Source organism: Chinchilla lanigera, unplaced genomic scaffold, assembly GCF_000276665.1.
Source record: "Chinchilla lanigera isolate Chin_1 unplaced genomic scaffold, ChiLan1.0 scaffold00100, whole genome shotgun sequence".
Classification (NCBI taxonomy): domain Eukaryota; kingdom Metazoa; phylum Chordata; class Mammalia; order Rodentia; family Chinchillidae; genus Chinchilla; species Chinchilla lanigera.
In genome coordinates, this window is record NW_004955501.1 from 6,942,386 (window position 1) to 7,014,474 (window position 72,089).

At 38.7% G+C, this 72,089-nt stretch overlaps 1 protein-coding gene, 1 long non-coding RNA gene and 1 pseudogene across 2 annotated transcripts; 2 read left to right on the forward strand and 1 right to left on the reverse strand.

Annotated features, from left to right (window-relative positions):
- Positions 1 to 7,120: 7,120 nt before the first annotated feature.
- LOC102008437 lies at positions 7,121 to 12,407 on the reverse strand. The gene is made up of 4 exons (XR_264256.2): positions 12,195 to 12,407; positions 11,999 to 12,111; positions 7,797 to 7,883; positions 7,121 to 7,353 (listed from the first exon to the last, which is right to left on the reverse strand). It is a non-coding gene; the product is annotated as an uncharacterized LOC102008437 (long non-coding RNA).
- Positions 12,408 to 19,459: 7,052 nt separating this feature from the next.
- On the forward strand, positions 19,460 to 59,796 carry Mrpl3 (mitochondrial ribosomal protein L3). The gene is made up of 10 exons (XM_005406841.2): positions 19,460 to 19,717; positions 20,527 to 20,711; positions 22,497 to 22,588; positions 24,371 to 24,469; positions 34,179 to 34,278; positions 35,102 to 35,162; positions 47,512 to 47,620; positions 53,558 to 53,635; positions 55,082 to 55,159; positions 59,307 to 59,796. The coding sequence occupies exons 1-10, from the start codon at positions 19,626 to 19,628 to the stop codon at positions 59,457 to 59,459; spliced, it is 1,047 nt and encodes a 348-aa protein (XP_005406898.1). The 5' UTR covers positions 19,460 to 19,625; the 3' UTR covers positions 59,460 to 59,796.
- On the forward strand, positions 25,751 to 30,764 carry LOC102008645 (annotated as a pseudogene).
- Positions 59,797 to 72,089: the final 12,293 nt, after the last annotated feature.

Sequence of the window (72,089 nt, forward strand, 5' to 3'; positions counted from 1 at the left end):
CACTTTGTTTTATACACTATCCTCCCTAAAAACCACTCTACCAAAGGGAAACACTTTGCATGCAAACTCTTAATTTATGATTGGTTCTGTTATATGACTATAAACTTTGCTCCTATGATGTAAAGTACAAAGTCATTAGTTACCACAGTGCTTCCAGAAGAATTAAAAACATCATACCACAGTGACTATGTACGCCCATGTTTATAGCAGCACAATTTGTAATAGCTAAATCTTTGAAACAACTCAAATGCCCATCAATCAAGGAATGGATAAAAATGGTGTGACATTTTTATATAATGGAGTACTACTCAGCTATAAAAAAAAGGATAAACTTGAGGCTTTATAGGTAAATGAATCCAATTTGAGACCTTATTCATAAGTGAAATATATTAGACTTGCAGTAAGCATTGTATTGTCTCCCTAGTGTAAGAAGCTGCAAGACTAAGTAAGATCCAAAACATACAAGAGATACTGTGAAATGGTGAGAAACTGCTCAGAAAGAAAGAACTGGGGTGGGAAAAAGGAGAAAAGAAGGAATGGAAAAGAGAAAATATACACACACACACACACAAGATACCTAAGATAATTACACCACTAATTTCTATTAATTCATTTAAGAGAAAGGTTTGTACTTATAGTGTTCGATAAAATTTTCATGCCTATATCTTTTAATCTGAGCAACTATTTTGAAGATAACAATACACAATGGTATTAATCATTGTTAATCTCCTACTATCTTGTTTTGAAATTCTGTATCAGTGTTTTTATTGTTTTTACCTTTAAAGCAAAAAATAAAATAAAATAAAACAAATCAGAAAGTTATATACAGTAAATATCTACTCAATAAAGCAATTTTACCCTTAGGGGAGAATATTAAAAAGGGATAAGAGGGGAAACTAAAGAAATTAAAGACAGAGGGAGAGACTAGAAGCAATGCTAAAGATCAAAGCAAAATTACCCAACCTTCAGGAATTGGCAAAGAAAACAGAAGGAAAGAAAGAAGGAAAAAAAACAATAAGAACACAAAAAACAAAACATTCACATTGATAAAAAATGAAAAACAGATCATCAAAGAATGCAAACAAACAACAATATCAAAAGCAAAGAAAAAGATTTCTCTGTGATTTCAAGCCTATGGTTATCTTCTGGGGTCTACAGTTTTGTAGCAGTGTCCAATTAAGGGTGAGCCTCTGCTCTCACTGGCAAACAATGGAGGAAGGCAGAGCCCAGATCCATACTGGATGATCCCAGAAAGCCTGCAGTAGGAAAAGGTTGGGCACCAATTCTAGTGCTTTGAACACCACAGAAGTTCAGCCTGCTCCTGGCCTGTGGTCAGAGTGTTGGGGCCTGAGTTGTTCAGCGTACACTACTCTGGGTGTCTCTTGCTGGCCTGACCTTGGATCCTTGATCCTGGATTCCATGGTCGTCCCTCACCCAGTCACTGTGGGATTGCAACAGCAAGACCTGAGATGAAGTCAACCCACAGCTGCTCTGAGTTCTGGGTTCAATTGGGCTTCTCTATTATGGCATCAAGCCAAGCACCCTCCTCAGGGGACATAGCAGTCTGTTGGACTGGAGTTCCTAGATGTTGTAGTTCACAACGTCCACTACTCTGTTCCACTGGGGTGCTTCTCCCTGGAGACTTCTGGAATCACCTACCCTCACTGTCTCTCTGTAGATGTGATCTTTCTGTCTCATCCCACAAGCCCAGGAGCTGGGGAGAAAGTGCAGATTGACCCCTTCTTTTTTGTCACTGATGTCTATATCTCCCCTTTCTCTGTGGGCTCCAGTTCTGCCTTTAGATCCTGCCTGGTTCCCAAGGATCCTCTTCCCTCCTCCTTTTCTTCCCATGTTGTTTTCTAGTGCCTGAATTTGTTGCTGTTTACTGCTCCACCATCTTCCTAGAAGTCCTTCATCACTGAATTTTATTTGGTTCTTGTCCAATTTAGTTTGCAACCAGAATTGAAGAAAAAGTTAAATTTGTGAACCAAGGTACCCCTGTGTTGTTTTGAAAATAGGTGGTACCTCAAAGATTCCCTACAAGATTCTCAGGGACCTTCAGCGAACATATTTTGAGAACTGCTTGCTCTAAACTACTACATTATTTCTCCTTGACTTCATCCATTGCATTGTTCTGACTTCAGACAAAAAAAATCCTTTGCTTTTAATGGCCCTCATGATTAGACTGGACCACTCAGATGATTCAAGATTCATTTTCCTAAAACTTATAACATAAGTGCATCTTCAAAATTTCATGTGTCATGGAGTTGAACACATTCATAGGTTCCAGAGCTTGAATATACTTGTGGGGCCATTCTGACTGATCCCAAATAAATGCAAGATATTGCCAGAAGATTCTAAAAATAAATGTGGGGTGTTCAAGGGCTTCCCCTGGATACAGAAGGAAAATGAACAAGAGGGCAAGGAGTGGTGCTAAAAAAATTCTTGCTGGTTTTATAATTCTGCCCAGTTTCAGTCCAGTACTTGCTAAATACCAAAGCTACTCTAGACTCCTGAGTGGGGTGTGGGGAGGATGGGTGCTGGGGTGAAGGAGACGAAGGAAAAAGCACAAAGAAAAGAAAAAGCAGTCTCCGCTTTCTAGACACTCATAGTGCAGAGCTACCCTCTGATTCTAGGACTTGGAATTTTGTTAAACATACCTTATGTGTCCTAACCCTGAAGACATTTTCTACTTGAAGATATTCCCATGAAAATGTCCTTAAACATTGAAAATTAAATAATGGTAAAAGGAGACATATGCCTACCAGCTATTTTTATCATTCTTCCCTATGTTACCCCCAACACATGAAACAGACATTCAGATCAGTCCTTTAAAAATGCTACATTATAAATACCTCTAGATTCCATGCCCTTCTTTTGAGTACAGTACAATGGAAATACCATGGTACAGTAGAACTACCAAGCCAGAGCAAATCCATCTCTGCTACCTTTAAGAGTGGGGTGGTATCTCCAAACTTTAATTTTCCCATATGCTGAATGGGGAGAATAATCCCCACTTTGACAGGTCACTGTAAAGATTTGAGGGAATGTATGCAAGCATCTAAACAATGTCTGCAGAATGAATTCCCTGAAAAAGCAAAGTTTAAAACCAAGATTAGAGTTAATGTAGATTATTAATAGAGTATTCTCAGGATTATGATATTAAGAAAATAGAAGGAAACGGAACTGTGACCCTATTGGGAGCTTTGGAGCTGGGTGGACCTTCAAAGTCCACACTTGAGGAAATGGGTCCTTTATATTCCCTTCCAGAAAAGCTGGCAGATGCCTTAAGGACAGAAATGGTTTCAGGTAAGACTTCTCCCTACAGCTGAGAGAATTTCAGAATAGTTCAGCTTCTGATATTAGCAGCTGGTTGCACATCTACCTGTTCTATTTGGCATGTGGCAAGTGTTCCAGAGACTGTGAAACTTGCTTCTATCATTATTATTGTTGCTGTTTCTTCTTTTTTTAACTTCTTTTCATAGTCATTGTTTCTTAGTTTAATCATCATCTTGCCTGGAAAATGAGTGAGTCTCCTAATTGCTTCCTATTATCTATGTTACCTTCATCCAACCTGCCTTCCACACTGCTGCCAACATGGTAATTATGAAGTAAATCTGAGCATCTCCCTGCTGTGCTTAAAATCCTTTGGTGTCTCCCCACCAACTGCAGAATGAAATCCCAACTCTTAAATGTGACTTTGAAAACAACATGCAACTGACTCATCATCTGACCCTTACCCACTTTTTCTGCCCACCTATAGCCACCCCACCTAACAACTTCTCAACATGGAATCTGTTGAAGTTTCCTCATACCTCTTCCCCTGCTTGCTTATACCTATTTTAAGATCTCAGGCATCAGTTCCTCTCAGGGGCCCTCCTGAATCTCTTCTCCCTCCCCCAGACTTGGCTGGGAATTCCTTCTATGACCTCCCCTCTCATCTGCACATTCTCTGGTAGAACCTTTCTCACAACTGGAAAGTACATTTCCACCAGAGGGCAAAGCCTGTCTCATTTTCATATCCAGGTCCTACTACTGGTGCTGCACACATGATCAGAGCATACAAGACCAGACAGTAAGAGGAGCTGTGCTTCTGGTGGGAGAAGAGCCAGTTGTACCATGTAACCTCACTGCAGCCTTCTAAAAAAAAATCAAGCTGCTCAGCACAAATTAAATGCTGCTGCACTAGTAAGTCTTGTTTGTTTGTTTGTTTTTCTGGTACCAGGAATTGAACTCACGACCTTGTGCTTGCCAGGCAGGCACTGTGCCACTGAGCTAAATCCCCAGCTGCACTAGTAAGTCTTGCACCAGGAAGTGTAAGTTTAGCACCGAGATTCCCAGGCAAATACTTCTAAGTACAACAAAGTTATAATACAAGAGAATGTGAGCATTCTCTAAGGTTTATATAATACACATTTCTCCTGCCCTTCGTTACAAATACCAAAAAGGTGATGAAAATGTTTTGGAACTAGACAGAGATGGTTATGTGCCACCAAATTCCTCACTTTAAAATGGCTAATTTTATGTTATGTGTGTTAGGGTATGTGACTTTCACCTCAATTAAAAGCCCAAACACAATAAAATTTATCACATTTCAGTTTATTAGATTAGCAGATAATCTAGTCACTCATCTGGTTCCCCTCCCAAACCTATCTTCACCTCTTTCAGTAAATGTCTACAGGTTCTGCTAATCACTTCCTGCATTTGTATCTCATTAACACAATCCTGGGTGGATGCATTTCTCTTTAAATCATATTTCACCACTCATCATGCTTGCAGAGTCTGCCTGATTAATTCTCCCAAAATATAACCAATACAAAGAGTAGTATTTAGCAAGGCTTTCCTGATAACTTAAGAGTGGACAAAGGAAATTATGATGCAAAAGAGATAAACTTAAAATTGGGTGCTATGTTAGCTCTAAGAAGTCATGAGCTATAAAATACACCATTAATTTAGTAATTCCTAGGAGAAAAACAAACATTTCATTAAACATTTACAAAAGTTCCACATTTTCCAGTAACATACATTTCCACAACTGCATTCTTCTTTCTTCTCCGGTGTCAACATACATTTGAGACTTTTTCATACTGTGAGTTTAAAGGTTCTTCTGCCATTTGCAATTATGCACTATTACCAAAAAAAGTTGGAATTTATAACTGTGCTTGGGGCCTGGCCTTTTTGGTTCTTTAGAATGGATAACATAATTCAGAAACTCAACCCAAAACACTGAGGTTCTCTATGCATATCCTATTTTACTACACTTACAGTGTTTTTAAATCATAAAGCCCCAGTGTGAATTCACAGAGCAATTTCAGGCTGCCACTTGACTTTTATCTGTCTGACCCCTCAGAACAAAGTGGGATCCTAAAACTCTAGGTCTGTTGGTGGAACAAAGAGAAATACAGCTTCAAGCTCTGAAATATTTCCTCAAGTCTTGCCCAGGAATTTATGAGTGGGGAGAAAAGATTTTGAAATATGATAGTTTCTTCTAGTATGGGGTCCTCTTCTTTTAAATATATATTTATATATAGCACACACATTCATTGGCTGTGACTTTTACTAAATTGAAAGCAGAACTGAATTTTGCAAAGATCATTCTCAGATGTACAGGTAACATATCCTCCATTCTGCTCCCACCCCAATCCAGTATAAGATTTCAAAGAAACGGATTTCTTTCAGTGGTGATTAAAGGGTTTGCTATATTTAAAACGGGAACTCTTTTCTTTCCTTTTGCATACTGACTGATTTCTCCAAGTAACATAAAAACACTCAGAAGGACTTCCTGCTCTATTAGTGACACAATCCTAAATCCTTGGCACCACTCAGATCCAGTGGGATTGCAACCCTTGCACCATGGAGAGCAATCAGCACACCAAATGCCAAACCTAGGTCGGCTGGAATGTGGAATATTAAAAATGTGCTACCCACAGGAACTGAATTAGGCTGAGGAAATAATTTCATAATCTAAACTAATTCATTTAGAGTTTAATATGAAGCAAATGAATTGAAAGTGACTAGAAATGTCATTAAATATAACCACAGCCCAGAAATTGCCATCAGGTTCTGTCTGTGTCTTTGCTCAACATCTTCAGATAAAAATGAGCTTAGCTAAGCTGCCATTCCGCAGATCTCAGTTCATCCTAGGAAGTGCATTTATCCACTCTAATAAGAATGGATAATAAGTCAGTCTGACTTTCCAAAAGAAGACAAAAATACTATGGTTACAAGCAAGAATTTTTGTGTGAGGCAGAAAAAATTTCCCCAGACAATGTAAATTTGGTTAACTTCTCTGACCTTCAAATTCCTCATCTGTAAAATTGAAATAATACCACCCACCTCTCAGAGTTCTTGTGAGGGCTTAACAAGATAATGTCTCTACAGTGTTTCAGTGAATGAATTGCATACAGCAACAGGCCTATATGTGATTATTTATAGCAAAATTGGATTTTTGCCTAGAAGACAAAAACCTGGTGTTAGCTTTTCATCACTGACAAAATAGCTGCTAATCACAATTTAAAGGAAGAAAAGTTTATTTTGGCTCACAGCTTCAAAGTTTTCAGTCCATGGGTAGCTGGTTCCATGCTGTGGTGAGGCAGCATATCATCGCAGAAGGCTGTGGCAGAGCAGAGCTGCTCACCTCATGGCAAAGCCAAAAAGGAAGGGGCCAGATATGGTCCCCAAGGTCACATCCCCATGACCTACTCCTTCACATAGGCCCCACTTCCTGTTTCCACACCATCCCAAACTGTCATCAAATTACGATCATCTATGGATGAAGTTATAGCTGTCATGGTTCAGTCACTTCAAAACCCATCAGCTAAAGTGGGAGAGAGCTGCACACCCATGATCCCAGCATTCTGGGAGGTTAAAGTAGAAGGGTTGAACATTTAAGCCCCATTTGGACAATTTAGTAACTTAGTGAGACCTTGTTTCAAAATAAAGAGAATAAAATGACTGGGGATGTAGCTGAGTGTGAAGACCTGGGTTCAATCCCAAGTACTGGGAGGGAAAAAAAGGGACTTGTCAACTGCAGCCTCAACAAAGCCATCAACACACTTAGCTTTGAGGGATCATTTATACAACAAGCATAACTGACAAAAACTCAGTAAGTCAAATAAAGGAGAGGAAACGCAAAACTTTTATTGTATTGGATGAGCCTTACCACAGTGAGTGGTTCAGTAGTAAGAGTGTGACCTGAACCAGGCAAAATAATCCAAAACCACCACTCTGTCTGGGACATCCAAGAGAAGATAACTCCTTTTGGAATATTACACTGTGAGGACATAAATCCACATATGCAAGATGCCATCCTGCTACCTCCTGAGAATGAGGCCAAAACAGATGAAAGCAGAGCTAAAAGATAAAAAGGAAAAAAAGAGTATGGTAGCAGCTGATTACTTCAGTCAGCTTTGGATCCAGATTTGCCTAAAGCTGTATCTACTACTGAAATTGGCAGCAACAACAACTCCTAAATTTTCTTGTTGCATAATCTAGTTGAAATTAGACCTTTGTTGCTTGCAACCAAGGATTTCTGACTAATATAGCTTGGTCCCGGGCAGAGAGAAGTTGTGGGGAGCTGGGGTACAGGAAGGTGTTGCCATTCCTCCTCCACCTCCACCAGCCACAAAGCAAACCCATTGCCCTTGGTGTCCTTCCTAGTCTCTGAACCCTCTTAGGAATGGGACATATCTAAATTATATGATAATATTACTTATTAAAATTTTATTAGAAATCTTCTGCCCTAGAACCTTGGAGAACAGGTTCATTGACTTTTCCATAAGATTTAGCATACTTACAGCAGGTAGCGTGTAGAAACAGTGCGTAGAACTTGGAACATAGAATGTGTTTGAGTATTTACTTGGATTCAGTCATTCCAGTTGCTACTGCGGGGAAAGGGCAAAGGGACAGGTCATTATAGTGTCCTCCTATCCTTCATCTTTAGGAAGCCTAAGATATTTATGCCTAGTATTGTCTGTTGACTATCCCATAATATTTCACTTGGTGTCCATTAAATTATGATGACCCACCTGTTCGTATTCAGTCTACTTGCTATGTATGTGCTTCCCCATTTGATCTCAATTTAATCAATTTTACCTGAACAATTATACTTGTAATCTTATTGGGTGATCATGGTTTTGTCCCATCTCATGCCCACCTAGTGAGTTCCTGTGTTTCCCGCCTTGGACTCACTTCACCTTGTGGTTTTGCTCTATAAAAATCTCTAGAAAAGGCAGGTTCCTTGGCAACCCATTGGGTTCCCTTCTGTCACTCTCTTGGACAGAAGGTTTCTTTCTCTCAATAAATATATTGTTTTAAAAAAATATTATGGTGGTCCACTACATTTATTTCAGGACTTGAACTAAGTTATTTTATGTTTATATACATGAAAATGGAGACATTAAAATCAAATCTCATATTATTGTAAGTAGAAAAAACATAATGATTGAGGTGTTCTCTAAATTTCTTACAAGTTTGAAAAAGTAGGCAATGAGAGAAGTTTGAGAGAAAATGTCTTCTTGTCCTTTTCTTTCTCAAAAAAAGGCTACTGTTATTCTTTAGAATCCAAGAAAATATGCTAATCAAGACCAGCATCTTCCTGCTGTGTCAAACTTCCCAAGTGATCAGTGTTGGTACCTTCCCTGTGCTCACAGAGAAAATGACTGTCTTAGGGGATAAAGTCTGTCAGCCTAAGAGTCAAAGCCTAATATACTCACTTTCTTCTGTTGCTTCCCTCTACAGAAGGACTTGCCAACTCATAATGGCATTTTACATTTAGGCACTTCATATCTAGTAGATATTTCATTTTAAAAATAATTTACCCCCTTCCTGTTTGCCATAACTTAAGAAAAAAAATTTTTTAAGTATTGGGGACTGAACCTAAGGCTTTCATAATAAGCCAGATCCCCATCCCTTTATAACTTGTTTTTTTAATTTTATTTTGAGACGGGGTCTCATTAAATTGCTAATCACCCAGGCTCAGCTCAAACTATGATCATCCTGCTTTGACCTCCCACAGTGTTGGGATTACAAGTGTGTATCATGAAACCCAGCTAAGCAAGAAGATATTTTTGTGACTTTCAGAAAATTCAGTGTCTGAGCATCACATGAAGTAGGAAAAAAGTGGAATCGAGAATTAGAGGACTTTGATTCTAACCCAAGTTGTAATAGGTATCTGGTTTTACTAGGAATATCTACTAGACCTCAGGTCTTAGACAATTTATTTAACCTCCCTAAATGCAGAATTTCTTCACAGACTGATGTGGAGGCTAAGTGAAATAATATTTCCAAAGCATTTACCATAAGACCAGAAACTTCACAAATGGCTGAAAAATTATGAGTACATTTTAGTTACACCTGTTACCATTTTTACAACATAACACTGGTTTCTCTACCAGGGAGCATGTTTTTTCTCAATCAAATAACTGTTTCCATAATGATGGGCCCAGTTAATGGAACCCATTTTCTTTTAAGGCAAACTTTGCAGACTCACCTCTGGCATTTTTTGCAATGCTACTCAACCTGAGGTTGAGAATTCCAAGGGATAGGAAAGAGACATAAAAAAGCAAGGAGAGTGCGGCTTAGGTACTGCAACTTGTCCGGAAAAGCTTCTTGATGTTGTTGCTGGGGCTTATGGTAAGGTCTTAATATAAACATTATTATATTATATATACATATATAATCTTAATATAAACATTATTATAAGGTGTTAATATAAACAATGAAAACATTTATGTTGCATACATTAATGTCTTGGTCACTTTTCTCATCGCTGAGACAAAATATCTGACACCCACAACGTAAAGACAAAGTTTATCTGGCTTGAGGTCAGTTCAGTCCCAAGTTGGTAAGCTCCAAAGTAGAATGGCATGACAAGGGGGCATCACAAAGAAAAAGCTGCTTACTTCATGGCAGATAGAATGTGGGCAGGGTGGGAGGGAGAAGGAGAGAAGGGGTGGGGGAGAAGGGCAGAAAGAGATGAAGATACTCCCTTCTAGGTCTCACCACAGTGACCTGCTTCTCACCAGACTCACCTCTTAACATTTATTGCCTACCTTTCAATACTCCCATCTCTGAATACATGAGATTCTGAGGGGACAGTCTCAGTCTAAACCTTAGCATCATATTTCCATAGTATTCAAAGAAGTCAGCAAAAGTGGTGATAAAAAAAAGAGAAAAGAAACACTAGAGGAAAAGGAATAACAAAGGAATCTCCCAATAACTTGTTAGGAATCTTACATAATTGCATCACAATGAAATTACTCAGTACAAAGGCCCTGAGCTCACTTCCCCATACCTCAAAAAGAGATAGAAAGAGAGAGAGAGAGGAGGAGGAGGAGGAGGAAGAGGACAAGGAGGAGGAGGACAAGGAAAAGGAAGAGGAGGAAGAGCAGAGAAAAGGAAATTACTGGAGCCAAAAGAATAAAAAAAGTTAGAAAAGGATGAAGATTTTTTTGCAATTATCATAATATTGAACAGAAAATGAATATAAATATTGATAATGGCAATCAGCCTATTTTTAGTTCTTACTGTGTGTATACTGCATTAAGCATTTTATATGCATCATTTCATCTGCACTGTTAGTTCATGAAGGATGTTTTTAAAAATTATGTTTTATAGATGAGGAAGCTAAGAAGAACTAAGTGGTCACACAGAAAAAGTGGCAGAAACAAAGTCTGCAAGTGGACTTGCTCATTTCCAAAAGCTATTGTGTGGCTATCCAGTCCTCTCCTCCCAATGCTAGTGAAGGAGGGGCACGTCAATGGGCAAAACAGGAATTCTTCTTTGTGAGGCATTTGGGAACTCAGGTTCAAACCATGACTCTGTGGCTGCCTAGATTCTTAATCCTGCCTACTTGTTGAACATTTCACATCTGATTTCCACACATTTCTAGTTTTTTATTGTGGGTTTATAATTCACATATCATTAAAATCATCCTTTCAACACACATAGTTCTGTTTTTAGTATATTCTTGAAGTTGCGTAGCCATCACACTAAGATTTCCAAGTGTTTCTGGAACTCTTAGAGTGTGAGATTCTTGGGAGAGCTGAGGCACAATGTAACCATGTGAGACAGCCTTTGAAGACCTTCCAGCCTCACTGCAGGCCTGGCTTATAAACTCATCTTCTCAGTATTACAGTAAAAGCTGATGCCATGCAAGAATACAAACGTGATAAGCGCTAGGAGAGGAGAAGAATTAGCAGCCAGGGTAACTGACTATGAGGGAATTCTCATGCAAGGGGCAAGCAGGCCAGGCAGGCCTGGCAGATAAGGAAAAACTGGAGAGGAGTTTTGAGCAGGAAGGGCCATCAGATGCAAGGAATTGCCAGGCTAAATGGCCCAAGTGTTAAACTCTTGTCAGGTATTACTATTTTCGCTACTGAGAGACTGCTGGAACTTCAATAGGAAATAGGAAAGCGATTAGATGGAGCCCAGTGATTTCAGCTAAAATTCATCTGGTCTATTTGAAGGTAATTTATATAATAGTGACCAGCAGCAAATTTCAGAAACTCAGGTACAATTCTGAGTACAATCGTGGCTTCAGTAAGACGTGTGCTTTGTGGAGTGAAGACAGCATTTAGCACTTGGTCAGAAATTCCTGCTTTAAAAAGCCATTCTGTTCCACTTTGAAATAAAGCAGGAGTGAAAGCCATGCTCCGTGGTGCTTCACGGTTAATAAAACTCCAAAGGCATTTCTGCCTGGGCATAAAGGATTATTTTAAGCATCATCTCCTGGGCTCCTTGGTTACTAAGGGAATCCTGTCTCAGCGCAGCGGTGCAGATGGGCAAGTTGCCATGACAATCCTCCTGGGCCTGGTTGGACACTAAATACCATAGATGGAGGAACCACAGCCATCACATGACTCCTGAGCAGCCTGACAGTCCCATCATGCTCTTTTCAGCTTTCCCACTCCTCTCCCTGGACCCATCTCAGCTGCCCAGACTTTGCCACTGTTGTGCTCAGGCACATTTAGAAGGGAGCTTAAGGTTAACAGCTCACCCTGTTTAATGGTCACATCCCCCTTCTGCCGCAGACTATGTTGTGCATGCAGGATCAGGGTAAGGTCTTCATATCCTTTGGCCACATAAATCCACAAAACCTGGGCTTTGTCTCTAAATGGAGGAGATACTAGATATTTACTCAGACACTGTACTGGGGAGGAAAAGAAAATATGGAATACATTTTATTTTCTCACCTATAAACCAGCCAGACATAAGCTGAGGCTTTCTCATGGGGTAACTCTCCTGATAGCAATTGTGAACCCCAACAACCACCTAAATTCAGCTCCACTCTTTCACCTGGGCATACACGTGTTCAGGGTTCTAATCATGGCAGCAACAACGTCTTCCATCTCATATGTTCTCCTTACCATGTGTCTTTGCTATGTTCACAGGGCAGGGGGAGTGTCTTATGTGAAACCAAACCAGCTGGTGACTGCATAAAACGATACCTTGTGACTTCATAATGAATTCATAAAAGGTAATGCAGCCTACACGTGTTTGCTTGGGATACTTGCTCTTTGAAGCCAACATTGTAAGAGAGCTTGAGTGGCTACATACAGGTCTTCCAGCTGACAGCTCAGTTGAAGTCTCAGTTGAAGGCCAGCCTCTGCCTCCAGACGCAGAGTAAATATGCCTGAAAATGGCTATGGCCCCTGGCAGACATCACCATGCATCTTTGAGACACCATGCAGCAGGGACAAGTCGTGTTTTTCTGAAATCCTGGCAACGAGAATTCATACAAAACCTATACAAATTTTTGCATTGTGATTTTATGCCAAACAGTTTGGGGAGATTTATTTACTTGCAATATTTGCTGAAACTGTGTTCCTTTTCTTTGTAATGCCTTTTCTCTTTTCTTGGGTGATCCTCCTTCTCCCTCCAATTCATCTGTGACTATCCTATCCAGGTACTTTGCACACACCTCTGCTTTGGCACTTGCCATTTTGTCTTTTTACCTCTTTTACCTTCCCTGCTATACTGTGAACTCCTCAAGTACTGAGGTTGATTAGTTCATTGGTTGGTTGGTTGGTGGTGGTTGTTGTTTTGTATTGTTTGCTTTGGTTCGGTTTTGGCTAGATAGTAGAAGTAAAACAACAAAGTGATTAGAGGTTTGAGAGCCATATAAACATAGTTTTAAATTCCAGCTACTTTATTAGCTAAGTGCAAAACTTGCTCTTTGAGTTATGTCACTCACATATGTAACACGGTGAACATATCCATGATTATTTAGGAAAACTTTGATGATGTCTATTCTGAGCCAAGTTCCTGACATAAAGTACCCAACAAATAACATATAATCATTATTATTTTACCATTCTCTACCTTTATTACAGTGTGATTCTAATTGATTTGCTTATTCAACCAATACTTATCTATTACTGAGAACTGTATATTTTATATTAATATTCATAAATATTTTAGTATATGAATGTATAAAATAATGCAATTGAGAATGCATTTGGATTCTTAATGGGTGTAAGATTGTTACCAATAATTATTTTTCTTGGAACTCAAACAGAAACTTGAATGTCGGATTAATAATCCATTTCTGTTCAGGGTGAACAGGTCCTGAGAATGAGGTACCCGCAGATGAATAGAAAGGTAAGAGGAAAAAGAAATACAAGAAAGGCAAAATTCTGGGATCAGGGGGCTAGCAGCCTCTAGGACTGAAGCCCCTATTACTCCTTTCAGTAACTCTTCATTCAGAAAGAACAAAAGAAGCAGCAGTACAAATTGGAGGATCTCAACTGATTTAGCAAGGACAATAATTAAGACTTGACTAATTAACCATCATGTTATCATTCCTTCGGGCATATCTCAGCAAAGCATTTAGTGTTGACCAGGGGCTTTCAAAGCTTTTGCTAGACTTCCTCCAGAATCCAACAATCATGGCTTGGTCAGGCCTGAGGCAATACATCGAAAGAATAACTAGAGAATGTTCTTCTCCACACTTGAATACAGAGTATTTCTTATCTTGATGTCACAATAATCAAAATCAGTTTATTCTATGAGTTATCAGCACTTTTAACTCAGGCTTAATGCTCTATATTAGATTTTTATTGCTATCAGCACGAATGACCAAAACTTGAGTGGTTTAAACAACATAAACTTTCTGTCTTAATACTCTACAGGTCAGAAGCCTGGCTGGGTGTCACTGAGCTACTATGAAAGGGTCAGCAAAGTTGCACACCTTTCTGAAGCCTGTGCAGAAGAATCTACTTCCTTGCTTTTGTTCACTTTCTAGAGGCCACAGCACCCCTTGACTTGTGCCCCTCTTCTTTACTTTGGCCTTGCTCCATTTTCCTATGACCTTCTCACCTCAGAAAGGGAATTTCCAGTTTTTAGAGACTTGTGTCAAATCCCCTCTGATATATGAGAAAGTATATTTACAGATTCCAGGAGGCAGAACATAAACATCTAGAATAATGTTCCCACTATTCTATCTTCTACAAGATCTTTTGCTTAAAATACTGGAAAGGGCCTCAGTTGGACAAACCCTGCCTTTTGCCACCTCAAAGGTAAAGAGGCAGAAGAGCCTGGTAATTTGTTCAGTGTTACAATGGCAATTTACAGTTGAAACTGAGTCTCAGGTTTCCTACCTGTGAGTTCACAACTCTTTCTAGAATACCACTACTAGTGTATATAGTATCTTTAGTGTGTTTAGAAATGTACACTCTCAGGACCTTATTTTTACCCGGAAAATCATGCTCTATACTTTTACATAATTCCCAAGAAAGACTTATGCATGTTTTGGTTTGATACACACTGGCCTAGGACGTAAGAAAACCTCTTGGTTCTTTTTTGAATGGATGGTTATATAGGAACTGAATGGATGATGGTCTCGAGCAGTTTAGCCTTGTCACTCTCTTGAGACCAACTGATTCCAATCTAGGCTGATCAGATCCCTACAGTTAGCATTGCTGTCTTAACACTTGCTGGTCTGGGGCAACTTTTGGATGCGAAGCAGGATGCTCCACTCTTGTGCCAGGAAGCTTTCTTTTCTATAAAGGAAGGAGAGGAAGAGGGGGAGGAGGAAAAGGGAAAGGGAGGAAAGGGAGCGGGGAGAAGTGGGGAGAGCAGAGTTATTAATAAGCTTGTAGAACCTCAGAGTTTTAGCTCAAGTCCTGATTCTACCAGTTACCTAACAAGTTTAAGACTTATGACTTTGGATTAGCTGCTTATTTTCTCTGTGTTTCAGTTTTCACATCTTTAAAATGAGAGTGGTAACCTCACTTTACAGGCAGTAATTTCACTCTAAGTGTTATTTATCACTTATTGGGAATCCCTTAGGCTTCTTCCAAATGGGATCAAAAATCCCAAATGAACTCAGTATCTAGGAATTTGTCCAGATTCTGCATCTGATAAGCTGAGAGAAGATGTTCCAACTTTGGCTCCAGGTGGTCAGAATATTACTGGTCTATAGCTGCTCTAAGCAGTCAAAACTTCACTTGCAACAGGAAAATGACCAGATCAGGGAGAAGTCCTAGACTGAAAGCATTTGGTCCCCTGGCACATGATGCTTTATTATCCATTGCTAAATGTTTCTTTAGTGTTGTGGTTGGTACGTTGTGCCAATTTGAGGAGTCTGGAGGCTTGACTGGGTGGTTTGGTGGTTTTGCATACTGGGGTTGGAGGGACATGCTCTTGCCTCTCTGGGATGTTGTTCATTGTGTCAATTTGAGAAGTTTGTGAGGTTGGCTGGGTGGTTCAGGTCTTTGCTTTGTGGAGAGCCTCCACTTGAGGAGTAGGGGGGTGTGGACAGATGGCTGATGTGTGGTGGGGGGTAGGCTTGCTTCCCCCCTTTTGCTCTCACTGATTTTGCTGTCTTCCACTGCCATGAAATGTTGCCCTGTGCCATGTGCCACTCTGCCTTGGAGCCAGCTGACTATGAAACCTCCACAAACTGTGAGCTAAATAAACTTTTCCTTCCTTAATTTTGGGCGTTGGGTACATTGTCTCAGCAAAGAGAGAAAAGTAACCAAAACATTTAGTAATTAAGAACTTCAAAGAAATGCACATTGATTGGTATAATTACATTATTTCTTAACCATGCTGGATACAAGAGTAGGGCTGGAATGATGACAAACTTTAAATTCATATTATGATATGGTCACATTGCTTTTCCATCCTTTTCTCCCTTTCCTTCCTTCCTTCCTTTTTCCTTCCTTCCTTTCCTTCCCTTCCTTCACTTTCTTCACTTCCTAGAAGACAAATGTATTTCTATTCTAGTAATATTTTGCAAAGTTTGAAGACTAATCTAGAAATTTACAAGTAATAATTTTACTGTTAAAGATGCTATATTAAAATTTCAAACTGTGATTTGGTCTTGCTGGAGAACATTAAGAGAAATTCATTTCTTTACTGAATGAGCATTTGTGGATTGTATAGATTTGTCTGTTTAGACTTTCTATTCTAGCCATCAGTGAAACCTCAAAGTTCAAAGTTCCTTAAATTGAATTTTATCTATGCCACCATCAGATGTGGACTTACCTTTATGATATCTTCACCAATTTTTTTTGAGACAGGGTCTCACTGTGTAGTTCAGGCTGCCCTTGAACTCACTATGTAGCCCAGGCTGGCCTCGAACTCACAGTGATCTTCCTTCCTCAGCCTCCCAAGTTCTGGGATTAGAGGCATGCACCACCACACCGAGCTACCAATTTTTAAGAATGCAAATTCACACAACTCTGGAAAAATGGAAGAAGACCAAAGATAATTTAATAAAAGTCTAAATTCATTTTTAAAAATATTTTTAATTTCAGGCATAAAGCATATATGAAATAAGACACAGCATAAATGTAAATTACCCAATAATAAATATGTTACTCTTCTGTAATAAGCAAACCATATAGGATGTATCACAAATGTTGTAAGAATTAATGGTAGAGACAAATGGCAGGAGCATATTAAAAATGTTTTCAATAAACCCTTGGTTTGAAACATACTCCTTTTATAGTGACTCTCTTTTGTTGGATATGGTTTCAGTAATTCAGAAATGAGAGTAACCTTATATTTAATTTAATAAATAGCAGGTTTATTATATCAGCTTCTGATCTGAATTAGTGGAACAAGAATTATGGAATTGTAGCACTAAAAAGAAACCATGGATGTTATCTTTGTTCTAATGAGAAATTAAAGTCATAGAGCAGCCAAGTGTTCCCAGGTGGAAGGCAGTTTCTGAAGGATAGCATCAGAAATGATAAGAAGCTCAAAATCAGTGCCTGGGTGTTCTAAGGAAGCCTAGGCTGGGTACCTCGGGAAATGGGTCTATTGTTGTCAATTAGCAGCATACTGTAGTGACTAAACCAAATATTATCACACTTCCTAGTCCCAGGTGGCAGTTAGGATACATGTGTTTCATATCAACAGACAAATAATGTTATGCTTTGATTCAGTTCAGCACTGGTGCCTGCTGTGGGTTTCACTGACTCACAGTCTCCAATTTGGACTAAGAGAGTTTTGGCACTAGAAGCAAAGGTTACACTGAATGCCTGCCTCATCAATCCTCATGAGCCATTTTGTGTGATGTATTTACTTACCAATTGTCCTCTCTACTCTTAGAGTAGTTCCAAGACAAGGGTAGTAGCACATTTGTTGTAAAGAAAAAAAAAATAAACAAAACTCTGAAGAGCACAAGCTCCATGGTCACACTACCCAAAATTTAATCTTGGCTCTAACACTTACTAACGGATGTCATTATTTAAGTTATATCATGTATCTGTGCATACTTTCTCACTATAAATGGAGATTGTTATAAAACTTGAGTGTTAAATAGTCTGAGAAGGTAAAAATGAATCTAGTTAGCAATTAGAGTGCAATATTTATAACAGACTATCAACAACTAATTTTAATAGATTATACTGTAGGTCACTCTACTGCTATGAAATGCCTAACAATTTTTTCTTCTGAGTAATTATTGTTTTCTTTTGAACACCATCCTCAGATGTCTATTTGCTGAACTGTCTTTGTTTCTTGATAGCATCCATTCCAAACCAAATCTTTGTTTCCCTGATTGTACTTTAAAATCCTCTCTTATTCCAAATTTTATAAGTTCCTCTCAACTCATTAGTGTAGAAACATCCCCAAATATATGCTCTTTCTTGTTGCATCAAACTAAACTTAAGTTTGTATGAGTTTGGGTGTTCTGGAAGTGTTTGATTGTTACGCTATCACAATACTGAGCATCTATATGCACAAGAAATAGTAGTTACTGGCAGTAGTCAGGAAGTCTTTCTATTCTCATCTTTTATGTAGCACATTTGAAGACTCATTTGTTCAATGAAGGGTATTTCTTAATTAACTGTGAAGTCAGACAGCACAGCTAGGATAAAGAGATATACTTTTTCCTCCAAGGCCCAAAGTATTATCAAAAAATGTCCCAGTAACTGCAACAATGGAGTAAACATTTTGAGTCTACTGAGTTTCAAGTGGTACCCAGAAATTGACCTTTGCTTGGGCCTTCTAAGTCAGGCTACCCAAATCTCTGATAAAGGGAAGATAGAAAAGCTTAACTTTTTATTTCCTACTGTCACCTGACAAATAAAGAAATGGGATTTTGGAGCAGTAAAGGGATGTTTAAGGTACATACACGGTAATCAGGTCCGATCTGGAACACAAAACAGTGGTTTGTTTCTACAGAAGATATTTTAGCTCTCTATTGGTGCATCACAAATAACCAAAAAACTCGATGGGAACAATACCGATCATTTATTTTCTCTAGCAATTGTGCCTGGTCAGAAATCCATGAGCCACTTGGCTAAATGGTTTAGGCTCAAGGTCTTTCTTGAGTTGATGGTGAGTTGCAGTTATCTGAAGGGTTTCCTGGGGCTGGTGAATCCAGTTCTTGTGGTTCATTTACAGCTGGCAATTTGCTTTCTCTTTACATGTGCCTCACTTCTAGTCTCTACGAATGTCTGCAGGACACGACCTCGAGATTTCCCCAGGGGGAGAAATTCAACAGAGTTAGCCAGAAGTAGTAGTGTTTTATGATTTAGTCCTGGAAGGTACATGTCCTCCCTTTGGTCATGTTCTGTTGTTAAAACTTACTAGACCTGTTTCAGTGTCAACTATGCTCATCTGCCAAATGTGTTACTTACTTTTGACCTGCACCTAAATTTTAAGTCTATGTTCCCTCGTTTGTAATACGAAAGTAACAACTTTCTTTCTGGCCTGTTTTGAGTATTAACCAATATGATTATCACAGCACTGCTTGTTGCTAAACAGAGGGCACTATTAGAAGTTAGTCCTCTTTCTTTAGCTTTCTCAGGAAGCTTTCATTTGTTTGTCTCATTCTTCTAAACTTCGAACACCCCTCCTCCCGCCACCTCTAAAAAGATGAGTAATTCCTGCCAAGTTAACGCCCTCCACCCCAGACTCAATGTAGGACTGTTGTGCAGGCGGAACTCTAGTTCCACGGGTTGATTCTAGTGGCCGGAACTTATTGGGAAATGCACAGGAAGTGGTTCCGGCGGCTCGGTTTCCGTCGCGGAGGAAATTGGCGGACTGCCGATGCGACACGTTCCCAGGGGGCGAAGCGAAGTCGTGGTCCTTGAGTGAGGGACTCTCGGAAAGCACTGAGGCGGGGCGCCCAAAAGTGTCGCGACCACAGCTCGCCCGGTTACTCCATGCCAGGTTGGAGGCTGCTGGCGCAGGCGGGCGCCCGGTTGCGGGGCTGCGGCGCTGGTGGCCTGGGAGCCGCCCCCGGCCGGGGTAGTAGGTGGGTTTGCGCGGGACGGGGCCGCTTGGCGCGGCGGCCGGCGGGGCGCGGAGACGGCATTGAAAGAGAATTTTTTTTAAAAATGCATAGAGGCTGGCAGTTAACTAAGGACATTAACAACGAAGACGTGATCTCCCAGCGAGCGAGCGTGTGGTGCACGGGCAGTTAAGTGTACCTGGCGCTTTCTGTTCTGTAACTTCACGTGATCAAACTGTCGTCCGGTTTGTGGTTAAAACTAAACCTTAAAAGGGGAAGTAGCTTGTCCAGAGTAACTCAGCTACTAAGGGGAAAATCGGGACTCAGCCTGGATCTGCCTGACTGCAGAGGCCCGGCGGACGGAGGGCTGCAAAATTGCTTCTGTTCTGACCCTCTTGGTGTGAGAATTACACACCTTCCCCAGCTTCCCTCACTAGGGTTTTTCTTGGTGTGTCAGATGGTCAGAGGTCATGACTCTTGGGATCCTTTAACTTTCCACACCCACTTCCCTCACTTGAACCGAAGGTACCACATTTGACCACTTCTGCTGGATGTAAAACTTAAAACATACATTCAGATGGGTTAGTGCCTTCCCATGTATCTAGGTAGGACCCCTGTACTTTGTTTGGAATCTGTTTATTCCAGGAAAGAAAATACTTCTTCCTAGATAACTATTCATAGTTAAAGTGTGAATCTTGCTATAAGCAGTATCAAGGAAAGAACTTATGCCCAACCTAACCCCTTTCTTAAGGCTATTCTGTATTTGGAATGCATGTGACTACCACTCCTTATATTAAGCAGGGGAATTGTGACTTAGTTTTTCACTTTTACAGCACAAACATCTGGCTTTTTGTTAGAAGTCTCCATGGTAAGAGCCCAAGTTGGTGGGATGAGCACCTTTCTGAAGAAAATACCTCATTTGTTAAGCAGTTGGTCTCTGATGAAGATAAAGCTCAATTAGCAAGTAAACTGTGTCCTCTAAAAGATGAACCATGGCCTGTACATCCTTGGGAACCAGGTGATTTTTTTATTTGATGAGTTTTATCTCAATTATTTTGTGACTGGACACAATCAAAATCATAGTGACTGCTTCATAAAATTTTCATCTCTTGAATTAATATTCATGTCTTAAGTGTGTCTATCTCCTTGTAATTTGGTTTGCAAGTTTATTTCCAGCCTCCTAATCCACTGTTGGTGAAAGACCTCCTTGAAGCTTTTTTGTAGGAGAAAGGAAAATCACATTGCATATATTCCCTTCTTCAGAAGAAAAGAATGTAATATTAGGAAAGCAGACCTGGAAGAGTGTGATGTTAATTGTAATGTGTTGTGCAGACCTTTTCAGTTGGGATGCCCTGGCACTCTAGGTTTGCTAGTCATAACCGAAGAATCAACTCTGTGTCTGGTGAGGTACTAAACCGTAAGTGGCCAGACCAATAAGAATAAGACCTTTCTTATTGAGTGTGTGGTTTCTGCTTGGAGTTTACTGTAAGGGTTGAATTGTATAGTGGCTAAAGGTTCTTAATGAGGCATCCTTGTGAATTTATGCAACACATCTTTTTTGTTTTTCTTTGAGACAGGGTCTCACTATGTAGTTCAGGCTGGCCTGAACTCACTATGTAACCCAGGCTGGCCTCAAACTCATGGTGATCCTCCTGCCTCAGTTTCCTGAGTGTGGGAGTATGGGTGTGTGCCACCATGCCTGGCTTTTGTGACACATCTGAGTGTTGTGATGGAGACTGATATATTTTAGCAATATGACTATTTGTGACATTTCTATAGTCTACTGACTTCTTAGAATTTGAGTTATAGGTATTTTCTAATTAGTCATGTTGGACATAAATTGATGCTAGGAAAGTATGATGTTGGATTTACATGCCCTGTATTAAGACCTTTATTTAAAAACCGGAAAATAGAAACTCATCTGTTTTCTTTATTTTGTATGATTCTCTTATTTTCTGTTCATTTTTCTTGAGCACCATTATGCCAGGCATACTTGAAGGTGCTTAAATCTATGAGGAAGAGCCTTGTTTTACCCTGAATATTTTAGCATATCTCTTATATGCCTGGTCCTTGTATTGAACCCCAATTTTAGGAAAGACTGTTGGATCATGTTGGTAAATGTTGAAATGGCTTTCTTTTGTTAATATGACATGTTTTTTTAAAATTTTATTTTAAAGAGAGTAATAAATGAGGAAAAAAAAAAAATAACAGCATACTAGCATCACAGACATACACAAACCAAAGCAAGAACATTTAAAGTGACACAGGTTATCATGCAAAATAATATGAATTAACAGTGGTTGTTACATATCGCTATCCTCAGCTGTGTTGCTCAGATTACCAGATGTAAGAATGTAAGATTGTTCAAACCATTAAAGAGTATAGGAAAATAATTACTAGATAAAACATTGAAGATAATACAGAGTTTCACTAGACAAGATGGTAGGAATTCACCATGGTAGTTCCATTGCATGTTGTTAACTTCAAATCAGTTGCTCAGATTATCAGATATAAGCATGCAGAATTGGTCAGAACATAAAAAATTTTAAGAATTAACTGTTCCTTTCAATGTACCATCAGACATCAGCAATACAGTTATCGCATCTATTCATATATATATTTATATTTTGCCTTCTTTCTTTTTTCTTCTTTCCTATCATCTATTATACGTTTTGAGTTTTACTTATTCTTTGAGGTTCCTACACCAGGGAGACAATATGATGTTTACACATGTAGTTCCTATTTATTTCACTTATGAGTATGGTCTCTAGTATTGTTAACATGACATGGTTTTAATTGGCAGGTTCTGCTAGAGTTGGTCTTATTGCCCAGAAGTTGGGCATGATGCCTTTATGGACCAAGGATGGTCAAAAGCATGCAGTCACATTACTACAGGTAAGAAAGAAACAATATGTGAAAGATCTGTATGTATGGCCAGTTCTTTTTGTGCAGACTTGAGTGGGTGATACTTACATCATGAAACATGTATCTGTATGGGGAAAAGAAAGGTTAATGTTAAATGCACACAGTATTTAAAAACTTTGCTAATGATGGTTTCAATAATGTTCTGAATCTTGCCTGCGCCAAAGCTTTCTGATACTGGTAGTAGAATAACTGGGACAATGGATAAAAAAAAAGAGTATAACCTAACTTCTCATGGATGTACCAGTTGTATTATTGGAAAAAAAATCTCCATCTCTTCTTTTGATGACTGTAAGAATATTCCCCTGTCTGGAGAAGCTGCATTTCGTTCTCTGATATGAGCTATACTTAAATGGTTAAGACTGTGGGCCCTAGGACTCGAATATCTGAGTTTATATCCTGGTTCTGCCACCTACTAGTTGTGTTGCTTAGGGCATTGTGTCTCATCCGTAAAAGATATAATTCTGTTTTGTAAAAGAAATAATTATGCCTCACCTAAGACGTTATTGTGATGACTGCACAAGATGATAAACATCGTGCACTTGACACACAATATTAAAGTCCAAAAAATGTCAGTTGTTGTTTTCTTTATTACTATAGAAAGAGCTTTGATACAGTTTGGGGACCATCACTCCCCAAACCCCTTTGGACACCTCAGTTATTCTTTGGGGTCTACTCTTAGGTAAGTGATTAGACTAGTGGTGATGATTAAAATAAGAGCTCATGCACATTTTTAATGTTAGCAAGGAACAGAGAAAGAGAACCTACATATTCTTCATGTTTTCATTGGCTTTGAATGACCAAGTATAAGACAATGGTCTTAAGCACTATGAAGAATGTTGGGAGCTTTCAGGAAAGACCTGTAGGCTTGTAGCTTAGTATAGCCATTTCAGCAAATGGTTTGACATTATGTGGTAAAGTTTAGGTAGGTGAACCTTGCATTTCCCCTCCTGTATATTAGTATAAAATTTGAACAGGTTTATATTAGGATTTTTTTATCATACTGTTTAGAACAGCATCACTCTTAGTATGTCAGAACTGGAGTGATTCCAGATGTCCATCAGCATAGAATGGGTAAATAAATTGTGGTATAGTCATGTGATGAAATGCTATATTAGCAATGAAAGTAGACAGAATAGAGCAATACAGTGTAATACAGATGGCCTTATAAATAGTGTTGAGTGAAAGAAGATGTAGAAGAGTGCATGTAGTGTAAAGCAGGCAGCACTAAATACATTTATTGAGCAATACTTTCAAAGATAGTAATTCTAGAAAAAATAATTGATTGCCATAAATGTTAGAGTTATTTCTAGGACAGTACTTTTTAAACTTTAGCAGCCTCAGAGTCACCCAGAGGAGTGATAAAGTGCAGAGACTGTGATCTAGGAGGTCTGGCCTGCATCCTCACGGGCTGCATGAACTTGTTACCAAGCTCCTAGGAGATGCTGGCTGTCTAGGGTCCACCCTTGGTGAACTGCCGCTCGGGCATTAAAAGCGGAGGAGATGACTGGGGAGGTGAACACAGTAGCTGTAGTCATATCATCTCTGTAAATACTCATTTTGTTGTATGTTTATATTTTCTGTGTACTAGACTATATTTGACAATTTTTAAAGTTCTTTTCTATGTATTAACATTGTATTTGGGATGAGTAAAGTAACTTTAGGAAACTCCTAATTATCCTAGGACCTCTGTGCAGCTGGTGTGTAATGTTAAAACGTATCTTGGCATATACTTAGTTTTGTTTGTTTTTTTAGGTACAAGATTGTCACGTCTTAAAATACACTTCAAAGGAAAACCATAATGGAAGAATGGCAGCCCTAACTGTAGGCGGGAAAACTGTGTCACGTTTCCGTGTAAGGATATTTTTTCATTCTTACAATGATGCATTTCTTTAGTTTTGTATCTGAATACTTTCATGTCTTATGCTTTTAATTACTGTGCATTACTTGAAACCCAAGTTTATTGGTCAGTTAACTAAGAATTAGCAGAACAGGTTACCACAAAGTTTTAATGAAAAGTAAATGGACTATGCTACCACAACTTGTAAAAACAGCTAACTTGCTTTAATTTGTCTCTGAGGTGAATTACGTATTTGGCAGGAGGAATAAGTAACTTTACTTCTTTAAGCCATAGTGCTTATACATCTGTAAAATAGAGATAAAAATACGATTTAACTAATGTGCCTGTCACAGGATTAGCACATTCATGCTGGCTTGAATCATCAATGATACATGCATGACTGCCCCATTAGGCAGCTTGTATTGTTGGTGGTATAAATGGATCTAATCACTGTATCAGTCTTTTAACTAATAAAATTAGTAAAAAATGCTGCTGATGGGATGGTCATGTATCTACCACTGGTGGTTCAAGCTACCTAGCAGCAAGACAGGTTACAGCCCGACTGTGAATGTGTTAAATGAAGTTTTTCTAGTGTTTCTGTGCTTTAACAGACAGCAGATCTGGTAATTGTTTTATTCCACTTTGTTCCTATGAAAAATTATCTCTATTTGATAACAGCTTCATAAGAAGATTAATTTTGTATATTTTAGTAGGAACTTTCAGTACTGGGGAGAAAGCTATATGTGAACACACATCAAATTTTTCTAAATAAAGCATTTTTTTCTAAGCGTACTGTACCAAAAAATGTTGAATTTGTGATTGAAATTAGAAAAATCTCTAGTTAGTATTCTGTGGTGTATCACTAAAACTAGAAACCTTTATAGGTATAATGATGGTTTTTACTAATGGGTAGCAAAGTGTCTTCAGGTTTACTTATGTCTAAGCAAACTTTTTTCATTGGAAATTGTTCATGAAGTGAAAATAAACAAAAATTAGAATATAACCCATACTGTCCAACTGTCAAAATAAGTAAATACAAAAAAACTCCCAAAAGTAGCAAATGTTTATTGTATGCCTGCCATTTCCTTGTTATAACTTTTATTGAGCACTTACTACATGCCATGTACTTGCATATTAAGACTTTTACATTTATTACCTAAGTAATTTTTTCAGCCTCTGAAGTAAAGCAGTAATGTAACTCACTCAGGACGACTCAGGTAATAATAATGACAGCCTTCAGATCCTTCTTTTTTTTTTTTTTTTTTTTTTTTTTTGGTTTTTTCTGGTACCAGGAATTGAACTCATGATCTTGCGCTTGCCAGGCAGGCACTGTGCTGCCAAGCTAAATCCCCAGCCCCCAGATCCTTCATTTCTTAACTGTTTGTTGATGTTTACCTTTTGGGGACTCAAGCTGATGAGAGAGGAATAAATAAAATAGCCATTCCAATACCATATAAATCCAATAGGCACAGAGCTGGAGACAGCCATTTCTGCTTGGGAAGATCCTAGGAAGTTTCACAGGGGAGGAAAACCAGAAAGGAAAATGAGTGTTGAGGCCATGCCGGTGGAAGAGCATGTGTGCCTGGGAAGAGAAACATGGTGATGTGGCTGCATCTCAGTGCGGGTGTGGGCCAACAGAGAACGTAGTGAAGGTGCAGCCATCGAGGTGACCATGAGGGTTTCTTATAGGCCTCAGGAGCTTTCTGAAGTCTTTAACCTGAGCAGTAACAGATTGTTATCTTGGTTAACAAAAATTAGAAGGATCTGGTTTCAGAGACTACTTTTAGGAAGTTTAAGCAATTAAGAGAGAACTGATAAAAGCTGTTTGAACCAAGGCAGTTACATTTGGATCAAAAAGCAGAGATTTGGAAAAGGGGAGGGAGGGTATGTAGTGGGACTGGGATATGGGATATGCAGGCATAGCAGGGTTTCCAAACCAGGATCTCAATCAGTGCTTGTGCCATGAACTGAGATAGGGACAAGGGAATGGGAGCTTTTGAGGACAGATGTGTTTGAGCAGTTCACAGGAAATCCACCTGGAGTTGTCCTATAAATAATGAAAACTACTCTTCAGTCAGTAGATAGTGGTGGAAATCATATTAATATAAGTAACATAGAATAAATAATTAAAATGTTACAGAAATGATGGTATAATTTCATACTGAAGATTGTGGTCCACATATTTTTTTCTATTCAGCTAATGCTTATAACGTTATCCTCTTGGATGAACGTACAGCACAGCAGAGTGACTTGGATACTATTTTCTTAATGTTGTGGTGGATTGTGACTCACTCAGTTTACATGAACTTTAAAAAGTTCATTTTCCTAACATAGTAAACACTGCAAAGGCCTTCCGTGATTTCTTCATGATAATAACTGTTACACATCCAGAAGACATTTACTACAGTATTAAGGAAAAACTTTGTAAGTGACCTTACTTTAGAAAGGGATATGAATGTAAGTTTCAGAATTCTTTATAAGTAAAGCATTTTTATTTGAAAAGGAAAGAGATTTATTAAGCTAAAAATATACATACTTCCTCTTGCATATTTTAGACCTCAAGGAAACTGCAAATAGATTGGTTATAGAGGGGTTTTTAAAATAATAACTAGGATGTTAAAATATCAAATAGTCAAGCCCTTAAATCAGTTTTATTTACAGTAAGGTTACAACTGTTTTTGTTTTGGCTGGTTTTTGTTTTTTAAGATCAAAAGAATTTATACCTCCAAGAAATTAAACTAGTCTGCTTTGGCAAATTTAGTATGGTATAAATAAAAAATGTTGTGGTACACAGTGTTTTTGAATGAGGAAGTTAAGTGGCCCTAAAAGTAGATTAAATCAGTTTATCTTAGGCACAGAGAAACACTCTCATTGTGGGAAGGATATTGCAAAGAACTATGAAGAGGGGGGAAAACACAACTTCATCGATGGAATGATCCAAGTGTGACAGTGCTGTCAGTCTTAAATTGCCTTTTAAAATCATTTGTTTGGAAGTTTTAGAAAGAGAAAGAAAATGAACTCTTGTCCTGCTTCTGGTTTCAGCTTGAGTATTTGTTTTTTCTCATATTACGACTGTAAGTAAGAAAACAATACTCAATTTTAGTGAAATTGAAAGATAATTAGAAAATGTTACCTTAGTTCTTTTTCTGTTTTAGTAGTTGAGATGTTCATCTTACTTTACAAAAAGAGTAAGAAATTTTTCTCAGAAGCTTCCTGGTAAAACTCAAAAACTGACACTAGTAACATATTATTGCACTTTTTAACCATCAAGTGTAGTATATGAATGTCAAGAATACGTTTGAAGTCCACTCCTATATCTAGCAAGTCTGAATATGTTACATGAGGGGTATAGTTTTCAAGGAGCCACACACTTGTAATGAAAGCTTTTGTGTTTGCCGTGCTGTGGGAGAAGTGATGGTGACCAATGAAGAACAGGGCCTTGATAACTTTGGCACGTGGAAAGCGCAGCTAGAGAGCAGCTGGGAGAGCTTGTGCCCACGCGTGGAGGAAGGAGAGCTTCTCTGGGGAACTGTGAGGGGCGGGGTGGTCGTCAGTGGGCGCAGGGCAGTGCTTCTCCGCGCTCGTTGAGCAGCTTCCCTGGCGAGCCCCAGGGAGATTTCCGGTGGGCAGTGAACTAGTCCAAAAATGAAAGTTCTGTGCTTAAAACCAGTGACATCCAAGTTCAGGTCAAGTAAGGACAACTTAGTAAATAAATTTTAAAGGAATACAAACAGTTCACCCTTTAAACTGAAATTAGCTCTCGGGTAGGAGGGCCAGGCGCTGGCGGAAGTGGCAGCGCTGGCGGAAGTGGCTGCGCTGGCGTCCCCGCAGCCTACAGAGGGCGCAGTGACAGGCCTGGCGCTGACGCAGCGAGGGGGGGTCGTGGACGCCCACTGCGCGGGCGGGGGCGTCACTGCGGACCTGTAATGGCGCTGCTGGTGGAGCACCTGCTGGAGCCGGTGCGCGCGGACAAGCAGATCGAAACCATGCCCTTCTTGGAGGCAGTGTCCCACCTGCTGCCCTTTTTCGATTGCCTCGGATCTGCAGTGTTCACGTCCATCAAGGCAGACCTAAGCCGCAACATCACAAAAATCAGAGCTGTGTATGACACCAACCCAGCCAAGTTCCTGACCCTGCAGAAGATCCTAGAGGTGGAGAAGGAAATGTACGAGACAGAGTGGCCCAAAGTGGGGGCCACGCTGGCGCTGATGTGGCTGAAAAGGGGCCTGCGCTTCATCCAGATCTTCCTCCAGAGCATCTGTGACGGCGAGCGGGACGAGAACCACCCCAACCACATCCGCATCAACGCCACCAAGGCGTACGAGATGTCCCTCAAAAAGTACCATGGCTGGCTTGTGCAGAAGATGTACCGTGCAGCACTCTACGCGGCCCCCTACAGATCCGATTTCCTCAAAGCGCTCTCCAAGGGGCAGAACGTGACAGAGGAGGAGTGCCTGGAGAAGATCCGCCTCTTCCTGGTCAACTACACGGCCACCATCGACATCATCTACGAGATGTACACCAGCATGAACGCAGAGCTCGACTACAAGGTGTAGGCAGTGCCCGCGTGGCGCTGCACGCAGAACCGAGCAAACCTGAATCACTGTGAACCAAGCGCATTAGCCGGTCACGCCCTGCCCACAGCCCCCACCCCAGCCTGGGCTGCAGGAGACAGCCCTGGGGTTTTTTAAGTCTTTTTCTTTTTTAGTTTATTCTAATGGAGCAATAAATAATGATCCTCTTCCAAGTCTGGCTTGCACAACAGCACAGACTGACTGTACACCTGCATTTCAGTGTGATAAGAATCAATTAACCAGCCTGGCTCGGTGGCACATGCCTGTAATCCCAGCTACATGGAAGGCTGAGACAGAGGATCCTAAGTTTGAGCAGAGCCTGGGGCAAGTTAGCGAGATCCTATCTCAAAAATTTTGAAGAGTTTGGGTGCACAACACTTGCCTAGTATTCGAGAGGCCCTGGGTTCAATCCCTGGCACCACAAAAACATAAACGCAAATAAATAAAATTAACGTTTCTAATAAATCAAGTCTTAGGGTTTTGCCTTCCACGCCCCAGGAGCACTGCCCTGGGGGAGCAGTACATTCTTCACATCCTAGGGAATCATTCCTTCCTCTGAGGAGCTGGCTGCATGATGCTTTGGGTATTTTAGGGACCATGAGAAATTTGATTGAAAATTTTGCAGGATCCTTATTGTGGCATTCTTTAAAAGAGCAAACTGGTGTGTGTGCTAGTGCTGATTGCACAGCCCAGCCGCACAGTGCTGTCATTAGAAGCTATCTGCCTTTGGCCAGTCTTTGTTTTTAGGTTTTGTTTTGTTTTGTTTTGTTTTAATAGCTGAAACCAACCAGCAAGACTTTGATAACCAAGGGGTTATCTTTGCAAGCTACTGGGCACAAAAAATTGACCAGTGATGACTGTCTGCATTCGTGTGCATAATTATTTTCCTCAGGGACAGCTCTTCCAACCTAAGAAACAAGTGAATTTCTGGAGAAGGAGAAATGTGCCCTCTGGCTGCAGAGACTCAGGAGCCCCTTCCCTGCATTAATGATCCTTCCTAGCACTTAAAAAGAGCTTGTATTTTTTTAAAATATTGGGGCAAACCAAGCAACCCCATAAGATTTGATGTGTGTTTAATAACAAACCCAATGAGGAAGAATGGATGGTTTTTATGCAGAAACTAAATGATCCTTAATAAATAAATAAATATCTATTTTGGAATCACAAAGAAAATAAAATAAAAAACTGAAATTAGCAAGTAACTTGTGTTCACTGAGGGCACACAGTGTTCTGCAGAAAGAGGTGTATTTTGGTTCACAGTTTCAGAGGTTTCATTCCATTGCTTTTGGGCTTGTGGTGAGACTTCTTCAACATGTCAGAGAACATGTGGTGGAGCAGTGCAGCAGACAGGAGGCAGAGAGAGCACCAAAAGGGCTGAGAACAATATGTACCTTCCAGGTTGTCCCCTGTGACCTACTTCCTCCAACTAAGGTGCCACCTCTTACAGTTTCCAGCACCTCCCAGTACTTCATTTCATTATGAAGTCACAATGAAGTCATCAGTTAATTTAATTATGAAGTCATCAATTCATGGATGAGATCAGAGCCGTGATGGAATCAGGTCCCCAAAGCTTGCCCCGCCCCCATGTTTGCTAACCTGAGCTTTTCGAGAGCAGTTCAGCTCCAAACCGTAATGGTGGTTAGGTTTCTTACGCTGTTGCTATTAGTGCTTTTTAAAAAAATTATTATGAATTACAGTGGTACCTTGGTTCACAAACTTCATTCCCATGATTCTGGTTGCAAATCAGATTGGATGAGAACCAAATCAGATTTCCCCATAAGGTCCACATTGAACATAACCATTGAATTTGATTTGGTTCTCGTTCAATTTGGTATATGACCAGAATCATGGAAAGAATTAAGTTCATGAACTGAAGAACCATTATATATTTGTTTTCAAAATAGTTAGCTGCCTGTGAATTTGTTCATCCTCAGACTAAGTTGAGATATATATTTTAAGTTTGTCTTTTATAATAAATAGACTTGATGATGGAGGCCATGCACTGTCTGGCCACAAATACAGGAATGCTGCATACCGAGAGCAGGTTGTGCAGGAGATTGAAAAGGTAGCTGGAGTTTTTAATTCCAGCTACTTAAGAGGCTGAAGCAGGAGGGTTACCAGTTTGAGGCCAGTGGCCTGGGTAGCATAGCAAGATCCTGTCTCTAAATAAAATTTGAAGAAAAGACAGGAAAACGGCTCAGTGGTAGGGTGCTTTTCTAGCCTGTGCAAGGTTCTGGGTTCATTGCCCAGTACTACAAATAAATGCAGGTGGAGTAGGTTGGCAAGACAAACTTCATACCGGGGTAGACCTGTAAGTAGGTAAGAATGAGATCATGAAGACAGTAATTGGAATATATGTAGGGTATAGAGTTGTTGTAAGGAGCAGTGTGCTCTGGCAAGGCTGTTTGGGAAGGGATCAGTAAATTTAGCTGGAGCCAGAACTAGAAACATTTAAAAGAATTGTTATGAGCTGGGAGGTATAGGGTAGCAAGACAAATGCGAGTCAGGAGGGGTGTAGACAGAGACGGGTATGTATACATTGAGTATCGGGGCCCAACTGCAACTGCTTTATGGTTAAAAGGATAGTTGAGGGAGAGAAAACAGCAGGAAGACAGACATACCTTTGTTGATGAAAGGTACTGTCCACATCAAGAAACAATGGTAAATAACTTTTTTGACAACTCTATAGCAATCTGTATCAAGTCTTTAAAAAAATTGATGGGGATAACCAGGACATTATTATAAGGAAAATTAAATATGCATAGTTTTATTTTTAAGGTTATAGTGATATTTACAGTAGAAGGAGAAAAGTGGGGGTGAAGGGAACAGACAGCAGAAGTGGGGTATAGCAGGAACTAAACCAGATACCACCCTCAGTAAGATTACTTTTTGGTGCATTTGGGGTAGAGTTGGGAAGTTGTTGTATAGAATACAAATCAGTAAAATGGATATATCACAATGGCTGGGGATAAATGCTTTGAAGAGTAATAAAAAGCTGAGCAGGTAGCAAGTGACAAAAATAGTACAATTTTAGATAGGAAATGTAAGTTCATATTAAGATGGAAACCTGAGAAATTAAAGAAGCAGGTCATCCAAAAATCTGGCAGAAAAGCCCAGCAGGCAAAGGAAATAGTACATGCAAAGAACATGAAGGTGGTGTTTGATATGCTGTTACACAGTATGCGAGTAGGTTTTAATTTTTTTTATTTATTTATTTGTTTTGCTTTGTTTTGTTTTCCAGTACCGGGAATTGAACTCACGGCCTTGCGCTTGCCAGGCAGGTGCTGTGCTGCTGAGCTAAATCCCCAGGCCCTGGGAGTAGGTTTTATCTGAGAGGAGAAGATGAGGTCAGATTGTCTGGAACCTTGTAAACCATAGACGTGGGGCTAGATTCTACTTGATGTGGAAGGCACCACAGAGACATGGTATGGCTTGAGTTTTAATATGGTCATAGCAGACTGTAAATTGAGAATGGACTAGGAATGTGGAGGCTTGGACCAGTCAGCAGGAAATAATCCAGGAAAGATGATAGGGTAAGGTGGGGTGGGGTGGGGAGAAAAGGTTGCTGTGGGCTGTATTTTTATTTTTTATTTTTTGGTACTGGGAGTCAAACTCAGGACCTTACGCTGACCAGGTAGGTGCTTGTGCCCCTGAGCTATATCCCCGGTGTGGGCTGTATTGTTAAACAGAATTTGTGGGACTTGCTGATGAATGGTGAGTGGGATGTGAAGAGTCAAGGGTGACCACAGTATTTCTGGCCCAAAGAACAGAAGTTGCCATTTATTGAGATATGGAAGAGCAGGTTTGGGAGGAAGTTGAGTCAGTTCTAGACTGTTAAGCTTGAGTTGTTGTTTGATGTTGATGTGCATATAATGGATTGGCAGTTGGATATGTGAAAATATCCAGAGTGGAATTTGACATTGAAATTAGTATGAAGTCATTCACGGTATGTATGTGAAAGCTGAGTAGTGATGAGACACCGAATGAAAGTCTTCCAGGGAGAGTGGCCACCTGTGTCAGGCATTGCAGATGGATGCAATGAAGTGATAGCTGGCCTGTGTATTTGATGTGCGGAGATCATTGGTTACTTCCGCGGCACTTTCTGATGAGTGTCAGGGTCTGAAAGCGCCTGATTAAAGTGAGTTCGGAGAATGGGTGGAGAGAAGGTAGACTCAGCAGGGTTCTCAAGGAGCATTACTGTAAAGGAGAAACAAAAATTAGCTAAAGAATGTATGGCAAAGGAAAAGGTTGGGACATGTTCACGTACTTACTGAAACTTCTGCTAGAAAAGGGGAAACTGATTTAGAAGAAAGGGAAGTTTCAGGAGGGAAGCCATTGAATAGGTGAGGAGGTAGGAGTGAGTCCTTCCGGTAAGAGCAGGGACAGTCCATCTTCCAGTGTGGTTCACAGCCCCAGTTCAGCAGAGTCTCATGAAGTGCTTAAAAAAATACTGATGCCTGCCTGCCTCCCTTCCTCAAGCAGTGAAATTGGAGTCTCCAAGCAGAGGCCCTTGGCATTGGCGTTTCCTAGAAACTCCATGTGTGTCTCTTCACAAGAAGGTGGTTGGAATGATGACTGTGTATGAGTGCTGGGACGGGAGGTGCCTTGTTCAGTGGTAAGAACATGCGGAAGTTCTCTTCCCTCTGGAAGAGTGTTAGAGGCTTCAAATGAGGATGTGACATGATTGCCTTCAAGGGTATGAGAAAAATCTAATCAAGGAAATAAGGTTGGTCAGGCCACATTTGGAACTCATGTGATCCATCATGTTTTCTTCTAGTTGCTTAATGGAGGTGCAGAGTAAGTGTATTACTGGTTTCCTAGGGCAGGGGTTCTTGATACAATGTTGTGAGAACTCAGATCTGAGCAGAGCACAGCTCTGCCTCCTTCCTTACAGAACAAAGCCCTTTTCCCAAACATGGTCCACATGGTGAGACCCTAAGTACTGAGGTTATTTGTTCATAGAAATGCAGTGGATTATAGCTGTAAATCTTACATTTAAATAAGGAGGATTGAGTGTGCTTTGTACAGTAAAGAGATAAGAGTATGCTTAATTTTTTTCTGGTGTGTTAATATCTTGGTTGGATGGATGTATATTCAATGCCACCTCTAGTATTTAACATGTTACTTATATGTACTGCTTTTCCTATAGAAATCTGAACCTGTATTGGAATTTTACCGAGAACTTGGATTGCCGCCAAAACAGAAAGTTAAAATCTTTCATGTAACAGATAATGCTGTAATTAAACCAGGTAATCTGAGGTCAGGGAACAGAGGGTGGTAAAAATATCCAAATATGTGATTTGCTTTAACACCACCCCTTTCAGTAATAAAGCTGAATCCAGAATACAAAGTGCCAAATACAGGTGCTTATTTTTAAGTATAAAAACTGTATCTGTTTTAATCACTAAGAACAAACAAGACCTTGTGTCTTTTAAGTGGAAGAAGCTGTAAAGGACTCTTTGTTTCTCATGAAACAGGGAGGAACACTTTTGTTTTTAGTGTAAAGAGGGTTTCACATTTAGAAAAGCTATTCTAAATAAATGTACTAACTTTTAAAATTTGAGGTTCATTGTTTACAGGCTGGAATTTTGTTAAGTGAAGAAAACTAAAGTCTCCCTTAGTTAGGAAATACAGCCTGAAATGGGAGAGTGCCTACTATACAGCTGTATGTCATATATTTTTAAATTCAGTGTACTTGCCACACTAACCAACACTCATCAAGCTTGGATGTTTACTAGTAGGAATAGTGTGTTGTCACAGGAATCATTCATTTTGACCAGCACCACTTGGGCCCCTGGAAGGTGCTGGCCCATCTGCCAGGCCCGGTCTGGTCTCCAGCACCATGTGCCTTATATGAGGATGTCTTTCTTTAGCCTACACATAGTCAATTAAAAGACCTGTCTATTGAATAGTTTCATTGTTTGGGTGTTTCTAATGTTAGTATAATTGAAGAAGACAGTCTCCTGTTTTTTGAAATCTGATAGCTAAAAGGGTTATTTGATGTAGTTTATGTTAATGAAGTTATTTCTGTGCTGATAAATTTCATACTGACTATCTTTTCTTCTCGTAAAGGCACACCTCTTTATGCTGCTCACTTTCGTCCAGGACAGTATGTGGATGTCACCGCCAAAACGTAGGTCCTCATAGGGGTTCTCTTTTCCTTTTCGTTTCTTCGTTAACTTAAAAAAAATAATTGAATTACCAAGTCAGTGAATAAAAGATAAATGTTCTCACTCGTAATTCTAATCTGTGGTCTGGTCACTAACGGTACTGGTTTTTAAATTATACTAAATTAGTTTTATATGAAAATTTCAGGCTGCAGCCTTTAGACTGAGATGTATGGTTCTTGACGTGGAGCTAAAAGAAAGCTCACAATACATAGATTCTTTGTGTGTTAGGCCCATTTCTGTTTTGAAGACGAAGGAAGACATACAGTTTGATGGTGAAATACACATGAGAAGTATTGGTAGAATTCTTTTGAGATTTTGTCTGATCTAGTTTTAGCTGTTCTTTCCAATTATAGGAAATGGTTAAATTAGTAACATTTTATAGTATTTCAAAAGTGATGGTTGTGTTTGACTCCTAAAGCATCTATGCTAAAAGCCTACCGAAAAACTAGAAGTCACATTGTGCAGTAGGTCTCTTCAGTTGCAGTATACTACTCTTCAGTATTACATAAGTTAGACTTCTTCCATGAAAGTGGAATTCTTTTAATTCTTTAACAAGGTTTAATTTGGTAGAAATCGATATTTTTCACTGTAAGAGAAATGCTGTCTATGAGTCATATTTAGCCTGGGCAGTGGCATTTTTGATACTGCAGCTTTTTATTACCATTTCTGCCAAATTGCTTAGCATTGGCTAGATGATCTCCAGGAAACATTTAGATCTTTGAGAAGTAGCTTTTTAAAAATTGGTTGAGGTTACTTCACTATAGAACTTAAAATAAGTTAAATTCATATCTATGCTGATATTGAAACTCTTTAGTATAGGTTATTGGAATTCACATGACCTAGAGTAAACAAAACTTCACTGTCAGCTATTGTCCAATTCTACTGTTCTTGCACATAAGTCATAATTTCATTTGTCTTTTTGCCTTAATTTTCTTCTTTGTTACATGACAGTATCTACGATGGTGTTCTGAGGTACTGTAGGGGATGGTCTTAGGATCATCAGAGTGGTTGTTTGTTATTTTGTTTGTTTTTGGAGACAGGGTCTCACTATGTAGTGCAGGTTGGCCTTGAACTCACTTATGTACCCCAGGCTGGCCTCAGACTCACAGTGATATTCCTGCCTCAGCCTCCCAAGTGCTGGGATTATAGGTGTGTGCCACTTTACCCAGTGGTTGTTTTTTTGAGTAGCTTCTATCTAAAGAAACTAGATGAATGCCAACATTAGTTTGCTTAATACAGTTGTATGTTATACATTCATTTCCACTCTGTTACTGTTTAATTTAGAAAATAGGCCATTGCAGAAGCTGCTAGATACCATTACTTTGTTCAGCTATTTAGAAGTGAAGCAGGACATTGGTAGCAAGGAAGGGCCTCTTTTTAGAGAAATTATGAACTTCCAGCTTTTTTTCTACTTCCCATTGTCATGATCTTGTCCCTAGTTACTTTAGCCCCTGAAATAATTTGGTTTTTGCTGTTTGTCCTGCTTTCATTTTCAAGAACTCAGAATATTAAAAATTTAATGCTTTGGTTTGGTTAGTTGGGAAGGTGTGTTACGTGTTGTGAATCAGATTGTTTTACTTTCTAATTTCTGAATTATTACATGTAATAAAGTACCTCACAATAATTCTGTTCATTTATACACAGTTGGTATTTTGTGAATTGCATTGACTATTTTACAGAACAAACGGGATATTCTGAGAAGGCATGCAGAGTCAGAGGCTGTTGTTCACTGATGTTCGTGGCCAAGCTTGTGACTAGCTTAGGTTAGAGCCTAGCTTTTCAAATGCCTGTGCTTACTAAATGCTTTCATCTCCTGCGCTGCTATTGAGTTTCCTTGGCTTCTTTTTTTAGTTCTTTTTAAAACTACGGCTTTCCTGTGAGGAGAAAGTGAAAGGGGAAGTTGTTTTATTTTGTAAAGTCAAGTAATATTCCTAGAAAACACGCTTGTGTAAAGCTATATGCCAGCCTCAGACTAGACAGCTGCTAACAGCTGGAATTACAGCCTTGGAATTTAACGTAGTGACAGTTACCTCTGGAAGAGAAGGGAAGGGCCCCTGTTTGAGAAGATCCTCACTATTGCTTGGGCTACAGTGCAGTGGTTTGATTTGACTGCATAAAAATGGGGGATCACCTCACACAAAATACGGTGTTCTGGTATGCAAACCCTTATGTGGAATTACCTGAGTCAGACTTCTTCCGACTTCTTTCTTCTGACTCAGGAATTACCTGAGTCAGATTAAATTGGATTTTATTTAACTTTTGTTAAGTGTTTCCAGGGACTATACCTCTTGTAGCTGGCATGTTGTTATATCTGTAAGAAGCTTTTAAGTGCTTCTAAATTTATTGGGCTCTTCTCATGTGGAGCTTGGTTTGAATTCCCTCAATGTAGCATGAGCTCCTCAGCCGCATCTCAGCTCCAGCTGCTGCCACCCTTTCCCTTTGCCCCTGATGTCCCAGAGTTGTGATCTGTATGGACGTGCCGCGTGCATGTATGTGCATATGGTTGCTCTTTCTTTTCCTTTTATTAAAACTCTTGTATGTTCTTCCCTGATGCGTCTTATTTTGGGGACAGCTCTCCTAGCCTAGAGTTTGTGTCTTTTTCAGCCAATGCAAATATTCTTTCCCCTATTAAACTGTAAATGGAACCATCACTTGAGTGTAGGCTCTGTGTTCTGTCCTCCTTTATCACTGTAACTCACTCAGGGCCAGAGATTTTCTAGTTTGTCCTCTATTTCCAGGCCCTGTTCGGAGACCTCTGGGCTCTGTCTTGATTGTTAATCTTGTTACAACTACAAACATGTTAAAAAAAGAACTGTGTGGTGCCATGGTTAGGGTGGGGAGAGGACGTGAATTTGCAGGCTGCAGCAGAGGCTTTCTCAGTTGACAGAGCTCAGGCTCTCCAGAGGGGCTGCTGACTGTGCGCCGATGCCCTCCAGAGCTCCTGGGAATTCTACCCAGTTCTTGGGATATGGGTGCTGTGGATCTGGGCCCATACTGTGGGCCACAGGACTAGAAAAAAGTCCAGCTCATCGGTTAAACTGGTTTTTTCCCCTACTCCTGTACCCAGTGCAGAATTCAGAATGGCCTTCTTTCTTTAACTCTGATCAAGTTGTGAGATGCAAACATCTGTTTAAAAGTAACCAACTTAAATTAATCCCGTTTCAAAGAACATTGCCAATAAAAAATGAGCCTCTTTGTTACTCACATTTTAGCATAAAATTGAAAATTTATCTATGTAGTAATTTGCTTCATTTTGTTTCCATTAGCAAAGAAAATTTTTACTTGTTAATCTGTACTTATATTTTGGATGTTTCAAATTTTTTCCATAGATTCTTAATTTTAATTGCTAGGTTAAAAACAGTTTAGAAATAACTAATCAGATTAATTTTTAAAATGTTAAAAAGGAAAAACACTGTCAATCTCAAAAATACATCATTACTGGGATCTTTTTACCTCAAATGTAATTGTCTGTAGGCATTTTTTTAAAAATGGATTAATGACCAATAGCAGCAGCTTCTTGAAGGTTTCCTTAAAACTTTTAAATGTTCTTTTTCTAAATATTGCAGTAGAAAATATGCTTGTATCAAAAGATACATCATGTTTGCCTGTACTAAATTTGACTAGAGTTCTCTAAATAAATAAGTAAATTTATCAGTTCAACTTTGGGGTGTGAGGTAAATGTTTACCAGAGTTCATTTTAATTTTTCTTTTATACCAGAGATAGTTTTTTATCTAAAGGTTCTGAGAATACAAGTTCAGTTTAGATTACATGGGAAATATTTTTACGTCTTATAATTAAAATATCTGGTAAAGTAGTTTTACAGTTTCGTTATGCTCTTAGTAGATAATAAGACCCAGTCTTTGAGATGTGGCAGTCTCATGTAACTCATTCATAGTGGAAAGGTAAGCTAGCATGTATACCGATAGCTGTCCCCCACCTCCACCCAGCTACACTGCTAATCCTTATGTTCTTTTTCTGCAATAGTGACTATGTTGTAACTTCTAATAGATGATCCCTCGGGGTCTACTCTTTTCCCTTTCTGTTAGTCTCAACTTTAAGGACAAAACAGCTTTAGATACTGTGTGAGTATAAACAGTGTGTGACTCTCAAGTCTGTCCTCAACATAGGCTATTTGGCTGGGCATAGTGTAGCTGGGCGTGGTGGTGCATGCCTGTAATCCCAGCACTCAGGAGGCTGAGGCTGGAAGATTGCCCTGAGTTCAAGGCCAGCCTGAACTAATAGTGAGACCCTGCCTCAAAACCAAAAAACAAACAAAAAAACCATAAGCTGGTTTCTTTTTGTTTTGTTTTGTTTTGTTTTGTTTTGTTTTTTTCTGGTACTGGGAATCGAACTCACGACCTCACGCTTGCCAGGCAGGCGCTGTGCCGCTGAGCTAAATCCCCAGCCCCCAATAGGCTGTTCAGCTAATTTTTTCTACTGAACACTGGTACTGCTTATTATAATAAATGGTTTTTTAAAGAATAAGAAAAAATGAGAAAAGAATGAAACAAAGAACCAGCAAAAAGAAAACTATAAAAATGCATTATTCCGTGTTCAGGAGGAAATGGTAGGACTCAGTGTCGAAGACTGGAAGGACAGAGTGTGGTGTTGTGCCTGTCACAGTGGGTGCTGAGGGCCTTGTACCTGCCCCGTGTCTTACTGAGCTTTGAATCATGACAGTAGCATGATGGGAACTTTTCTCTGCTTGTCTGGAATTCTTTAATTTTTTATTATTTAAATTTGAAGCTCTTATTGAGGTCAGAAGACAGTTTATTCAGTTTTGTAAAAGATTGTTTTTCTTTCTGAAGAAAGGATAATCTAAAAAAATCTTACCTGTAAGCTTGGGCTAACCTATAGATTTCCCATCATAACCTTATTACTTTAAAGTTGCCAGTTTTCCTTATATTATTACTGCCTTTTTGATCAAAATAGAAAAATGTCACTCATCTCAATAGTGTTTTGCTTGGTGATAAAAAATTAGGGATATAGGGTATGAAAGACTCTGCCTTTCTGTATTTATTGAGATTGATTGGAGTTAGCTTGGGCTTTTCGTAAAATATCAAAATGCATAAAGAATACTGTTCCCGTCAAGCTCTTCTTTTCTAGTGGCATTGGGAATTGAACCCAGGGCCTTCACAGTGAGCTACATCCTCAGCCTTTTTTTATACTGAGACAGGATCTTGCTCAAGCTAGGCTGGATTTGAAATTGTGATCCTCCTGCCTCAGCCTCCAAAAATTCTGAGATTACAGTTGTATGCTGAGCTCCATCAAAGTCTTAAAGGTTTAAAAGTGAGGTGCGTGCTTCAGAGAGCAGGGCTCTATGGACTTTATGCCTTGTCCCACACACTGTCGGTGAAGGCGCCTGCACACCCTCAGAACCCACCACGGGTTCGCTACTCTTGACCTGCAGATGTTCGCTGTGCTCTCAGGAAGGACAAATGGAATGTGGTGCCTTCAGAACCCTATTCCCATCCAGCTCTCTGCACTTTTAGTTTTGCTTTGTTTTTAATAACTGTACTCACTGGCTGTTCAAGACAATAAATTTGTAAACATGCTAGTAAAATCGTTTTGAAAATGATTAGATTTATAAAGGGGCATATTGTCTGAAAAATAATCCCTCTTAAATCAAAGTGACTGTTTCTAGCTAAAGGCTGGAATTTGGAGGGTGATGTTTTAAGGTGATATTTTGTTGTTTTGTTGCTTAATTTTATACTAGGTATCTGTAATTGCCTGTCTGTGTAACTATGAGCAGAATTTTTTTTTAACCCACAGTTAGCAAAATTAAGTCCTGATAAAAGATAATCTAGGGGAGTAGCTAAAGGCATTGGTCTCTCAGTAGCTGTATGATCTAGACAGCTTTTATTATTTCATCATTAGCATAAGAGTAATTATACTACCAACTCTATAGTCTTGTTATAAAAATTGTTGAGACAACACATAGGAAGTATGCGTAGCACAGTGGTGGGAAGTCTATGGCGCATGTGCCACAGCTAGCTAGCTGTTCGTTATCATTGTTAGCTCTGAAAGGTTCACCATCACTGGCCTAGAACATAATAAATGCTCAGGAATGTTGGCTGCTATCACCCATATTCATCTCACTGCTTTTGTTTCAATTTTAAAGGGAAAATTCTGCATTTTTCTCAGTAGAAAATACTCCTTAAATGAACAGGAAAATACTTTTTTTTTGTTTTTTTTGAGACACGGTTTCGCTATGCAGTTCAGGCTGGCCTTGAACTCACTTTGTAGCCCAGGCTGGTCTCAGACTGGCAATGATCTATCCTCCTGCCTCAGCCTCCCAAGTACTAGGATTACAGGTGTGCGCCACCATGCCCAGCTAATATTTTTTTTCAGTTAGATTTTATTGGTACATTGTAGATAACATAATGAACACATTAGTCATAGAAGATTTGTACCTGTACATGGTATAACTGGATTCTTTTTTTCCCCATTTTTCTACCCTCTCTTCAAATCCTCCCCATTTAGAAAAGCTTTGTTTCCATTCATTCTTTTCTCAGTTTTTTTACTTTTCCCTTCTTTCCTATCCCCCACCCCCACTCCTTTGTTCTCCTCTGCGTTTGAACATTTTCCTCCTATTTCACAATACCTGTTATATATTTTGGTCCTTATTTACATTTTCAGTTTGTCACACCAGAGAAACAATGTGGCATTTACACACGTGTCTGGTTTATTTCACTTAAGAGTATGGTCTCAAAGTGCATCCATTTTCCTAGAAATGTCTCAAGCATATCCTTCTTTATGGCAGAGTAGTGCTCCATTGTATTAAATAAAAAATCCACATCTTCTGTATCCATTCTTCAATTGATGGGCATTTGAGTGGTTTCCAAGATTTGGCTATTCCAAACTGTGCCGCTATAAACATGAGTATACATACTTTGCTGTGGTATGATGCTTTTAATTCTTTTGGAAAGATACCAAGGAGGATGATAGCTGGGTCAAATGGAACCTGTAGTCCTAATTTTCTAAGGAATCTCCACAGTGATTTTCCACAGTGGTTGCACCAGTCTACAATCGACCAACAGTGGAGAAGGGTCCTTTTCCCTCTCAGCCCTGCCAGCATTTGTTATTGGCTGATTTCTTGATGGTAGCCATTCTTTCTGGGGTGAGATGGAATCTCAGTGTTGTTTTAATTTGCATTTCTTGAATGATCAATAATGTTGAACATTTTTTCATGTATTTGCTGTTTCTACTTCTAGATCTAAGAAGTGTGTATTCATCTCAGATGCCCATTTTTGTATTAGGTCTTTAAATTGGGGGAGGTCAGATTTTTTTGAGTACTTTATATGTTCTCAATAGTAATCCTTTGTCTGAGGAACAGTGGGCAAAAATTTTTTCCCATTGTGTGGGCTGTCTCTTCTTTCTGCTGGTGGTTTCTCTTGCTGTGCAGAAGTTTTTTAATAAGATGAGATCCCAGTTGTTGATTCTTTATGATAGTTCCTGTGTGATTGAGGTGTTATTCATGAAGTCTTTGCCTACATCTGTATCTTCGAGTTCTACTTATTCTATTTTCCAGCAGGTTTAGTGTTTCTGTTTTAATATTTAGATCTTTGATACATTTTGATTTTAGTTTAGTGTGAAAATATTTTTTAAATGGATAGAAGTCTTTAGGTATTCATTTTTGATATTTTGTAGTACATCAAGTTATGGCCTTACTTTAAACTTTTATATAGCAAAGTAGTTTTACAAAACACTGTTAAGTAATTTTAAAATTCCATACTATGCATTACATGTAGAGTTTATAAACTAATGAGAATACCCTTGAAATAGCCTCATGCCTCTGATTTGCTAGAATATTTTTATGTTTTTGTTCTAATCTGATTCTCAAGAGACAATATGACTTGGGTTGCAATCACAGCCAGATGCTTCCATTTGCCAGGGATTTGACCTTGGGCAAATGGCTTAACATGTCTGGATTTAGATTTTATTATCTTTCACATGAGGGAAGGCTACTAAATACACCCCAAAAACTTTCGGAAATGTAGTCTGCCAGTTTTCCAAGTGACACATCTCACTCTTATGTATACTAATAAAGAACTAATACATGATGACAGTTTCACAGCGTAGGACAGTATGGTTTTCTAATCTGCTGAAGAATATCATATGGCTGAAAATCTTCTGAAAGCTCTTTTGTCCTTTCATAATATTGCAGAACTGGCTATTCAAATTTTTGGTTTTTGAGAGGAACAGACTGCTCTTAGAAGAACAGATGTGGTGTTCTGGGTTCATTTAGGACAACCGAGAAGTCAAAGGAATCACTGCCCATGTGACTTTTTGTACTATGCATGAGCTAGATTTGATGTCAGAAAAGCTATGGACAGTATACTCGAAGCAGTGTCTGGTTAATAAAAATGGGGAGCTTATGGTTTTTAACTAGAAACTGAATTCCTGCATTTCAGGTCGTCGTGTCACAGACTTGTCTGGGAAAGTTACAGCATAAAGACATTCCATGTCTGCTTCTAACCATATGTGAAAAGATTACAAAGCAACTGGGAAATTCACCATGACTGTGTGCTCAGCCGCCGTTTGTCACTGATCAAATAGATTTACACAGCAACACTGAATTGGGTAGAAATTGACTGTGAAACATTATAGGGATCTTCAGTAGACTTTGAGATAAGTGGAGATCAGATTAAGTAGTTAACATCTGAGTGAGTTATCTAAAGAGAAGCTGTAATTAAAGATGAAAGTGTTTGTTCCATATTAGTTTATCCTGAGTTAAAAGCTGATCCTGAGGGAGACCGTGAGTAGCTAGTAAGCCTTTTACATACCTGTTATTTATTTTGGTAGAAACTCCTTGTTTATTGGAGTTTTTTGTTGTTGTTCTAAAACTAAGGGCATACAATTGAATCTAAAACATAAAGCCTGAGGCCCTATAAGAGTAATAGTTGGAGAGGAAGTGGATTGCAGAGAGCAGATGGTGGGTATGAGTGGACAGTATTGTTTTCCAGAGATGGAAATAATGGAGGAGGGAGGAGGCTGGTGAGACCAGTAGTGAGGAAGAGACTTAAGTGTAGGGCTTTTGGAGGGAATTTTCAAAGGACTAAGAACAGATGGGACTCGGAGTGGTGTGCAGTCACTCCTCATCTCACGGACATGTTATTTTGTCTCCAGTATACAGTTATATCCAGAAGTATGCAGTGAAAGGCATCGCCCCACAAAGTGAAAAAATATGATGGCTTTGTATGTGGACCTGTTATTGTTGACATTTGGGCACTTGTCTCAAAATGGCAAGTACTAAAATTTGCATAGTTATCTATAGAGATTTATAGACCACACTGGGAAATACTAAGTTGTGCATTTTCTACTGCAGGATTCTAAGAGTCACCCCTGTGAGCTATCCCACCTTCCCTTTTCTTTATGCCAGCTTAGCATGCCTGTTCCGTAACATTTGGAGACTGTCCTACAAAAGGAAGCTAGCCCTCTTTCTTGCCGTGACACAGCAGTAGCCCGTGACAGATTTTATTCTGTCTTCTCTAAGCCAGACACTTGGGTAAATAATGCACAGTTGTTGCCCATCATGTATTTCCCCAAGAGGAAACGGGCTGAGAAACAAGTCATTAGTCTTCTAAATTACATAATTCCTCTGAATCTTTTTATGACTTTTTGATTGAACAAGTATAATTACTCTAAATAAAGTTGAGATTTCTAACATTGTGCTCTTCTTGATTTGGTTTTGAATTTATTTGGTTTATTTCTGTTGGCATTAATTAAAAACTAGAATAGGTAAGGGTGAGTGACAAAGCCTGTGTGTTGATGTGTTGTGTATAATTTTCAGTTAGTTAAAATTTTATTTTATTGACCTGTGAAACATATTTGAAATGTGCCTAGGTATTCTAAAGAGTTCATTTCTTATTTTTGTTTTATTTTTTTCTCCAGTTGGGTGACAGCTGAGGGAAGTAAGAGTGTGTATACCTGTACCACCCATGATCAACAGGTGCACTCTATTCTTCCTAAGCTGAACTAAACCAGTAATTTGTTGTGTCATTTGGCTTTTATCCTATTGTTTAAAGGCTATTTATCAACGAGGTTCCCATTGTACACAGTGTAACTACATGATGTATTCTAGAACTAGATTGAAGAACAGTCTGTAATTAGCTGACAGTTAATTAGCACTTTCAGGATACCGCTTTCATCTTACTATCATTTACTCTTAAATTGAGCTCAGTTATCTTCTCTAATTTACCTAGCATGCATTTTATTGGTGCTCTCACTCAGGCTGTCTTTTTAAGTAAGAGGTGATCAGTTTGAGAACTCAGAAAGTCCTAGCAAACTTGCTACCAAGAATGACCAATGTTTGAATGTGGTATTTTTAGAACATGTTCGTTTTAGGCTTATATTGTCAGCCCTTCCCTTTCTCCTTTTTCTCCGCCTGTGTTATTTGCTAAACAATTGCAGAGGGCTAAATGACTCTTTAGGTATTTCTTTTTTTATTTTTAAATTGCCAAGCTTTTTCCTTTGCAAGGATACTCTAAAATTCATTAAGTGGAAATATTTGTTAAATTTTTGAAATATAATTTCAGTGAAGTGGGCTGGGGATTTAGCTCAGCGGCAAAAGCGCCTGCCTGGCAAGTGCAAGGTCGTGAGTTCGGTTCCCGGTACCGGAGAAAAACCAAAAAAAATAAAAAATAAAAAAAAAATTTCAGTGAAGTGTTTGTCATAGCTTTTCCTCACAGATGTTATAGAAATACAGAAACATGTTAAATTTTCTGTTTTAGCTTTTGATGAAGACTAAGCATTATTTTGAGTTTCTGTGTACATACCATTAGAGTGTGTTCAGTTGATTAATGGGAATAAAGTGATGTAAGCTACATTTAAATTATTTACAAATAACTTTTGGTGTGTGGATTGATAATACATACCTGTTAGGTTCTCAACATAATTTATGATTGTCTTTGTATTGAATTCCTGACTTATCTGAAACATACTGTTTTAGTCATGTGGGCTTTCTTCAGTCCATTCCTCTCTGATACTTCTGTGTTAACAAATGCATAGCAGTGTTCTTGTGAAAGTAATGTGGTTTTCTTTCTCTTCTGCCCCTTTGCGTAATTGGCTGGCTTTGTTAAGGTTAGGAACAGTTACATTAAAAATGTTAACATGTTCTCTAGTGAAGGGTCAAAGAAGTCATTTTAAGAGTATATAAAAACATGTCATGTGCAGACTTACAGTTCCTCCTAGTCCTTGGATTATTTCATTTGTACTGATACATTTGACATTTAGAAACACACTTTAATACTGCTTGAGCTTTAGTATTGTTTGCTGTTTACTTGCATCATATGAAGCTTCTCTAGCTAACAAAATCTGAAAATAAAATGATTGCTTTAAAAATGGAATCTTAGATCATTAAGAAATTATTTTCTAATTTTACTTCTGCATTAGTTTCTATTCAATACTGAAACCAAGATACCCTGGTATCTTGTAAAATAAAATTTGTTCAGCATTTAGAGCATTTTCATTTTTTTATTTATTATATAGCTCTTTCTGCCTAATACATCACCCAAAGTAGAATAGCTTAAAATACTTAGCATTTATGACCTTGCAATTTCTGGGGTGTCTGGCTCAGGGTCTCCACATTCAGGGTGTTTGTTAACCAGGGCTCTCATCATTTCAAGGTTTGAGTTGAGGAAAATTTGCCTCCTAGCTCAATAATGTGGTTGTGAGCTCAGGTCCCCAAGGGGTTATTGCTGGAGCCAGGCTTGCCACATGCCTTTGCATAGGACAGTGTACATGATTTAGAGCCTAGCAAGCAGGAGAGCACCCAGGTGAAAATGACAGCCTCTCTGTAACCAGGTCTCAGAAGTGCTGTTTCATCAATGTAGCTGTATTTTATTTATTAGAAGTACATCACTGGGTCCACAGAAACTCTTGGGCAGAGGACTGAGCAGGGGCATCAGTACAAGGAGGTGGGGATCTCTGTCTGGGGTCCGTCTCAATGGCTGCCTGCTGTGTGCAGTATGAATACTTCGAAGCTGCTAGAACTATACCTCTTTTATTTTATCATCTTCGCAGGGTTATGATGATGAAGCTTCCTTCCTGTTCAGATAAAACTCCCTTTGCTTTCCTTGCTGTTGTCTCACAATCTTGAATTAATCATTTTATATAGAATTAGACTCCAGGAGGATGTATAAACTAAGGCAGATAAAGAATGTCCACTTGAAGTTTGCTTGTATAACTTTTTCTACTTATTTAGATAAGAAGCATTGTTAGAACTCTTAAGGTATTATCAAGAAAGTGTACATTTGGGGATATTTTGCACTCTGCAGTATTGTGTAAATTCTAACATTTGTATTTTTCAGGATTGGTAAAGGTTTTCAGGGCGTCATGAAAAGATGGGGATTTAAAGGCCAGCCAGCTTCTCATGGTCAGACGAAAACCCATAGGAGACCTGGAGCTATTGCAACTGGTGTAAGTATAACTAGTTAAATATTCATTGTCTGCACAGACAGTCCTCAGTCTTTCCTTGAGGGCAAGTCACATAATTTCAGTTTGATTTTTAGGTGGGTCTAGTACTTTTCACTGTTTTCTGAGTCCTGGCCTCACTTATTTTCCAGAGCCAGATGTGAATTGTTTAGTTCTGTCCCATATACTTATGCCCAGTACTCTTAGTACCTTCCTCCCTGCTTTCCCATTCCCTTCCCTGGGGCTCACCTGAAATACTGAAGCCACTGCAGAAACAAAAGGTTAGGATGCCTTTCTGTATGGTCCCACTCCTGCTCACATACTGTGTTTGTTTGCCTGTACAGAAAAAATGGGCAAGATTGTCAAGGACAGTATCAAGGTGCAGGGGGGAAATGGTAGAGAACAAATGGAGAAATAAACAAAGAGCCTAAGAAATGGAGAAGAGACCCTTTGGCTTACTAATTCATTCTTACACTCCCATAGGTATAACATAAAGCACCTAGGGGGACTTCATTCTTCTTTGTAGCCTCAGTAATGTACAAGTGGTAATATATTCTGTCTCTCATACTAAAAGAAGTGCAGCTTACAGCTACTCTGTGGCACTGAATTCTCATTTAGCAGGTTATATGATCAAGCCGCTTAATTTTTGTCATAGTATCTGGTGATCATATTGTTTAGAGGGAGGTTGGTAAGGAAACCAGTGCTGTCACTGATGGGTATGCAAACTGGTGCAGCCCTGATGAAGTAGAGTATGACAGTACCTAATAAAACTACATGCGTTTACCTCTGAACAGCAGTCCTACTTACAGGCATTAATCCTGAAGATATTCTTAGAAATGCTTTTGCACAAGATTCCTCATTGCAGCATTACTTGTAATCAACAAGCATAAATATCCACACCTGAGAATTGAGATTAGTAATTGCTAATATAGCTACTCAGTAGAGTACTACATGGCTGTAAAAAAACAATGAAATCATTGTGAAAAAAGTGATCTGCAGGGTATTCATAAATATCACGTTTGCTATGTATTTTTGCAAATAGAAACAGTATGGGAGGGAGAAGGACATTAGGGTATGAAAGGAGAAAATTAGAATGAGCCTTATAGTATTGAATTCGAACAGTGTATGCGTATGTGTGTGAAGAAACAAATGTGTGTAGATGTGTGTGTTTTATTTTAGTCTTAGTGCTGTCTGCTGGCCTTACTTAAGAGGAAAATATTCCATTTCATTGAGCACACATAAGACTGACATTTTGGTTCCTAAACGCCATTCTTCATTGAAAAGAGTTTCTAGAATGATTAGCTTAATAACGCTTAGGATTTGAAGAATACAAGATGAACCCAAAATATCTTGTACAAGCAGATGAAGTGGTTAAATAATTGTGAACACATGAAAAGGACATTTAAAAAAAACAGTTTAAACAGGCTCCAGATTGGCAAACCTGAAACAATTTGGGCTGAAACTAAAAAATGATAGTAACAGAATTCATGGAATAAAATTAAAATCCATGAATTCACACCAATATGAATAAATTGAATCAACAGGTATATAAATACAAGGAAAAAGAGGAATGTTGTTCCTTACAGTATAATGCCAGCAAATAGATTTGGAAGGGATGCTAGGATTAGTGTTACCTTTTGCAGCCATCATAGGAATAACTAATCCAGTCAGGAATCGTTAACAGATGCTAAAACAAATGAAAAAAGTGTAATGAGAACGAGATATTTACGTAGTCTAAAACCAAATTGCCTATTAATTACAAAGGGAAAAATAATAATCATAGAGGGGATTGCCCTAGTAACATGCTTAACTATGTAATCAGTTGTGCATCATCAATTGGGTAAACAAGTATGATATGCCTCCTAGTATAATTCCTAAAAATGAACACACCATCAATTTTTTTGTTGATTCTTGCCAAAAATGTTGCATCACTTGAATCAAATTATTGGGAAAATATCAGATAAACCCAAAGTAAGTGATATTCTACAAAGTAAATTGGTTTATACCCTTCAAAAATGTTCAAGGTCATGAACATGATAAATAATTGAGTTCCTTCAGACTTAAAGCTAAAGAGATACTACAGCTAAGTACAATTTGTAATTCTGAAGTGAATCCTGAACTTGGAGGAAAAATAGCTATAAAAAAATGTTATTGGAGCAAAATTAAAATATGGACTTTGGATTTGATACGATGTGTTTATTTGTCATGATATATGCTGTTCTGTCTTTGTGTATACACTTGCATTAAGACTGATTAGCTAGTAAATGTCTTTATATTCCTAAGAACTGGGTAAAGAATTAAAAGTGGAAATTGGACTGGAAAGGCTAAATGAGTCTTTTCTTTAGAAAAAGTACAGTACTTATCACAACATACTGTATATATGTACAGTGAACATGTAGTCTGGAACACTCAGAATTATCTTTCTTTTATTAAAATTGATACATGTTTCCAATTCTTAATGGTTATACTTCTCATAGGGAATTGGTACATGTGTGTAACACATCTTAGTTCCTTTTTCCATCCCCTTCCCCTTCTTCTATCTCTTGGCCCTCTTCGCTTTTCCAAAAGACCTCTCTGTTACTCTCATTATCTGGGTTTTGCTCTTTATTTGTATTCTGGGTTCTCATATAAGAGTAACCGTGGGATTTTTAAGCTTGTATGTCTGATTTCTTTCACAGTGTTATGGTCTCAAGGTGTGTCTACTTGTATCTTCCTACAGATGACTAAAGTTTGTCCTTCCTTACTGTAGAGTTGTTCTCCATTGTGTATAAATGCCACGTTTTCTGTATGTATTCATCTGTTCATGGGCATATAGGCTACTTTCAAGTTTTACTTAGCTAATATGAATTGTGCTGCTATAAACATGGAATGCATGTATCACTATAATATATTTTTAACTCTTTCAGGAAGCTATCTAGAAGGAATAGCTGGGTTGAATGGAATTTCTCTCTCCTTTTTTTTAAAGGAATTTCCATACTGATTTCGACAGTAATTGTATTAGTTTGTATTCTCACCAATAATGTAAGATTCCTTTTCCCCACAGCCTTGTTACTATTTGATTTCTTGATGACCATTTTTTCTGGTATAAGGCGTAATCTCAGTGTTTTATTTTCATTTCTCTAGAGATGTTTAACATCAGTTTTGAAGTTGGCCATTTTGACACTGCTTATTCTGCATATCCAGAAGTATCTTTTCATTTTCTAGTGTCCTCTTCAGTCTCCTTTTTTAGAGAACTATAATTTTCATTGTAGAGGTCTTTCACTTCCTTGGTTAGGTTAATTCCTGAGTATTTCATTTGGCTTGATGTTATGGTGAGTGGTACAATACTGTTTTCCTAATTTCTTTCTCGATGAGTTCATTACTGGTACTCTGTATAGGAACACTTGATTTTTCTGTGTTAATTTTGTATCCTGCTACATTGTTGAATTTGGTTATTAATTCAAAGAGTCTTTTGGTAGAATTTTTTGGGTCTTCTATGTAAAGGATCATGTTATCTGCAAATAAGGATAAGCTGACTTCTTCCTTTCTTATATGTATCCCTTTTAATTCTCTTGCCTGATTGCTGCAGTGTTTCAAAACTGTATCGAACAAGAGTGGTGATAGTGGACATCCTTGTCTCGTTCCTGATTTTAGAGGGAAAGCTTTCAGTTTTTCCCCATTTAGTATGATATTGGCAGTGGGTTTGCTGTAAATGGCTTTTATCAGATTGAGCAAAGGTCCTCCTATACATTTTCTTAGGGTTTTTTTTTTTTAATGAATAGATGTTGCATTTTCTCAAAGGTGTTTTCTGTTGAGATGATCCTGTGACTTTTGTCCTTGCTTCTGTTTATGGGATGTATTTCGTTTATTGATTTGTGCATATTGAGTCATCCTTGCATCACTGGGTTGAAGCCCGCTTGGTATGATCTTTTTGATGATTTGTTGCATTGGTTGCCCATGTATATATTATCCAGTTATACCTCAGTAGAACTAGAAGTCAGTGGCAAAACAAACCACAGAAATTGTACAAACACATAAAAATAATACACTTTTGAATTATCAGTGGGTCATAGAAAAAATCAAGGAAGAAACATGACCATTCTTTGAATCAAATGATAATTCTAACACAGTATACCAGAACTTAAGGTACACAATGAAAGCAGCCCAGAGAGGGAACCTTATAGCTGTGAATGCCCACATTGGAAAAACAGAGCAAGCCCAAATAAGTAACCTATTAATGCACCAGAAGTGCATTAATAGAACCAGAAGAAAACAAGAAGAGTCCAAATCCAAAGCTAGTAAAAGGAAAGAAATTATATAGGTCATAGCAGAAGTTAAAGAAATGGAAACTTTAAAAAAAATCTGAATCAAAGAGCTATAAAGAATAAACAAAGTAGACAAACCGTTATCCAAACTTATACCAAAAAAGGAAAGAAAAGACCCATATCACTGCAATTAGAAATGAAGGTGAAGCCGGGTGTGGTGGCACACACCTGTAATCCCAGCACTCATCTCAGCTCTCAGGAGGCTGAGGCAGGAGGACTGTTGCAAGTTCAAGGCCAGCCTGGACCACAAAGTGAGCTCAAGGCCAGCCTGAACTGCATAGCGAGACCCTGTCTCAAAAAGACAAAAAAAAAAAAAAAAAATGAAGGTGAAATCACAACAGACATTGCTGAAATCCAGAACATTATTGGTAACTATGTTGAAAAATTATACTGCAATAGGTGGGCGATTCCAGCAAAGTGGATAGATTCCTGATCCATATGAATTACCAAAACTGAACCAAGAGGATATAAAAATTGATACATGTTTCCAATTCTTACTGGTTATACTCCTCATAGGGAATTGGTACATGTGTGTAACACATCTTAGTTCCTTTTTCCATCCCCTTCCCCTCCTTCTATCTCTTGGCCCTCTTCGCTTTTCCAAAAGACCTCTCTGTTACTCTCATTATCTGAAAGGCAATGAAATTATGGCAGTTTTAAAAAGAAAAAGGAAAAAAAGCCCAGGACCCGGTGGATTCACCATTGAATTTTAGTAGGAACTTAAGTGAAAATCTAATGCTAGTATTCCTCAAGCTCTTAATGAAATTGAAAGGGAAGGGGTACTGCCAGACTTACTCCAGAGACTAGCATTACCTTGGTTCCAAAACCAGACAAGGACTCGACTAAAAAATTCCAGGCCAGGCAGTTTCTTTAATGAACATGGATGCAGAGATCCTCAGAATTATCTTTTGAGCTGTATTGGGTATGAGTCACTGCCATTTGGAGTTTCACCTATTAATTTGAGGGGACAGTACATTTTAAAAACTTACGTGTCATGAGAAGCTTTCCCATTTTAAATGTAATTCAAATATGCTTTAGATACAGATTTATTGTCCATTATCAGAGCTAAAATCAGAGACTTTGTGAGGTTGTTTGATTTATATAAATCAGAGACAAACAGGACTTGACAAACAATATTGTAATAACTAATGCTCTTCTTTAGCCATTTTGGTTAAGGAGAGTAACATCAAAAGCACACAGCAGTAGAACCTTTGTAGCACCAGTCATGTGAGTGAAGTCAGTTTACTATAGAAGATCGGCTGAAAATAGACTATGTAGTCCACTTTTCCCTGTGAGTGGTGGTACGATGTGCGTATATTTCCTTTCCTTCATTTCATTCATAACCAGTGTAGGGTCATTTACTGCTTTCTTGTTACTGAATTGGCCTCCTAAATCTATTTCTTACTGTTTATTTTGTCTAATTGATTTGTATTTGTCTAATTTATTTTGTCTAATTTAGAAAGAAAATCCTCTAAGAATAAATGTTTCTAAATCTATGTTAAGTCCTTTCATAATCCTAGCAGAATAGGGGTGAAAATGGAACTTCTTAATAATTCCTGTTAGTCTGGTTTGTGATTTTATCAATCCTGTTTGAAACCAAGAGTACTGAAAAATTGCTAATTTTGATTCTGTCCCTTAGGACATTGCCAGAGTCTGGCCAGGAACTAAAATGCCTGGACAAATGGGAAACAGATATAGGACATCATTTGGACTGAAAGTAGGTTTGTAATGTGTCTCTTTCCAGAACGTTCAAGGCATCAGAGCATCTATTTAATGTGTGTTTGTGTGCTGTTCTACTGGACTTTACAATTTAAGGGCTCAGGGAGATGTGAGTTGTGTAGGACAGTTGTAGTTACAGTGGTAATGGCAGTGGTATATGTGTATGTAACATCTAAGCCATGGGATGTACAGTATTAAAAATGAAAAAATTTTATTTGACCCAAAAGATTTCCACAAAACATTACATGAAGAAAAGATTTAGTGCATTAGGTATAATACTCTCTTTTTGTAACAAGTGAACAGAAGCTCCCTACACATATATGTTGTTAGGCTATTACTACATAATCACAAAGAAAAATGGAACATTATATACCAAGTTCTCTTATATGTCAAAGTTGGGGTGGACTGAAGTGGGTGTCAATAAAGAGAAGAGAAAAACAGTCAAAATAGAGGGGAAAATAGCATAAAAACATCAATCTGTACTAATTTGAGAAGTTCATATAATAGGTTATATTATGAGTGCTGTATAATTACACTTCTATTAAAATAATTGATGTTTGTGTATGTTTGCATATATGTTTCAAAACATAGAGAGCACAAAGAAAATAAAGCTATTCATAGGAACAACCACCAAAGATAATCACTGCTTACATTTTGGTGCATGTTTTTCCTATCTCTGCATATATATTATATATAAATTTTGAGCAGCAGAAGTTCTCAAATTTTATATAATATTAGAATTCCCCAGAGAAGGAAAAGAGGGCACACAGGAATGTATGAATTATAGTAAAATATTTGTTAGGGGAATTGGCCCAGTTGATTATGAGCCTAAAAAGTCTTAAAACAGGCAGTCTGCAGATGGACACCTTGTGATGTCTGTCTGTTCAGCCTATGTATTCTAGAAATTAGATCCAGTGAATTGTAGATTCTCAATTTTTAGTTATGAGAAGCTAGTATTAACTGAAAACAAAATTGAATTCTTAATGGTGCCAGCAGTCTTACTGAGATATTCAAAGACTCTTGATCATCAGTTACATTTCCATTTAAAATGAGAATCTTGAATTCTGTGAGAGGGCTTTGATCCTCCTGGAGCCCTGAAATCATTCCATTTGCCTCTTTTTATTTAGCCTTTGCCATATACTCATTCAGGAGACTGCGACCCTATCAGCCCGCAATAAACTAAGGGATATTATTAACACAATAGTCCACTTAGAAAATAACATAAAGTAAAATGAGAACTTTCTGCCACTTCATTAAGACATACATATCTGTAATAATCTTATATTACAAGTCATCCAAGAGGATTTGAAATTTTTCCCTGCTTATTTGACATTTCACAGTACTAATGTTATTATTGTACAGCTATTTTCAGCTTTTAGTAATACTTAAGAGAAGTATATTCTCAAAGCTAACTCTTAAAGGTTGGTCTCACTTTCTGTTTTAGGTCTGGAGAATAAACACAAAGCACAATATAATCTATGTAAATGGTTCAGTACCTGGACATAAAAATTGCTTAGTAAAGGTAGGCATTTATTTTCTTTATTTTCTATTGTTTGAATATATGGAATATGGTTTTCCACATATTCTGTACTAAAATTTTCTGCTTTTTAGTAGCACCTAAATGAAAAAAAAAAAAATGCACTGAAAAATAATCTTACATTATATATCTCTAAAAAAATGAGAATCTGTGAAAGAGATAAAGCCAGTAGGCAGAAGAATCTTCGGGACTATAAAAAAGATATTAGGATTGAACTGTTAACAAAATATCATATCTCTGAGCTTCCAAAAAGAAAAGTTTCATTTTTTGGAGGGTTACTTTGGCAAAGGAATTGGAAATACGTGAGGTAGGAATTAGAGTCCATTCAACTAGGTGGCTGGAGGCAGATGTGTTAGGGAAGGATTCTATTAGTACTAGCACTGCTTGCTTGCATTATACTTTCTAAGTGTTTTCCTAAAATATGCACTTGTAGAAAAATTCAAGAAGAAATAAAAGAACATTGTACAGATGTATTTAAAGAAAAACTAAGCTCTCAGAGATTTATTTCCATTAAGATACAAAACAAGTATTCTGCCTGGGATTTAGGCCAACATAATACAAATTCTGTCACTTCTGAATTTCAAGTCCTCCATTCTGAAAATAGATTTGTAGTAACAGTGCTGCTATCTGTTCCCAGAAGTACACTCTTCATTGATTTTTTTCCAACATGCACAGCAAAAATATATTAAAATTTAATCCTCAGATTTTAAAAAATTGGGTGTCATGGGGATTTTGTTGTGTTTTGTTTTTTTGTGGTACGTGGAATTGAACCCAGGGCCTTTGCACTGAACTTTATCCTTGGCCCTCTTCTATTTTGAGTTAGGGTCTTGCTAAGACACTAAGTTGCCCAGGCTGCGCTTGAACTTGCAGTCCTCCTGCCTCAGCCAACCAGAGTGTGGGGACAACAGACCTACCACACCCAGCCTCTTATTTCTTCTGATCCATAGTCAGGCACCTGGTCCTTCACACCACTGGCCCACCCAGCTTCTTCTTTCTTAAAATAGACTCCATTACTTGAATAAGGCATATTTTTCTAAATTTAACAAGGATAAAGAGTTACCTTTTAAAATTCCCTTTCTGTACTAAATTATTACACTGCTTTCTATACTAAATTATTTTCTTTTCTTTTTTTTTTTGGTTTTTCTCCGGTACCAGGAATTGAACTCACAACCTTGCGCTTGCCAGGCAGGCACTGTGCCACTGAGCTAAATGCCCAGCCCCTATTTTCATTTTTATAAAGAAAAATGTATCCAATGAAGTTTTGCAAATTCTCTTTCTATTTTTAAGTTTGTAGGTTTTTAAGTTTCCAGTCTTCAATGACTCAGTTATCCATCACATTTTAGCCTTCATAATACAGAATATCCAGAGTCCCACATTCCAGATTATCAGTTACAACTATCACAGCATATTACAAGGGAAAAGCAGATCACCTGCCATAGTAAAATTATACTGAATAGCAGATGAATTGTTAAATTCTGTCAAATCCTCCTTTTCTGCTCATTTTACTGCATAGCAGGCTCTAGGCCTTAGTACTGCTGTGACTTCTCAGGTCCCACATCTGCATCTTCTTTGGCACAGCAGGGGTAGTCAGCTACCTTGAAAGGCTATATTGTGTACAGTGGTGGTCTGATTATTATAAATGGTTTTTAGATAGCAGGTTCAGCATCCACTTCAATAAAGCATTGCTTCCAAAAGCTATCCACACTCACAACTAATGATGGTTTGCTGTCACAGAAAGTATTTAGAAGATACAATAAAGGCAGTTCCAAAAGAGACGTCTAAATACATTTTGAGAAATCTTTGCATTAGAGAAATGTCTAATCTCCTTTGAACTATTAACACACTAGTAAATATATTACCAGCAAACATACTTCTACAAAAATAACTCATCTTTTAAAAACAAAACCTTTGAAATATGGTAACTAAATAGATGTCTTTTATGACTTTAAATGTTTGTCCCAAGTATTAAGCTGTGGGCTTGGGGCAGTGTTCTGTGACTTTTTATTTAAATATCAAAAGCTTGGGGTACCAGTTCACCCGATTGTTTCCATCCTTCCAGTGATGGATACGGGGATTGAGCTCTTCTGGTCCAGAAGGACTGAGCCCCTGCCCAGTGGGGCTCAAAGATTTGAGCTGACAATAACTGTTTTTAAGATTCTAAAGTTGATAAAGACAGTCTTAGGGACAGCCAACCTGTTTAAGTAGCGTGAGTGCTTTTTTGTGGTTACTGTTGCTGTTTAGACTCACTGAATGTATTAAGAGAACCTAAAGAATTATTATTAGACCATGACATAGTTACTTTATTAAATACTGCTCATTTCTGATTGTCCCTATGTCCTAATACATAATTTAAGTTTTATTTTCAAAGTTAGCCTGCTTTCAAGGATTTGAACTGAGTTGTTGATAGACATAAATATCAAAAGAATGGGTAGGTAGTGGAGGGACTGTTAGTGATAGCAGGGAAATAATAATAAAGGGTAAGATTAAGTACACAAAATACACCCCAAACATTCTCCGTACTTTTTCTTTTCTTTTTTTTTTTTTTTTTGTCTTTTTGAGACAGGGTGTCACTATGCAGTTTATGCTGTCCTTGAGTTCTACTTGTAGCCCAGCCTGGCCTCAAACTCACAATAATCCTCTTGCCTCAGCCTCCCAAGTGCTAGGATTACAGATGTGCTCCAGCACGCCTGGCTTCCATACATTTTTTACTCCTTATTTTAGAATAACCACGATGAATTCTTTATTCTTTCTTTTGTGTGTGTGGCTACTGAGAATTGAACTCATGACCTCACACTTACCAGGCAGGTATTGTGCCACTGAGCACATATCCCTGGCCCTAAGATGAAAATATTTACATGAGGTATCATCATTTATATTTCAAATCAGTGGGTTATAGAACTGTAGCATTTATACTCAGACTGTATTATCAAGCAGTGAAATACCTCCCTAGGTATCTGTATAAGTGTAAAAGTACTGAGAATTAGCTCTTTGAATCATTTATAACAATTTTTATTTATCAAATTTACAGAAAGTTTTATCTGTTGGTTTTCATACTAGGTAAGGTTCAACCCAAGATTAAATTGGAAAAAACTAAACAAGTTATATTTTTCTGGGCAATGTACTAATAATTTCTTGGGATTTTGAGAGACATTTAAATAGACCTACTTTCTGTACTTAGTTGTTCCCAGCAGCTCTGTAGTTATTTTGACTGAATTATTCATTTCTTAATGCCTAAATATTCCTTATTTTACTCAGTGGATATAATTACAAGGGTTTTTTTTTCCTCACTTTCTAAATAAAGGCTATAAAATGAGTCAGAAACTTTGAAGAACCCAGTGTTTCCCAAAAATAAAACATAACATTTTAAATCATATCAGTATCTATATTTAACTTCCCTGCGTTTTGAATTTGCAGACAAAATTGTTTTGGAACATAGATAGTTAACAGAGCTGTTATAAAAACCTACAGTCTTATTATTGATTTTGCTGAATATTATCTTTAATTTCTCAGTAAGACTGCAGTTTACTAAGTGTAAGTACACTATGTTATAAAAGTTGAAAATAGAATAATAAACAAAATATATAGGTAGATAATAAAATGGGTAATTATTAGGTGTTAGGTTTATAGTTTACATCAGATTTTTGTATTTGAAAAGTGAATCTGGCAGGGCATGGTGCTCACGCCTGCAATCCTAGCACTTGGGAGGCTGAGGCAGGAGGATCATTGTGAGTTCGAGACCAGTCTAGGCTATAAAGTGAACTGAAGGCCAGTCTGAACTGCATAGTGAAACCCTGTCTCAAAAAGACAAAAAAAAAAAAAAGAAAAGTGAATCTGGATAGTAATTTTAAAATAAGACTTATCCTATTGGTCAATGACATGTATAACTTATAAAATATAAAGTAATAATTGGTGATATTCTTATGAGGTACCTGATTAACTAGAGGAGGATTGTGTTTCTGTCATTTGATTAACCAGACTTTTTTGGAACTAAAAGTAATGCACTGGCTGAATTCTTTTTCCTCTATATATGTAATAGTTGTATTATTTATGTTAGAAAATGTAGGAATAAATAATCTTTTATGATAGTCTTCGATTGATAGTATTGATTAATATTGTTGCTTTTTCTCCCCAGATCAAAGATTCCAACCTGCCTGCATATAAAGATTTCAGTAAAAATCTACCATTCCCTACATATTTTCCTGATGGAGATGAAGAGGAACTACCAGAAGATTTATATGATGAAAACGTGTGTCAGCCCAGCACACCTTCTATTACGTTTGCCTAATGCTGTTGGACATGGTTGAACCATACATAGTCCATGAGCTTAGATGAGCCAGAACAGTAATATAACCAGGAATTCTGTTCCCTTCTTAGTCAAAGCACCACACCTTTCATTTTTGTCAAAAGGCTTAAATATATCACTTCTTCCCCAGTTGAATTTTGTTAGAAAATTTACCACATTTAATAAACCAGTTAATTTTAGTGTTTGCTAAAATCGACAGTTTGGATATTAGCAAAATGGTTTTAATTTGTAAACTTCATTCTTTTACTACACATTTTCGTAAGCTATCTTAAAGTGTTTGTAAATTTAACTTCATTAAAGATTTGTCAGTCTTTTTAAAGGGGTGGTTGTATAACAAAATCATACGGGTACCATGATGCAATCCATTGGGATAAAAGAAACCATTTCCTAAAATTCATTTTTTAATGTTTCTACATTTTAGAGCCTGAAAGGAGAAAGCAAGGTTTTTATTTAAAGTATAGACACATAGGGAAGCATTGCTTACATTCCACAAATGTAAGGGTATAATTTACAAGAGTAGTTAGGTATCTCAGTCAATAGCAGTGCTTTTTGCAACCTTAGTGCTAAGCTACAGACAGAGCAGAATATAAGAATCACTTTTACAGCTTATCCCTGCAGGTAATGGGGATAAGCTTATCCCCCACAGGTGAATTTTTAAATGGAATCTGACCACTCTCAAAGTAGATGATGGAAATGTATACAGAGACATGGCCTTTTGTTTTGTTTTTTTTTTTTTGAGTGTAAGGAGTATTATTTATGACACACGAGCAAGCTAAATCACTACTAAGCCTTCCTGATACTATAGGATTAATTCCAGCAGTCTCTAAGAGTCCTCACTTGGTATTCAGCAACGCACTTTGTTTTAGTGCTCAGAAGAACCCTTCCTTGGAAAGGATGTATCAGAGAGAGGCTTTCTGGTTTCTAGCAAAGTGAGTCTTCATCCCAAGTCACTGTCCACAGAAATACTGTCGGGCCAGCTGCAGTGAAAACACATTATGGGAAGAAGAGGAGCATTCAGAGTACCAGCACTGAAGTCTATTGTTTGGGCTTCTGGGTTGAGCACGGAACACGTTTAAATGTTTGTGTTATTCCTTATCATTAGAGTAGAGATACAGTGTCCGCTTCTGTGTCATCGAGTCCTGCAGAATTGTCTCCTCGCCTGCGGCGTGAAGTCCTCCTATCATCTCCCTTCCCTAGCCGACTCCATTCCCTTGGGAGGATGTGCATCCCTCCAGAAATGTCTGTGGCTCCTGTTTGGCCTGAACGTCACCATTTTGAAAGTTCTCACCACTTTTGTGGGAAGTGTTGCAGGAAGAATGGACTTGTACTCCTTACCATGGTTTTGTTTTTTTTTTTTTTGTCTTTTTTGAGACAGGGTCTTGTTACGCAGTTCAGGCTGGCCTTGAGCTCACTTTGTAGCCCAGGCTGGCCTCAAACTCACAGTGATCCTCCTGCCTCAGCCTCCCAAGTGCTGGGATTATAGGCGTCTGCTACCACGCCCGGCTTTATTTGTTTTTTGGGGGGTTTTTTTGGTTTTTTTTGTCTCCTTACCATGGTTTCATAAATTTATAGGTGGACACTTTAGTGATGAGGTAGGGCATGTTGCTGGTACTTGTTTGCTGAACTGTTAGACCAGGAAAGCATTTGAAGACAGGCAGACAGAACTAGGCCACCATGCTGTGAGACTGCCTTGGGCTGCAGCCTTGGGTAGATGTCTTCAGGAGCTTTGTAATCATTTGTATTATTTCATAGCTATCTTGCTTATATAGGAGGGAGTTCTTCACATGAGAGCTTCCTTGACTAATGGCAGATAAATAAATCTTCTGTTGCCTTCAAGAATCTTCCATTAAGTTGACTTCACTGTACAAACATTCTCCAATTTTGTTTTATTGCTGTAAAGGCTCCATCTAGTAGGTTGGCCCCTTAAGTAGTGGTTTCAAAGTGTGCCAGACAAATGATGAGTGTCATTCAGACTCTACCTCTAGCATTTGCCTAGGACTCTGACATGAGGGGATTCTAAACATCTTTGTCTCCTCAGAAAACAGCCTGAATCCTGAATGCACAGTATTGCCAGCTTTAATTTCATCATTTCCTTTTTCCCTTTTAAATGCTGTTTGCAAAGAATTTACAGCAGTCCATGTCATAGATTGTTTTTCATTGTTTTTAGATTGATGAAGTGGTCTGTCCAAGTTAGACAGGCCAAATTAATCTTAATGAATGCAATCCATACACCACAAAAGCAAACAAATGATTTTAACTCAACTGACTGAAAAATTCAGCATGGGAGGTGCATAATTGTTCCACTGGGCATTTGATGGGGAAAGCAAAAGTGACAATTGTGATCTTGATTGTTCCAAAAGCAGGCTATATGAGCACTAGGTATGTTCTAGGGCATTTAGAAAGGCTGTTAAAGCAAAAGGATGAGATATCCATCAAATTCTGACATGGTACTGAATTTGCTTTATTTGGGAAGGACTAACTAAACATTTCATCACAAAATTCCTAACAAAGATGCATGGATGACTATGAATGGGACTGTGTCAGAAAGGAACAATAAATGGCTTTTGTGAGCATCCAGCATAAATTTTCTTATCTAAAATAGTAGTGTGTTTAAGTGATGAGGCAAAGACAGCATCAGAGCAGTTAGCTGATTTTCCACTTTATTCTGCTAACTGCAGAAGCTTTGATACGTTTCCTTTCTGGTATATTTATCTCCCTTCCCCCTCCTCAAACAGAAAGTTTGACAAGTTACTAATAAGAGCCAGATTGTTGCTAAAATGTCACTATCAGTGACAGAACAGATGATAATACCACAGAGGAAAGAGATGTTTAGGCAAACATGAATTAAAATCTGAAGGAATAGGCAAAAAAGTACTGATAAAACAAATAAAATATATAAAAAATGTTACTTCCCTTCCTATAAAATTATAACAGGCAGTATCCTTTTCTTTGCAGGGTTTATTTTTCTGGCTGTAATCAACAAGAGCCCTCTACCCTGGGAAGATTGATTTAATTATCTAGAGCCCCTTTTTAGTCACTGCTTACCACCAAAAGCCCCAAAGTTCTGTACCCCAGGAGCCAAGGAAAGAAGCATTTATGATGAAGCCAAGAGAATGTGGAAAGGGAGCACATCATGCGTAGGTCATTTCCACAGATCCCTTAAAGGAAGTCTTACCTTCCCCTCACACACTTGTCCTCCACTCTGGCTACAGGTTAGAGCCTCACAGAGATCTCGAAACCCCATTCCAAGACCCAGACTCCCAAGTGAGTGTGGCAGAGAGGGGCTTTACACATGGGGCTATTATCACTGAACAGTGGAGCTCTGGTTGATGTCATTCCTACTGAAGAGTGGAATTACTGTCTTTTAGGTGTTTTTTTATTTTGTTTTTTAAAATGATTCTGCCATCCTCAAAGAGGGAGAAGGTTGAATATGTATTTGAGGGCTTGTGTGCTGTTGACAGTAAACAAAATAAGAATGAAAACTTCTGCCTTTTCACTCCAGATCCTTCTCAGCCAGCCCCTAAACTATCTGAGCAATGTCTTGAACCTGACTAGTAGATACTGACTATGTCTGCAAAGAGCTTCAAGCAGTAAAATTTGAGACTTGCAGGAAATTCTGAGGTCCCAGAGTATCAAAGAGGTCACAGGGATATAGCTCAGCGACACAAGCGCCTGCCTGGCAAGCGCAAGGTCCTGAGTTCAATTCCCGATACCAAAAAAAAAACAAACCAGAGGTCATGCCAGCTAAACTGCAGAGCCATCTTACAAATGCGTGTTGATTCATAGTGTAGTTGAGTAGAGAGCTCCTTGCCGCTTTTTAAGGACAGTGCTTCATTTGTCTCCACTCGAGATGGTGCAAAGGATGCTACAGCCTGCCTGGTGGGAGGTGTTATTCAGGCTGGCAGTAATGGGACAATATTAACACTTCAGCTGTATGTATGTGAAGTCGGGAGGGCTGGTGTCACAAGCCCTGCTGCACAGGACACTGTCCACATTCCTTAAGCCACATGAGTACCCCCTAGTTATGGAAGATTTGTGTCTCACCTGCCAAAAAGAATATGATTCCTTGAATCAAGTAGATGTTGAATCTGTTATGGGTTTCCGCCTTGACTCTGAACACAGAATAAAAGTATGTTTAAGTGAACCAACTATTCCATTTATCCAGAATGATCTGGATATAATAAATCTTCATTAAGTTATTAAGACTTACACTTAGGGGTTAAAAGGTGCCATTTCCTAAATGCCTGTAGATGAGAGAAGGGTAAAAGAAGTGTAGAATTAGCACTAAGGAGCAGTTGCACAGGCCATTTCTTGCCACAGGACATTTCTCAGATGCTTGCATCTGAAGGCCTAAGCCTAATCTGACAAGAGATGCTCCAGATGGTAGCCTAGGGTCTATCTGCCAGACCTTACAGTAACAGTAAGTAAAGTTTCTAGACAGACTGGACAGACTTCTGAAGGTGCTGAAAAACTGATAAAAGCTAAAGAAGGGAACTGAGTGTAGCTGAGCCTGTTCATTGTCCTGCCAGTGGGGTCTGATGACTAATTACTTGTTACAGAGCATGGGAAGCAAAGATCTGCATGATTTCAAGTGATTCCACTGAAATCTGCCCTTTTTGGGCATCCTATGGAATAGGGTTTGCAGGGTGAACCTCTTAGGAAAACTTTTTAAAAGTCAGTGTACTCATCTACCTTTTTCTGTTCCATGTTCTCTTATTTAGCATAAATAAGTTTCCCCAGATTGTAAATTAACACATTATGAATTAACAACTTAAAATTTATCAAATTATATCACCAAACCACTTTCCAACAAGCACTTTTATTACTACCTATGTTAAGCAGAAAAGAATGAGAGGGAGAAAGAAAGAGGAAGGAAAGAAGGAGGAGAAAGAAAAAGAGAAAGGAAAAATAAGGAGAAAACAAAAACTTCAAGCCCCCAAAAACCAATGAAGTAAAGAAACTGAGTTCAAAAACAAATTTCTTTGTCTTTTTGAATGAATAGCTTGGTTTTGGGATCTGCAGTCTTGGAATACAGCAAGTCACAATTTTTTTCTATTTAGTGTTATGCCCTGTGGATTGGTAAGGTGCCCAACACCCTGCGCCAGAGATCCTTCTGTCCATACACTCTCCGGTCCAACACAAGATGTTCTCGCTTATTTGGTAGATGGAAAAGGTAATCAGACAAGTGGTCTCTGCTCATTGTAGGCAGTGGCCCAGGGGTTCAAGCGGATTGCTGAACTTAATGCCAACACTGTCAGATGCATCCATGTCAGAGAGCCACTCTTGCCAGGCCTGGCTTTTTATCACAGAGGCCAGGACCTGTGTACTTCCTGGCCCAAGCTTGAACTTCTCAGGTAGATCTATATATCATCCACACCATCTCTGCAGCTGTTTCCTGTGGCTGCCTCTTATACAGTCACCCTGGGAGAATGAACTGGAAAGCCTGAAGGAGAGTTGTTCTACGGCTCAGTCTTGAACAATTAACCCTTTCCCAAAATGGCATCTGATCAAATACTCACAATATTAATATTGCCTGCATTGCAGTGTTTTTTTCTCTAACTAGTCTGTCATGAAAGAATCACTTGGAGAAAATCCCACACTATTTTTGTAGTTTACAATACAAAGGAAATTATTTGCAGATGACATGATCTACATAAAAGACACAAAAACTCCACCAAAAGACTCTTATTAGAATTAATGACCAAAGGGACTGGAGATTTAGCTCAGCAGCACAGCAGCACTTGCCTGGCAAGCGCGAGGTCGTGAGTTCAATTCCCAGTACCGGAAAAAAAAAAAAAAAGAATTAATGACCAAATACAATTAATGGGATGCTGTCTTGGTTACTTTTCTCTCATTGCTGAGAGAAAATACCTGACACCCAAAATTAAGGAAGGTTTATTTAGCTCACAGTTTGTGGAGGTTTCAGTCTATACTCAGCTGGCTCCAAGGGAGAGTGGCACATGGCACAGGGCAACAGTTCATGGCAGTGGAAGATAGCAAAAGCAACAAAAGCAAAAAGGAGGAGTGGCAGCAAGCAGCCTCTTTCCCTTACATATGCAAACTGTCCACTCAGGGCAGGTGGTTGTGGCACTCACACCCATAATCCCAGCATTGGACTATGGATCAATCAAAAATCTAAAAGCCCACCCCATGACTGCATGAAGATTTTGGGGGACATGCAGGCATAAACCATAACAGATGCCAAATCAATACAAATGTTAATAGTGTTAATGAATTCACAGGGAAAAATATTAGAAAATATTAGAAAAACAATACCATTCACAATAGCATCAAAAAATTTTGTTTGATACTTAGGAATTAACCTATCCAAGAAAGTGGAAGACTTCTACAACAAAAACTATAGTATTGTGAAAAAGAAGATGGAAGAAGGTATCAGAAAATAGGATATTCCTTATTCTTGGATAGGCAGAACCAGTACTGGAAAAATGGCCATACTTCCAAGACTGATATGCAAATTTAATGCAATCCCAATCAAAATACCAACAGCATTTTTCACCCTACTAGAGAGAACAATCTAAAAATTCATGTATTTCCTCTTCTGGGAACCAGAAGAGCAAAAGTAATTCTGGATAGCAAGAACATAGCAGGAAGTATAGTAACTCTGGATTTGAAGTTATACTACAAAGCTATGGTGATTTAAAAAAAAAAAGCATGAAACTGGCAAAAACAGATATGAGGATCAAAGGAATAGAATATAGGATGCAAAAATGTACATTCACCCACCTGCCCTTTGACAAAGGGGCCAAAAATATGCTGGAGGAAAGATGGCCTCTTTAATAAATGGTGCTCTAGGGGCTGGGGATTTAGCTCAGCGGCACAGTGCCTGCCTGGCAAGCGCGAGGTCATGAGTTTGATTCCTGGTACCAGAAAAAAACCAAAAATAAATAAATAAATGGTCCTGGGAAAACTGGCTGTCAACATGCAGGAGATTGAATCTAGAATCAAAGGCACAGTGGACCAAAGATCTAAGTATTAAAGGAGAAACAATATGTTGAAAGATAAAATTGGTAAAACCCTTGAAGACATAGAAATAGGCAGAGACTTTCTGAACTGAACTCCAATTGTACAAGAAATAACATCATCAAAAATCAACAAATGGGTTCATATCAAATTAAAAAGCTGCATAGCAAGGGAACAACCAACAGAACGTTGGAAAAAAATGTTTGCTAACTATTTCTCAGACAGAGGACTAATATCTAGAATACAAAAAACCCAAAATTTTAGACCCCCCAAAAAAAACACAAAAGACCCAATCCAAAAATGGGCAAGTGAAATGAACAGACACTTCTCAGAAGAAAAGGTACAAATGGCCAATAAAAACATGAAAAAAATGTGCAACATCACTGGCCATTACAGAAATACAAATTAAAACAACACTGAGATTCCATCCTACTCCAAAAAAAATGGATATCATGAAGTCAACGACAAATACTGGTTAGATTATAGGTCTGCATTGTTGTTGAGAATGTGAACCAGTAAAATCACTATGGAAATCAGTATAGAGATTTTTCTAAAAACTAAAACTAGAAATTACATTTGACCCAGCTATTCCCTTTCTAGGTATCTTCCCTGAAAGAGTTAAAGATACAATATTATAATTATACATGTGTATAATTACACACATTTATAACTGTACAATTCATAGTAGCTAATCTTGGAAGTGACCTATATGTCCATGAACAAATGAATAGATGTATAAAGATGTATAAATACCACATTGTATTTATACACGATAGAGTACTACTCTGACATAAAGAAGGATAAACTTGAGTCATTTGTAGGAAAATGGATGCACCTGGAGACCATAATGTCAAATAAATCAGACACACAAGCTTAAATATTCCATGGTTTCCCTTTTGTAAGAAATCCAGAATATAAATAAAAAAATTAAATTAAAGGTAGATTATAGAAAATAGGGAGATAGATCTTTTACAAATGAGAATAGTCATTTCTTTGTGGCAGCACAAAACTCCCTCTGGACTCTTCCAGGAATTAGTTAGTATTTGAGCTTCTTCTGGAAGAGTCATTCCAGTACTACTGTAGATGAGGCTTTTATCAGTTCTAGCTTTATTGTATCAGTGACAATAATAGTACCTAAAATTTATTGAACCAGGTCAAGGGATAATTGCTTTAATTGTTGCTAATTTAATCTTCAAACAATTCTCTGTGGTCATTTTCCAATACAGTAGCTACTGGCCAAATACAAATTTTGAACACTTGAAATGTTGGTCTGAATGAAGATGTGATGTCAGCATAAGATACAACTAGCATGCTAAAACTCAGTCTACAAAGTAAGATACTTTATTAATCATTTTGTATTTATTACAGGTTACTAATGATTTATTACAGCCAATACTCAACAAAGCTACTCTGTGACCTTGGAACCAGATGAAAATGAGGCCACTTGAAGTTGTGTCTGAACACTGACTAAACAAAAACATAATCCAAGGCGTGAAAGTGAGTAAATGTCTCCTCCTCCTAGACAGTGTGGACTACTTCTTCTGTATCAATTATAGATTTTCTCCAGATTTATTTTTCTCACTTCCTAGAATTACTGAGGTATAATAGACTTGTTCCCACTTAGATACCATACCCAGTCCAGACCAAAAAAGCACTTCTTTGAATTCTCTCAAATCATCGAACACAAGTTCAAGTCCAATAACAATGCCCATCAAATCTGCTCTTTGTGACATTCCTCATGGCTTCTTGTGATATGTCATGCACCAAGCCACTAAAAGAGCTTGTATAACTACAGTGTATTCCCAATGGTTTCTGGCTAGAGGACATTACCAATTTCCATTACCACAGATAAGAAAATAGGCACAGAGAAGTTAAATACTCACTAAGGTCACACAAGATATGAGGCTTCTATGAGTGCTCCTCAATCCTGGCTGCCCATCAGATTCTGGATGGGACTCAGGTATTCATATATTTTAAAAGCTGCCCACACTGACAGGAAGCCAAGATTGCCAAACGTATAGATAAGTCTATAGCAGCACTTTTCAAATTTTAACACCCCTATTGATCACTTGGGAATCTTGTTAAAATGCAGAGCCTGGCTGTTACAGTCCAGAGGCCGTGTGTTGGTCCTCAGCTAGTGGTACTAGGAGGTAAGTCCAAGCTGGAGGAAGTAGAGCCCTGGGGCTGTGCCCTTAAATGGTATATTGAGACCCTCCTCCCTCCCCGCTTTCCTCCGTATGCTTCTCTGTCCTTCCTTTTCCCTCCTTCCTGACTGCCTCCAGGTAACCAAGTCTGCAGCACTATGCCCTCCCCACTGTAACTTCTGCCTCACCGCAGACCCAGAAACAGCAGAGCCAAAAGACCACGGACTGAGTCTCTCCTGTAAGCTGTTTTTCTTGAATATTCTATGCTGGCAACACAAAGCTGACTGGCACACTGCCTTAGTAATTCTGTGTGTAGCTTAAGATCCTGCTTTTTTAATGAGCTCCTAGATGATACTAGCCCACGGGCCACATTTGAATAGCAGGATCTAAAATTCCTCATATCCAAACCACTGCCTTTCTACAAATGTGCTTTGTTTCTCTATCTATCAAAAAAAGTAACTTATTCATTTATTGAGCCCCTATAATTAATCTAACACTGCATTAGTTGCAGGGATTCAGCACTAAGCCAGACAGAAAATGTCTCTGCCCACACGAAGCCTACTCTCTGGGGTTGAGAAGGGATCATCCATCAGTCTGTGACTGAAACAGGGAATCTGGAGTCCTCAGGTTGGATTCTGTGCTTCTAATACAGTTCCGTAATCTTGACGATGGTTGGGACCCTGGTATCTTCCTTCCAGCGTCAACATTTCATTATTTCACTTTCTCTTGAATAATACGATGTTGAGAATATTATATTTTTACCAGAAGCTTTTGTTTGCTAAAACAGCAATAATATAGGTGGGAAAGAAAACCAATATGTTCAAGGTCATGAAAATAGAAGGCAGGTTGTTATTAAAAAACTGCAGCAACTTTAATGGAATTTAAAATTAAATTATTTAGTCTGTAGGAGATAATCCTCCCAAAGATTATCACAGTTTTAAAATAGGTCAGATTCTGGGACTATGTGTCTCTAGACTATACCTATAATAAATGAAACTTAAATGTTTCCACTGCTCTTGCATTCAAATCGCTTTGATATGAAATTTTAATTACTCTTCAAAAGGCATTGTGTGTCTGCTGTTGGGAGCTTGGAGAACTTGTTAACTCAACTGCTTTTGTTTCTCTGGAATGTCCGATAGGCAGACCCAGTTTATTCAAAGCTGGAGTTATCTCTTAAGGTTGGGTCAGTTATATGGAGGGGAAAAGGGAAAGCATCTTTTGCACTGGAAGCTGGCTTGGCTCTGTCAGCCAGCCTCGGTGTTATTCCTGCCAAGCACAAGACTTCCACAGAACAGCAATGTCAATGATGAGAAAAGACAAAAACGTGACCATTCTATGATCATATCTGAAAGCAAACAAAGTATGAGCACTGTCAAAACCACAAAAATGGCCAAACATCCCTTACCTTGGCCAACATGAGTAAGTGCTTCTTCCTGGCCGCTTCCAACTTTAGCGTTGGCCAGTCTTCCTCCTTTAGATAGGACTAACTAAGGCTCTCAGTCACAGGGGTTTCTTGGCACATAATGACCACTCATGACATAACTGCTGAATAGCCTCCAAGTTCCTGATTTATACACCCTTCTCGGTCCACTCTTCACTGTTCTTCTATCCATGTATGTACTGAGCTTGCTGACATTAAAGCTCACTTTTCATCTCCCCCACCCCTCCCCTCAGCACCAGAGCACAGCGTGAGAAGTTCAGTGTGTTCACATGTGTGACACCTGTGGAACAGATTGTGCAGGGTGTTTTCCTGGTGATAACATGGAGCAGTGTCAAAATCTAAGGAAGGGAAGAGGGATCTAAGGTGGAAATTAGGAGCATGAGGAAGAAAACAAAAAGCAAAAAGGAAGTACATAGGAATGAAGGTTCCCCCTGAGGTACCGTGATCCAGCCACAGTAGGTCCAGGAGATTCCTGCAGGAGGGAACGACGCAGGCGAAAAGACAAACAACACAGACACCAGAGGTCCTCCTGGTGGGCCAGGGGAGCACGGCTCCTCTGATACAGAGAAATGTTTTTTGCTTTATTATATACTTTTGCAATTACATATGAAACTTGGCAGGTTAAACAGTTTCTGCTTATATACAATGAGGTTTCTATTTTGGTTACAGATTCAAACATGTTTGACTGACCATCTGACCACTATCCTAGCAGGAAATCAACCTTTCTAAAGCACATAAAAAGAAACAAAAAGTCAATCACTAGAGGTTCTTGATCAGGTATAATTTTTCACAGCACTGTTCACTTATCTACTGGACAACAGACCCACATTTACAATATCTCCATCTAGACCCATTCCAGCATACACAGGGCGTTCGCCTAATGTTTTCCCATGTACTGAGGTTTGCGCAGTGCTCCCCTCCTGTTCTGGTGGGTGAATGTTGCCACACAGAAGGTAGGGGACCAACGCAAATCTCTGTGGTGGCTTTTGTCTCCTCTGGCAACCCTGAAAGGGTACCTTTTATCCTGGGCTCTGATTCCTTAACTACTTTCAGTTCTGATCCTTCAGGTCCCCAACCATCCCTTATCAATAGCACAGTGAATATCTGCAGAGCTATGATTAATAGAGCGTAGAGGGAGAGGCCACACGCCCATCCTATGTGGTCCATGCTTTGCAGATACCTACTGCCAGTCCTGACTTTGTCAAGGAAATGGCATTGGAAGGTCTCTGGCACTGAGGAACTTTGACTTGCAGTGGAAGAATGTGGCTTTTCAGCGCCTCTGAGATGGACAGGAACAAATCACTTGTTATAGCATAACGCTTTGTTCTGCACCACTCAGATCTCAGCCACCCCATTCATAAGCCCTTCTACCATATTTTCTAAGAGTTTATTTAACATAAGAGCAGTACCAGTTTGTTTTGAAGGGATGGAGAATCCTATAGTCACCAAGTTCCCGGCTGTTCCTCTATCATTATTACCCAAGACCACTAGTTAGGTATGCAAACTTTCCACTCCCTGATCCACTGCCTTCTGCCTTATCATTCACCGTGTCCTCTGCTTCTATCCCTCCCATGACTTAAGACAGTCAGTGCTTCTCCCCCTTCCATCCATCACCTGCCTCTTTCCCAGATTCACCTTCAGGGCTAATGAGGGAAGCCTGTGTGCTAAAGGGAACGCTATAGAGTATGTGTCAGATCTCTCCACAAGCAGAGGGAAGCATTCTGCTTGTGGAGTGCGGTAGGCTGAATCGTGTACAGGTCCTAATCTTAGAACCTAGGAATGCTGCCTTTTATGGCAGAAAGAATTTTGCAGTTGTGACTAAATTCAGGATCTTGAGGAGGGGAAATTATCATGTGTTATTCGGGTGGGCCTGAAATGCAGTCATGTCCATCCTGCTGTTACAAGTTAGGCAGAAGGAACTGACTGACAGACTGAGAGAGGCGACAGGATGTGACAGAGCTGGCTGGAAAAAAGCAGACCAGTCAATTACAAGACCCCAGGAGAGTGTCCAATAATTCCCAGAACCTTCTCGTGGGCTCCTATGAG

Coding starts and splice junctions, on each gene's coding strand:
- Mrpl3 (XM_005406841.2), top strand. CDS start 19,626: ATGCCAGGTTGGAGGCTGCTGGCGCAGGCGGGCGCCCGGTTGCGGGGC. Junction 22,589..24,370: donor ATGCAGTCACATTACTACAG/GTAAGAAAGAAA, acceptor TTGTTTTTTTAG/GTACAAGATTGTCACGTCTT. Junction 55,160..59,306: donor ATAAAAATTGCTTAGTAAAG/GTAGGCATTTAT, acceptor TTTTCTCCCCAG/ATCAAAGATTCCAACCTGCC.